Source organism: Hyalella azteca, unplaced genomic scaffold, assembly GCF_000764305.2.
Source record: "Hyalella azteca isolate HAZT.00-mixed unplaced genomic scaffold, Hazt_2.0.2 contig11796, whole genome shotgun sequence".
In the NCBI taxonomy this organism is placed as follows: Eukaryota; Metazoa; Arthropoda; class Malacostraca; order Amphipoda; family Hyalellidae; genus Hyalella; species Hyalella azteca.
In genome coordinates this window covers 40699-105304 of record NW_025941780.1, presented here as the reverse complement: position 1 = coordinate 105304, position 64606 = coordinate 40699, and the positions used below count along the sequence as shown (strand labels likewise).

The window sequence follows — 64606 nt, the reverse complement described above, 5'->3', positions numbered from 1 at the left end:
TAGAGTGAAGTGTTAATACGTCATGTGCAATGCTTAAAAAATATTCATAATTTAAATTGTTCATCAGCAGTTTACTTCGAACTGCTCTGACAATGGTGAAGATTAAAACTCACAAGATACGATGCACGTCTTTAGAGTAAGTACCGTTTTGTCATAAAATAAAACAATTTTTCCAAAAATAATTTATTCCCTTGAAACTCAATACTTTCGACATAATTCCCATTATTATTGAGGCTATTATTGTATCTTGGAAACAGCTCTGATACGCTATCATCGAAGAAGCTTGCCGCCTGATTAGACAATTTCATAATGAACACTTCTTGATACAGCAGGAAACTTTCCAACAAAAGACGATATTGTGAATGGTCTGTTCTCTTTCACTTCAGAATCAACTTTTTGACTTGGATTATCGGTATATTTAGAGCTCCCAGTCAATTTCCGCACCATTCCATCGCTTGTAATGTTTTCACCGTATACTTCACTGATTTGGCGAAGAATGTCAATTGATTTGCGAAGCCTCGAGCACTAAGAAACGCACGCACTTTGCTGTCGTCGTTATCCTCAATAGGGGCGAGGCATTTAAAATCCCGTTGACAGATGTAGACGAGATTCGATGATTCCATTATGGCATCTGTGGCTTTCCATCATATGTAGCTACACGGCGCACGTATGCTCTAAACGGCGGCCGGAACGGTTCGGCGGCGTAATTTCTTCTTCTTCGGATCCGTTTTATAGCGGCGTAATTTAGAAAGAGTACTCACTCTAAAAACACACCTTCTACTATGTAGAGTTAGAAAATTCTTGAAATCAGTTCTGTCATGATGATGTAATCCGGTTTATTTGAATAACGTTTTATTTCGAATAAGAAGTTATTAATTTTGAAAGAGTGAACAGATTCTACAGAATCTTGGAGAGTAAAAATATATCTTTATAATTATTCCCTATGAGATACAGTAGTGTGGCCCATATGAGCCGTAGATAATAAAGATAACATAAATGACATTTTACCCTGAACTACTGATTAGCGCAGAACTGTACATTTGTTAATCAGTTTGAAGATTTATTTTAACTTATTATTCTGATTATCAACTTAACGGAAATAAATGATTGAAGAGCTATCGAGAAGGAAATATTGTTATGATTTGTGCCAAAAGCAAATTTTCTTCACGAAAAATTATAAGTTTCGTTTTCCCGATGCTTGCCTCAAATATCGTCTTACCATCAGCCAAGCTGAAACTTTCAATGGATATAATTTGAAATCAACACATTCGAGTAATCCACAATCGCCGTGAATTGCTAGCGAATACTTCCATGAATGGCAGCAGCACAAAGATGTCACCAAATTTCGCAAAAACTACTTTATATCCAAGAAAATTTGTCCAGTCTAGTCATTTACAGTTCTTAGCGTTATTTGTTCAGTGATGAAAAAAAAATCTTTCATTCGCCGCGAGTTATTAGGTACCATGATATCAGTGCTGGCGCCGTACGTGCTATGGATGGTACTAACTTCAGGGACTGATAAGAGATAGGAACGAATGATAGTGAGGTGATTCATGGGCAAATACCCGAATGGTGTAAGCCTTATTATAGGGCTTTGTCGAACGGTTTATCAGTACGAGTGAATATTTGACACAAGGTAGTACGTGCCACTCTACAAAATTCAACTTCGTCATCATGGCTAACTTCATTAAATTAGGATTACTTCTCGTCGGTATGTTCCAATAATATTTAGCTTACTAATCCTATTTGCTTGAAAATAGCAAATCTGCTCCTATTTTTTATGTTCGAGCTAATTCCTGTTTGTCCCACTTTATAATATTCAGAATCCTGTTTTTTTGCGAAGTTTGACGAGATGATTACTGTTTGCGCAGATGATATGATGAATCCTGCATCTGAAGTTGTTTCAATATCGCTATANTTCAGGAATTCAGACCAAGCCTCTCCCTAGGCCTTCAGGAATTCAGACCAAGCCTCTCCCTAGGCCTTCAGGAATTCAGACCAAGCCTCTCCCTCGGCCTTCAGGAATTCAGACCAAGCCTCTCCCTAGGCCTTCAAGAATTCAGACCAAGCCTCTCCCTAGACCTTCAGAAATTCAGACCAAGCCACTCCCAAGGCCTTCAAGAGGGCAGACCAAGCTTCTCGCTAGACCATCGGAAATTCAGACCAAACCCTTACCTAGACCTTCCAAAGTCCAGACCAAACCCCTGCCTCGACCATCTCAGCAAAGGGGCTTCGCTGTTCCAGACCCCAGCCGTCCGCAGGTTCAGCCCCGACGTTAATTGTTTCGCTTTTGGTCAACAGTGAAATTGCCCTCGAAAATTTTACTTGACATTGTCGCGAAATTTATGTTAGAAATTAATTCGTAATCTGGCCGAAAGTAATGTTTTAGACTCATTACAAAATAAATTTGCTATTGTATGCTCTCTAATTAAAAGTGGAAATCTTTCTTTTCATTCCATTTTGCCCTGTGCCAGCCGAATCCATTAATTTAAGGATTTCATATGGATGAACGTGGTGTGTATAATTAAACCACCTACTTATGAGGATTGATATTAAAAAATATCCTGTCTTAAAATATCCTCAAATTTCTTAAAAAATCTAACTTTTGTACGATCGGCCTTTAAAAATGTGTTTCTTTTGTTTTTACATATTTGATATTGCCCATGTAAGCGCTGATTGTTTCATCCAATACAGTTTCATTGTATTTACAATGGTTGTTTTAATCTAAACCATTGTTTTTTAGCGCCGCCTTGAATTTATAATTGCCCTTTTGCCAATAGGCGGTCAGAGTAGCTCAGAATTGATACTGTCGGCAAGATACAATAGATAAATTTTAAAAATTCTGTCTTTAATGGCGCTTATTTCCAGAAGAAAACGATCAGTATTTTTCCAGCATGTAAGTTTGAAATTCAAGAAATAAAGAATGCCTATAATGCCTCCGAGAATAAAATAAGTTTGAATTAATTTATTTCAGATTAAAATAAAAAATATAATTAATGAAGATGTTTTTAATAACAGGAAATGAATACAGTCATTCTTTAAAATACTTTTTCAAAGATTCAGTGGCAGTTGAAAAAAAATCAACTTTGGAGGCCCGGATCAAAAGAAAAACACTGATACGAATAGTGACAGGTACGACAATAACAACTAGAAACATGAACATATTTTTTATTTGATCATGTAATGATCGCATGAACGCCGAATCGGGTAAAAGATTTGTGGTACATTACCAAATTTAAAGGAATGCATGCAAAGAATCATATTTGTTCATATGCTGGAACTTTAACATCTTCATATGCCAGAACTTTAGCATCGCTTCACTAATACCGAGTAAGCATAAATTTCAGAGCTGCGTGTAATTCGTCCTCTTCACACTGCAGGTGATATCAGCTCATAAAGTTTATGGCCTAACCTTGTAGGCTCCGAGTATGAACGTGTTCAAGAACAGACTAGATAAAGCCAGGGAAAAATATATGTTCAGACTTGAAATGCCTAAGACTAAATCGAACCCGGTGGAAGTCTAGTAGTTATTTCAAACCATCGTCAGTCTTGAAAAGATCCGGTCAATGGACACGATTTTAGATCTTCTGTGAACAAGTCACGAAAAGGTACAAGAATCGGCAACAGGCCTCATCAGGCTTACTCTTCATCGCCGACATCACATGTTATGTTATGTTATGTTATGTTATGTTCTGTTATGTTATGTTATGTTATGTTATTATACCCTGCCTTCATGACGGCAGCGTTAATTGTTACTGTACTTGGCGGCCGGATGACGCTACCGAGCGAAAATATGATACCTTCATTTCACATTCAAACTGATCCTTAATGACCGACTAAAATATATTAAAAAACTATTATCTGTTATTTTTTGTTCCATACGCAATTTATTCGTAGACTAAATGGGAAAAATTTACTCATGGAAATAATTATTTGTCTCTCGTTTCACTCAGCGATCGATCTTCGGTCTTTGGTAGATGGAAAAAGCTATTTGTTCACTAGGAAACTAATCATAGAATGGGAATAAAATTCATTGAAATAATCACGTTATGAACACGATATATCAACAGCCTAGCTACACAGCGAAAAACGCAGAATTTTCAATAATTATGGAATTTAAAATGTTTAGAGGCAATATGGGATAGTGTTCTGTTTTTCAAATGAAGCAATGTTCTCTTTCAAGAGGACTGACTTGATTACAATCAACGTGTAAAATCTTTTGATTCTCAAAAGTTGGTAAATTGAATTTAATGCAAAATTAGATTCACTTTATTACCAGTTCTCTATCAATTTGAAAAAAGCTAAATATAAAATCTCTATAAATCAAGTGACAGCTGACGTTTCATTGACTCTATAATTCGATAAATGGGAACAATTAATGTTATTAATTGGTTTGGATCTCCAATCATTGCTTGTAAGGTTTGGAAGTGCAATAACAGCAAATAAAATTTAGGAGTTCTTTAGTTGCAATCTAGGTTAGAAAATGCAGTCATTGAAGTTTATGTTTGGATGTGCAATCACTGTAAGCAAGGTTTAGCAGAGAAATAATTGCACTTGACTTTTGAAAGTGATATTATCGTGATTAAGGTACGGAAGTGCATGAATTTAAATTAAGGAATAGACGTACAATCAGAGCTAATGATGAATGGAAAGGAAATGCAAAAATTTAAATAATGGTTTGTAAGTTTAATCATTTTAATTAAGATTTAGAGAACTTTTCACGTGCACAGCAGGCATCTCGCTTGACGAGTTGGAAGTTGGCAGAGTCGCTGGTAGTTCCAGCGTGTAATGTGGATTTAATGGTTGAACGATTATTGATATTGCAGGGTGGCCCAGTGGTTACAGTTCAGAGTACCGAGATTGGAGCAGAAAGGCGCGGGTTCGATCCCAGCTCTGTGCGCCAGTTTCTTGTCGGAATCGGCTAGGACTGAAACAAATTCAACGACAGGCAAGTCTGTGCACATTACTTTCCATTTAAAAGTTACTGTAATAAAAAATCAATTTGCGAATGGAAGCCATGACGCGAAAAAATTTAAACAAACAAAAATATGAACCAGTTGCCAAAGTTGTGGGGGATTCAATTGTACCTATATATTATTTCACAATATTGACTTATTTATGAACCACACTGCCGGCCGGATTATTCCGTTATCTCTTATCACATTTGCTGGCAGAAAATTTATTGGTGGGTCAGAACAGACAAAAAATTTCGCCGCTGCCCGAAGACTAAACAAAACAGACAAAAAATTTCGCCGATGCCCGAAGACTAAACAAAACAAACAAAAAATTTCGCCGATGCCCGAAGAGCCGAGTATGCTGGCCGACTGGTCAAACCTGTTAGTGAGTCTAGGATATTGCAGCCAAGCCCCTCCGTTCGAGTGCGCTGAAAATGAACGGAAAATTTATTTATGGTCGGTTTAGAAGACTTGCCAAATGCGACGCTCAAGCAGTGCAGTTGCGGCAGTGCACGGCAGAGGAACAAGGTTGCTAGAGCCTCGGAAATTTATCCCCACTAAATAAGTCCGTAAAAAATATAACCGTTGTTTTAACTTATAAATTGTTTGGAGAGGAGCGAGAGGTTTGATGCAGAGCTCTTAGCCAAATAAATGAAATTTTTAATTAATTACCGAAGCAATTGAATAGCTCCTGGAGCCATGATTTGCGTTTTTTTCTAGATAAATCAATTGATGGACAGATGTAAAATAATGAATTCTTTGCCGGTTATTATTGGAACATTGAAATCATGTAGCGAAATTATTATTAAAGCTGATCGCAATAGTGAGGAAACTGAAGTTGAGGCTCGAATGGACCCAAGATAACGAAAAATTCATAAGTTAAGAATTCCTCTTAGTTACTTGTTATAGGATTACGTGAAAAAAAGCCGTCTTCTGGCATAGCCTGACTTAGTTTTGCCTTATTAGTTAGCTTAGACCGCAAATTAAATAATAATGTAAATGCGAAGCAAATGTTAAGTAAATTTATAATATTTTTATTTAAATACTCAATATTTCAATTTAAATATGAAGAATTTACTTAATATTATCTTTGCTTTAAATTTCTTGACTTATTTATTATACTTCAACTTCATTACAACCCCGAGGTATAGTGTCTGCCAAATTTTATCACAAAAGAAGTAGATTTGCATGCCTGAAAACTTAATTCATACGTGTGCTCGTAGCTGTTAGAAAACCTCTCATGGCTCAGGCTATTATAGTGATTTGATGCCAGCCAATTTCGACGTTGATGTATTAATTGAAAATTCAGACGATGGGCACTTTTGGAGACGATAGTTCGTCATCATCACGATTAACTTTTAATTTCTATTAATAATAATAGTAATAATAATAATAATAAAGGCTATAACCGTTACTATACAAAGTAATATTTCATCATTAATCATTGATTTTAGTGATCATGTATTTTTGTTGATGGGATTTAGGAGCAATAATTATGCATTGGTATGACTCTGGCTTGCCAGCTATTCGCTCTCTCACGGTCACTCACTCAACTCAGTAGAGGATATCATCAGAACAATATATCATTCAATGATTTTTTTAGAACTCAGCCGCTTTTTCGAGGTTTACGTCTAGGGAAACTTAATTAAACGAATTAGTTAGTGTAAAGTCTATTCACTGGGGGATGTTGCTCATTCAAAGCAATGCGTTAATTTCTCGTTCAATTTATTCATAATTTCCTCATAGATTCGATTCGTATAAAATATTTGCAAACACACATGGGATCTCATGAAAATATTTTTTAATATCTCATGAACATATTTTTAATGTCAAATGAAAATAATTTTTAATTTCTAATGAACTTATTTTTAATATCCAATGCAAATGTTTTTAATATCCAATGAAAATGATTGTTAATACATAATGAACATATTTTTTTCATATCTAATGAAAATGTTTTTAATATCTAATGAAAATGTTTTTTAATACATAATGAAATTTTTTTTCAGAAAGTTGACTAGAGCTAAGCACCTGTACGCATAATATAGCAGGAGGGAAGTAAAGACTAACTGTGGTGGCGTGAAGGCTTCGTAAGATGGAAGTATCGCTGACGCTGTGCCTGCTGGTGGCGAGCGTGGGGGCTGGGCCGCTGCAGGTCAGTCTTGTTTATCCCGAGATAATTAGCAATGATTTTAATTTAAATTAGCAACGCTTTTATTAATAATGAGAAGATACATAATGAATTGAGATAGTATTATTTTTAGCAGTGTACGAAGGGGACTTTCCATAAAGGATTGATGCGTATTTGCATTTTCTTCTTATAAATTCACGTACAAAAATTGTGTGTAAATGGGCTTTGAAAATTGTATTATGACCAGCAAACTTCTGAATAAAAAATTGGACTGATGAGAAACATGATGTAAATATTCACAACTAAGTTTTATCTGAATTTTTTGATAATGGCATTAATTATTCAGAAATAAAAATTCTCTTAAGCATGAACATTTAGTTGCTTGATTTTCGAGAATTTTTTTAAACATTCAAAATTTCAGTTTTTAAGCTTGAAGCGAGAAGACCGAAAAATTTCTTCTCACAAATTTGCTATCCAAAACATAGCTTGCTTAGTTCAATGTCATGAAATCTGAACTTCAGGCCTTATTTCCCATATTATATTCTTACGCGTTTGCAAAAATAGAGAATTAATTCTACATTATCCTTCTTGGCATAAAATGAATTTGACCGAATAAATTGAATATCAAAGTTGAGTTTTGGCCGGTCGGTGACCCCTGGAGCTAGCCCCCCTATAAGGGCTCGGGCGCATTAGGCTCCACCAGACCAGCAGCGGTCAAGATAACGGTTGTGTCTTGCTGTCTCATTGTTGGGCCAACCTTAAGACATTTCTGCCGTCTTGCTGTCTCATTGTTGGGCCAACCTTAAGACATTTCTGCCGTTTTGCTGTTTCATTGTTGGGCCAACCTTAAGACATTTCTGCCTGCGCAAAAACGATATAAATAGCCACAGAAATGATAATTATACCGCATTCACTCAAAAATTACTAGAATGCAACATAAAAACAAGAAATTAAACAGAGGATTTACTCTGAAGTGTTGCTCGTTTATCAGAAAGCTGGACTTCTCATGTGTTGACGGAGTACAAAAAAGAACAACCTTCTTTTAAAAATTTGTTCAAACAAAGTCTTAGATAAAACTTTAAAAGTTTTACAATTTTCATTTAATTTTTAGAGTCTTTTTTCAGATGTGTTTATTGATTTTTAAAAATTTGTTTTCCTATCCTTGCAGCCGCTGTCGAAGGAGGAACCATTTCAGGATGGCAGGAATGACGTCGGAATATTCGTTAAGGAGGAAGACCCGATTTATAGGTAATTTAATTCTAATAAGTAAACTCTTGTTCTTCTGTAGAAATATCTTCAATTGAGAGTTTTCACACGTGCATTGGATTAATTAAAAGGATGTTTACAAATGTATTAGAATAAAATGAATTTTTATTATAATTTAAACAATTTTAGTAAATTGAAATGGGAAACTTTTCGCTAAAATTGGATAAATAAACGTTAATAATACTATTCTTACAAATATATCCTAAGAAAATATAGTGCTCAGACCGATCTTGCAGCAAACATGCGAACAACCCATCATAATTATTAGTTTAAAACCTTTGTTTCTAATTAATGGCTGATTGAATAAGTGAATTAAATATATATATTTCAAAACTGATAAATAGCTAAGTCATAAACGCTTGTTTCTTCTAGGACACCCTGAATAATGTCGAGAGGTACCCAGGACGGTGATAGAATTATAGAAAATAAGTTCTACATGAGTAAATACTCTTTTGAAAATAATAAGTGTTTCTGTCGGTCGCGTCAATACAATTCACATTATATTCACTTCTGAATACGCTTGAGTGAAAGTTATTAGTAGGAAAAATATTTTGATAACTGGAATATATACATCGATCTTAAATTACAGTAAAATTAAGTAATCATAAAGGTTTGTCTCCCAAACCTAAATAACTTGTGCCATGTTACAGAATTGATAGCTGTTAACAATTTTATTCTGAATAATTTATTGTACTGATTTTGAATAAAAATCTATTCCTAATGATTAACAAGACTTTCGTATTCGTGATAGAAGATTGAACGGAGATCAAGTGGAGCCAGTCAACGAACAGAGCATCGGCGCTTCTTTCAGCAGCCTGAAGCCCATCAGCATGAAACACGTGAGTCTAAGGCACTTCAGTGCAAACCACTTCAGTTTGAAGTCTTTCAGCCCACACCATGTAAGTTTAAAGCATTTCAGCGCAAAACAACATGAGTTTAAAGCCCTTCAGGGCAAACCAACAGGGTCTGGAGTATCTCAGCACAAACTACAGTACGTGAGTCTGAAGCCCTCCGTCTGAGAGCATGCGAAAGACGAGTAACATATTGCAATCTTTCATAAAGCGTCCTCGTGAAGAAGGTTTTTAATGAATTATGATGTATACGTTGGCACCTGCAAGCAACAGGTATCGCAGATCTAAATTGTTGTTGTTGTCCATTTCATGTCCATCGCCCATATATTTTTCAGCATCCCTGCTCCCACCAGGGGCCGCCATGACTGTGGAATTTGTCCGAATTTGCGTCCACTAAATTACCATTGTGTGCAGGGCGTGCTGGATGCTCTCATGCGAGTGAAGAGAATGGATAGGCATGAAGAACAAGTGGGAGCTGCGAGACAGGAAAGGAAGAGGAAGAGAAACCGGAAGAAGTCCGGAACTAATCGCGTCCCGGAACTCAGTAACGTAAAGGAAAGCGCCACTGATTCCAACACTACCACGGTAACGCCTGCTACTACTTTGGTCACCACTGGTTCAACTAATTTTTCGAGCAGTTCCCCCACAATCACCAATTTTGCTGATAAACCAACAGTATCTATAACGGCTTCTACTGAACCATCACATTCTTCTTCGTCAAGCAATTTTGGAACATTGTCCACTCTCCCTGCTACTCTTAGTACACCAACCACTCCTACTAATGTTCCTTCTACACTTCCTGCTACTCTAACTACTGCAGCCACTCCCATTAACGTTCCTTCTACACTTCCTGCTACTCTTACTACTGCAGCCACTCCCATTAACGTTCCTTCTACACTTCCTGCTACTCTTAGCACGGCATCCACTAGCATTAACACACCTGCTACACTTCCAGCAACTCTGACCACTGCAGCCACTCCCATTAACGTTCCCTCTACACTTCCTGCTACACTTACTACTGCAGTCACTCCCATTAACTCGGCTGCTACACTTCCTGCTACTCTTACTACTGCAGCCACTCCCATTATAGTTCCTTCCACAATTCCTGCTACTCTTAGCACGGCATCCACTCCCATTAATACGCCTACAACACTTCCTGCAACTCTAACCACTGCAGCCACTCCCATTAACGTTCTTTCTACACTTCCTGCTACTCTTTCCACTGCACGCACTCCCAAAAACGTTCCTTCTACACTTCCTGCTACTCTTTCCACTGCAGCCACTCCCATTAAAACACCCTCTGCACTTCCTGCTACTCTTACTACTGCACACACTCCTATTAACACTCCTGCTACACTTCCTGCAACTCTTTCTACTGCAGCTACTACCATTAATACACCCTCTACTCTTCCTGCTACTCTTACTACTGCAGCCACTCCCATTAATACACCCTCTACTCTTCCTGCTACTCTTACTACTGCAGCCACTCCCATTAATGTCCCTTCTACACTTCCTGCTACTCTTACTACTGCAGCCACTCCAATTAATACACCCTCTACGCTTCCTGCTACTCTTACTACAGCCACTCCCATTAATACACCCTCTACTCTTCCTGCTACTCTTACTACTTCGACCACGATTGAACAGCGCTAGGAAATAATATCGTGAATTTAATTATGACATGAAGATAAATGGAATGCAGATAGATTTTGATAGATTTTGCTTTTAATGATAGAAAATGCTTTTAATGAATCTTTTTTAATAGATTATTTTTCGTAGATGCATTTTTAGATTCTAATCCACTTGGAATTTATTTTTGGTTAATCGTATAAAATAATAAATGTAAGTAAAAACAGAGGTTACCAACGCTACTATGGATTAATTATGATGGTTTTTATAAAAACCTTGGTCGTCAAACCATTATTCTCGTTGGCATAATGATATTTGTCGATTTCTATGTTATTATCCGAAGTATTTCGTGAATAATTTGATTAAAAAGGCCAATGCTAGTTCAGTGTTATACATAAATGTATTTATTTTGAAAAAATTTCAAATCAAGAAAATCCGAGCGTTATTTTTGAAGATAATTTCATCGGATCCCAAAACTCTAACGCGTCGAACCGGAAAAAGTTCAACTAGAAACTCACAAAGAGACGATTAGACACGATATAACCATTTAAAATTAAATAGATGCAACAGCGGTAGGTGATTTTAATTATAAATTAATTTAACATTCTCACTCACTTGCTGTTTGTACGGTATTGCTGAACACTTGCAGTTAGGGTCGCGACGTCTAAGTATTAAACCTATAATGTTGTCAGATCTAATTATTCAAAGTACTTGATAGTAAAGTAAGGTAAAATTGATATAATGTATAAGGATCGTGGGTGCGTTGTTGCAGGGGTTCTTTGTAAGGTTACTCGTTGCGAGAATTCGCTACCATTCAGCGGTGACTTCCCTTTTTCAAGCTGCTTGTAATCTTTGACTGCTGCTTAATCTCGGACTTTCCCTTAATCTCGGACTTTCCCTTAATCTCGGAAAGTTTCGTTATCTCGGAATATTTCTTAGAGTCGGACTGTTCCTTAATCTCGGAGTAGAAAAGCTTCTGTTTTTTTTTAAAGTAAAACAATATTGAACATTCTCGTACTGCCATCCGCTTGAATTAGCAGGCCATGAAAAAATTATTCCTCGATAGCATTTATTCGCTCAATAAATGATTCACTAAATGGTTCACTCAATGAATAAATTAATGTACTGTAAACCATTTAGATTTTATTTAAAGCTGAAGCAGAGAAAGTTGCTGTTTTAGCTTTGTTGCATTCATGTTTTCAGAAATTGTTCAATGCCGCACTAGTGTATCGCAGACACAGTCTGATGAAGCTCACACATGACTCAATGGGCATTCAATTTCTTGCAACTCCTTTGAAAAATTCTTAACGATTCGCGATTTTTTATTTGCTCCTGTTTTCTTTAATAATCATCAACTTTTTACATTATAGGAATCGTTTCGAACCTTGAAGATCGTGTTCAACGATGACAGTCGCCAAAAAATGTATATTCCAGTACCTCATTTTAATTCGTAATAAGTATTAATTAACGAAGGACGGCAAATTCTGCTTCTATGTTCTTGACAAGCTTCAAGTTTATTTCTTAGACATCGAGTTATCCAACTGTATAACTTTTATCCACCTCCTATATTTCTATGAGTTTTACTATTTTTCGCGTCCAAAGGTGTTTGCTACATTCCGATCAAACGTACTTACGTACTAGATATCAGATATATACGTAGCAGGAAAATATATTTTTTAGAGTGCCATATATTTTTGTTTGTTTGATCTACAAATCTACAAAATCTTGGAGGTGGAGAGAATTATCTTAGTGGTCACAATCACAATAGTAAATAAAGGAAAATAAAAAACGCAGCAGTGTTAAGATACGTAACTAATTACTCAGAGATTTGAAACCATTTACATGGTGATTATAGTCTTATAATAAAGCTACGTAACTCGGAATGAGCACAGTCATAGACAAAAACCAGTCAGTCGAATTTCCTACAGAAGAAGTCGAATTTCCACACTGGAATTATCCAGTGTGGTTATAACACAAGAAATGATAATTAAAATTTATGAAATGAACTGAATTTCATCATTAGCTTATTGTGATTTAAGAGTATTACTTGCTGGTGAAACCGTTCTCAATACAAATCAAGGCAACATAATACAGTCTATTCAAAGTCATGTATTCCATCTGATGGAAATCGCGGCGTCGTAATAAACACGTTTCATTTCCTCTACATTATGTAAATGCACAATAATAAGGTAATAGGTTACTCCGCCCCTATGAAAATCATGACTCCAACAACTCGAGAGACGTATAAAATTGTGAATAAATTTTACGATATGAGCCTTCAGTTTTTCTCGATGAAACGTTGTGTAATATTTTATATAGCTTTCTTGGAATGAAACGGTGGCACAAGTTGGCAAAAATAATGAGGTGGGTTTGTTAATACTTGACTCCATAGATACATAATAACTGATAAAATAACTCCTGGGCAACGGTGACGCATTGAAGGCATGCAAAGGAAGTGTGCAATATGAATTGGTATTTCCCCTCATTGAGAATGAATCACATTTTTTCTACTGAGAAAAACAAAATAGAATCTTTTCATTCAACGCAGTGAAAATTATTCTTATTACTCCAATTAACCATTACTAATAAGGAACAAATGTATCGATCAAAACTCGCAAAATATTAATACTATTTTGGAACAGATTGTCATTCGGAGTACTAGCAGGATTAGGTAAGAAATTCACCTATTTAGTTTCAAAGAGGCAAAATGTTAGCAAATGTGTACTGCAACGATTACAAGTTCACAGCAAGCTTCACTCTCTCACAATTAAAATTCAGACTAACATTTCCACTGGAATACAATCGTACATTGTTGAAAGATTGTCTACTTATCCCTAATAATGATTACATGAAACAAACATTTTCTTACTCGAAGTCACGATCAAGTCCACGAAACAGGCAACAAATTTCACATGAACTCATTCTGGTATTTCAACTTCGTTGATGAGTTAAAAACAAATTCAAAATTGAAAATAAGTATATGTCCAAAAGGAAGTCTTTATCACAACACAGCAGTATTACAACGACAAAGTCTGAACACTACACGAAATGGCAACGCATTCACCAATGCCCCTAATCACGCAAACGAATTAGAATGTATATGAAAACGTCTCTGATTCAGAAAGTCCACATCTCGATTTCAACTCAAAATGAAAAATGACGACGTCAGTCTAACTATGCCATTCCCATAACAGTAATTTTCCAAATCTCTTACATTAGTAAGCGCAAGAAAGACGACCACTTGGTTGAATTTTGTTTCTTTCTCGAGATATTCTTCTTGGCCGAGGGACTTCCAGCAGTTGAACTCTTGATGACCACAGGCAAGTTGAGCTTCCTTACTTCCAAATAAGTCTGCAGGTCCATGCTCTCATCTATCACGAGTTCGGCTTGAATGCCATGTTTTAATGCCATTTGATAGAACAAGAAACCTAGGCGGTAGTCGGGCTTTCCAGTGTTCAGTTTTTCTGTAGCATCAATCAATTTACGTCCTTCGTACTGCCAGTCTTTGCAGAAAAAGTTTTCGTGTACAAGATTGCAGCTTAGAGAATTACATTTTGAGTTGTCATCCGGATAAAAATCACTTGGTTTTCGCTCCAAGTCGTCCAGAGACACGTGGGAGACTGACTCAGGGAGTTCAGAAAAGGAAAATTCGTCGGCAAAGTGAATACGAGGAGCCATATGGAGTCTCACCTTTATTGAAGAAATAATTTCTTCTTTTGCAAAATAACTGAAATTCCACTAGACTGGAATAATACACTCGTGAGAAATGAGTTACGTGCACTGATGAGACCGTTGCTATTTCTGTTACTCAGGAACTGTAGTGCTTGGCGAATGCTGATGGAGTGAGGTCGAACAAAGGCCTAACGCACTTATATGTATCTACGAGATTATAACGCACTTAAAAGAAACGTTGGCAACTCTCAGATTATCCAGAATCGTGATAAAATGTGTAAATTATGGAACTTATGTAGGGATATTTCTGCGCGTCTGGAATAGTAATAATCTTCGATGCTTGGTGCCACAGTTTAGTTGGTTTTTCAGCTAACGGTATTATTTAGGAATGAAGTTTAGAGGCGTAAAATCCTGTCGAAATAGGATGGGAAATAACTGGCAATAGCAAACTGGCTTGTCCAATTTTAGAACGAAGTTGAATTTTGCTGATTAACGAAACTTACGTCAGAATGCTTATTAGAATTTGAAAGGTGCAATCCAACTTCATGCGTTAATGATTCGTTTGATAATTATAGGTAATTGAAATGTGGTAGGAATTTTCACCCATGTAACAAGCATCTCGTAAAATAAAAATTTCGTGAAACTGTGCGACTGAAGAATGGAAATTTCCAGACGAAGCAAGAAATTTTCCATCTCCATTGAATGACGCTTCTAAATTTCATGTGATTAATGAAATAATAATAGGAGATAATTAATAGAAATTCAGTGCGAAATATTAATTATACTTAAGAATATAACTTTGAGCAAGTTTTCTGATCCAGGAAATAATATTTTTATTATTATTTACTTATAAATTCCGTCTATTTTTATGTAAGAATTTTAGTCTTGAACCAGCGAATCCATCTAAACGAACATTATTTTCAATCAATAATTTGAATTTTAATTAAATTTGATTAAATTCGAAAATACAGCGCACCAAAAATCAGGAAGCGAAAAAAAAACAAAAAATCAGTGAGTAATTGTTAATGGCTAGGATTTTACGTTCTGTTGCAGGTTTATCTTACATTAAAATGGCACTGATATTTATTTTATACTGAGATTCACGTAGAGATAAGCGACAGCACCAGAGACGCGTTGCCGCTCCTTCACTAGCCCGACGCCACGTACGCTGGAGTGGCCGCCACCATGCAGCCCAGTAACTTGCCAGGTAATGAACTATATGCCGTACGTGAGAGTGAAGATTCTGGATGAAACTAAATCAGAATTTCAAATAGAAAGTGCATTCTAAACCTATGATGAACTGGGTGCATTGCACTGGAGCAAGTGTCTCGTAATTCAAAGAGGAAGGAAAATTCGTAAAACGCCGGATTTAAAAATAAAATTATACTAAAATCTGTTTAATTTGAGTTAGTTACGCATTAGTTACACATTTCAACTAGTTACACAATAGCTTATGAGATGTATGATTTTGTATTCAGAGCTAAATTGAGAAGACTGCGCGTTTGGTCCTTGAACAGAACTGAACTTTGGCTTTGTAGATTCATAGAAGAAATGGAGATTTTCTAACTCCTGTGTTTGGGCAAAGTTTATACTTTAAATAAACGATTCTTTGGATTAATAAAGGTGATGCAAATACATTCATAATTTGAATTTCAATTGAAAATCTTTATTTGCAAATCGAGAAAATTTGTAGGATGGTAAATTTTGTGCCTACAAAAAAGTTTCAAATTTCTTGAACTCCTTTGTTGCGTAGCAAGCAGATTTTCACTAATGGAGCCAAGTGTACTTATTTTAAATGATACCTGGAGAGAAAAATGTTTCAACTGCAGGGTCTTATTCAAGGACGTCAAAATTTATGAACTTCTTTCAGAATTGGGGTGATAAAGTGAAATATTTTTTTCTAAAAGTAGCTAATTAAGTGCTTGTGAGCAATCGTTATTCATGCTAATTGAACAAAAGGGTGCCGGTTAAATTTCAAGATTACCAGACGATTTTTATTAACATTCTGTGATATTGCCTATGTGCCTATATATATGACATTGTACGGTACCACCTCGAGCTCTAGCAAGCAAAGGATGCGAGTCTAGAAACTTCGTTGGGAGTCAGACATTCCATAAACTTGACGTGACCTGATTACGTTTCCAGAAAAAAATTCGTAACAAATTTATGAATATCAGGGAACTGGGCTAAACATAAACAAGCAAATGAGAGTATCAGCGACAACTACGATCTGAATATCTAAAAATTAATTTCAGAATGGCTGATCATATTACAATATTTATTATTTAGGGTGTTCCGGAGAAAATATTTTCAAAAATCTTACTATTGTTCAATTAATGGTTTTCTTAGGAAGTTTGCTCCCGATCATTGAAATTATTATTTTTATTTTCCTATATCATCGTCCTGCAAATTCGTCAGCTTTTAAAATTTAGTAGAAATTCTATACTCTACAAACCAGATGTAGTGCCACAGAACAAAACAGTTTTCGCGCGTTGCTCTGGCATTACTGAATAATTTTTTTCAAAGCTTATCGCATTTTTTACCAAAATTGATGATCTCAAGAGAAGTCAGGAAGTGACGCTCTGAAGATCATACATTTATAATGATTGGCTCATGGCCCTGATAACTCAATTAACATGAGTACCTGTATTATATTTTCAAATAATTTACATGACGATGGTGTTAATTATCAGTTCTTTGTGCTAATTGGCATTAGAATTTGATATTAAACTATTTTTATAAACGTAATTTTAACTCAAATGATCAGTGTAAAAATGAAACTTATACACTAATGCCATGCAATAATACACTGTATTATTGTAATATAATACTACAATAATGCACGATGTACTCTATAATTGAATTAATGTTGACACGAGGTTCCCATTTCCGTATTAATGTTTCTGCATCCAAACGCGGTATAGTGAATAATAGGCGCATGAAATCACTTTGAGTTAAAATCCTGCGAAAAATACGTAGTTTTTCGGGTTTTACCGTAATGACGTAAGGGCTCTTATATTCTTTAAAAGAAAGATCCCATCAAAAGAAAAAAGATAACCAAATGTCCAAAAAAACTGGCCATTGGACACAAGCGGTGAAGGCCTCGTATGCCTATGTTAGGCCTATTTAGGCTGTCAGCTGAAAACAGGAATCTTGAAGACCTAAAAAGATTGAAAATATGATTGTCTATGTCTAGTAAAGGTTGAATTTAACTCGAGTGTCACAAGGTGCATGATAAGATATCAAGGTTAGAACCAATCTAGGCCTAAATGGAGGAATAAAAGATTTTATATATGGATATATTATAAAATGAATATTCATCATTTACTAAAATCATTTATGTATTATGCAACATTATTAAAATAATATCATTGAATTTAGTGATATACAGTTTGACTTTAACGCCTAATGATATTACCTCAATAATGTCTGAGTGATTTTTCAAGAGGGCGACAACTACTGAATATCTGCCAGCGAATAAATAATTTTTTCCTACATTTATTATTTATTTATTAACTATATTTTATTTGTGATTGGTGACAAAAGTGTTCTAAAATGATATTACTATCAGCGATAGCGGAAGAAAAAATGATATTAAAAAAATTAACAGCTATCTAACACGTGGCGTTTTACTTCGAAGTTTTGCATCGAGAATTGCTGCCGATTTAATTATTGGTGAAGAGCGATTTATTTTTGACAATTACGATTTTGGTTAAGTTTAAATAAATGACATGGCAACATGACTATGGTTAGTGTGAAACATGAACATGACAAGTGTGGGAACTTGATATAGCGATGCGAAAAATAATATAAGTTGTATGGAAATACGGATGTTATCGAAGCCTATAGGCGACAAGCCTAAGGCGACATGGGCGGTGCAAAGCATTACTGTCATCACAGAGGAACAATGAGATGGGCTCGGACAAAAATAAATGGTTGTGTATAATGTATTCATGGATAAAATAATCTACATGTTCATGAGAGAGAACCTAAATTAATTTTTAGTTATAAGTCTTGTTTCGCTGCTCTTAATTACTCTCATATCTCAATAAATCCGTCATAGCGATACCTTATCTCAGCCGGAAGACAAACAATAACCCTGTTTCTCTCTTAGGAAATTGAGCTTGCTTAGGAGACCTAAAAACAAACTATTGTTCCTCAACCATTCATTACACGCGTTCAAATCGTCAGTCGAATATTATAAATTTGACAGATATTGGTTTTAAAATATTCTGAGTGCGATGAGGTCTAAAGTGTGAGATAAATGAAGCGTTTCACCAGTTTAGAGAGATTCCTGAGTAATATTTTCACGAAATTTTCGCTTTAAAAATTAGTATAAAATATTTTTCTGAACCATTGTGTTAATTCATTATAATCACTTCATATCAAGCACACCTGTCACGTTTTAGGAAGTTCCCTGATGTTGTATTTAAATAAATAAACTCGTTCGTAGTTTTCCGTATCATCTTTAGACGAAAGTTGAGTTGCCAGTTTTTGAGGAGCTGTGAGCCTGTCTGCACCTACTCAAAGGCTACTTATATCGCCGACCTTCAATTGAAATGATCTATTTCATTATGAATGAAAACAGTACCATAACTTTTACGAGCGGTCTTAACAGTTTCGTAGTAATTAGGAGGCAAGCAAATCCTCAAGATCATGTTCTGACCAGTATCAATTATTTTTTTAAAAAGAAAAATTCTATCATCATATATATTTATTTTATATTTAGAAAAGTAATATTTTTTCAAATAACTCTTCTAAATGGCGACCGGCGGGTCAGGAGAGGTATTTGCTGAGTGGAGACTCGTGTGTAAAGTTTCTAACTCCGTATCTGACGAGCGGATTGCCACTGTTCTCAGCTATCAGAACAGCGGTTTATCGAACCGGTGCCTAACCCACAAATGATATGAAAAATTAATCGTATAGTATATTATAATAATGCATCTTCAGAGTTGAATAATGGGCAAAGTAAGGCCTTTCGCCGATTCTTGTACTTTTCGTGACATATTCACAGATTTAAAAACTGGCCTTTTGACCGGATCTTTTTATCAGACGGTGGGTCAAAACCGTTCCCTGCATAGCCTTGTCAAGTTTATTCTTGAAGCCGTTCATGCTCGGAGCGTCAACAATATCATCAGGGAGGCTATTCCACATGTCGGTTACTCGAAGCGAGATGAAGTGTTGTCGCGGAGATGAGTTGAACCACTGTTTTTTTTATCTTATTACCGTGGTCCCTTGTTTTGTTTCTTGTTTCAAGTTCTAGGAATCTTTCTGTCACCTTATATAAACGATGAGTATACTTGTATAATTCAATGAGGTCGCCACACAGAAGTCGACATCAGAGACTTAAAAGCTTAATAATTTCTAATCTTTCTTCACAAAACTTGTCTTTAATTCTAGAATTATACTTGTTGCACGTTTTTGAACACTCTAGACTAAAATTTTTGTTCTTTCCATGTTTTGGTGACCCCACGTCATTCCCAAACTATAAGTTCGGGCGCACAGGAACAAACAACTGCTTCATAGTTTCTGCATCTAGGAACTGACAGGAACGTTTGATCAGCCCAAGAAGTTTATTCGACTAATTGCAATATGCCTAGAAAATTTAAGCTCCTTGTCGACATAAACTCTAGGGTCTTTTTCCGCTGTCCATTATTCAATCATAACTCTCTCGTGCAACTATTTCTTCTCATACTGTAAGCTAGCTTTCTGTAATACTACGGTGCTTGCTAATTTTTTAGAGGCGGTGATGGGCAGCGAGTCGTTTTGTAATCATCAAAATGCAACCAGTTTGCTTGTTTAAATACAAGACACGTTTCTTCACAGGTTCCACACAATCGAGCCCGACCTGCTCACGATTTGTGGCTCCATTGAGTCCATACAAACTCCTCTCTGGTGAGTCCTCGGGTCAGACACTGCAGGTTCTCTGGCAAAACGGTAAGCCCTAACCGTGAAATGCTGAGTGAATGAAATTTTGTTACTTGGATCGTATAGTTCACGCATTACATCCTTTCAAGTCTTCCTGAAACGTTGTAATCGTCATTGGTGGAGTGTAAATAAAAGATAAATTTCGCTTTAGATAACTTTGTAATCTAAAGCGAATGAGAGACATTGTTGTGAGATGTGTGTATTATAAAGGAAAAAAGTGTAAAATGAATGAAGAAAAAGAAGAAGGGGGGGTGAGGTGGTGAATAACTGGATCTGATAGTTCATGCATTACATCCTTTGAAGTCTTCCTGAAACGTTGTAATCGTCAGCAACACATTTAGTAGCAGGAGGAGTAGGAGGAAGTCGTGGATGCGGTGAAAAATACAGATCGAAAATAACACGTTTGAAAATACTTGAAAATATATGAGTTATGGTAGTACGCTCCAAGATATTAATTAATAAATACTATTCCTAATTATTTCTTTACAACCGCCACAAATACATTTGCAGAATTAAAATTCTTGCACGGAATGCTTAATTAACGATTGGAATAACTTTGATTATTTACAAAGGTCTCTCTAAAAGATTGACAGAAAACTATGTTTTTGTTTTCTATGAGAATCTTTCGAGGGATAACTAGGAAATCCAACAAATAAACTAAAACATCGAAACCTCCACGAGGAATTCAATTAAACATCATAAAAATGGGTTATTCATTTTTCTTAGACTATGTATTTCGTTAAGGTTGATTTTGATTTGGTTTTCATCATCCATGCAGTGGAAATAGCATATCAGTTTATTCTATTTGAATTAAATCGAACATAAAAATTAATATAAATTTATTTTTCCAATTAAGATCTAAAAATGCTAATAAATAATTCGTTGAGTTATTCGAATAATCTGCAAATTATTATTCTTTTATTCTCTAACAGAATTATGTTCTAATTGTGAATGTTATAATCGTGGCTTCATAACTGTTACATATATATTCGTCCAACATTTTTTCTCGAAAATTTTTAGTGTATTCTATTAATAGTGCATGAAAATAGGTTAATTGACCTTTAACTTCTAGAAATTTAATTAATCCCTCAACTTCGACGATTTTACAAAAAGGCCCGCTTGTAGAATTTTTCGTGAATTTTACAACGTACCGCACGAAATTCTGTACTATCTTTGACAACCAAGCAGAATTACTCGCTTTTTCTTCTTTATTATTTAAATTTAATGCAATATCTGGAAACTTGGAATAACATATAACAAATATATAAAAAGGAACAAGAAACACAATATTATTAAATAACATCGATTTTCGATATCAAATTGAAAAATAGGCCAACAAATTACTAACATAACAAAAATAAATATATTAAGTGGACTCATACAAACCTCTGAAAATATAATGAACGAGAACAACTTTATAAAAGGATCAAATGTAATAAAATCTCGAGAAGACATCAGCTTGGAGTGACATAAAATATAAATACCACACCCATTAATGTTCGAGCTTCCATGCAGACAATTGATCGACGTTGTTCGTCAGGACTAAGATGTAGTTTAATAATTTTAGTGAAGATAGACTAACTTATTTGCTGGCTTGGCAACTTATTACTTTACTAAATAAGTGGTCTAGGAAGAGGTGCAGATGATATTACTTTAAATTGATATTAATTCCAAGGAAATAAACTAACTTTGCTACAAGGTTATGTTAAACTCGGAGCTAATAATCGTATTGCAAATATTATTTATTTGGCCATTTGGCGTATATTTATTATTTAATATTTACGTAGCACAACTTATAACCAAAAGTAGAGTTAGTTGGAGCTTCACTTTCTTATGTTTTGTCCTTGGGATAGAATACAAAGGTGCAACAATCACTGAGTACTCGACGTGATCAGTAACTCTAAGTAAATACAATGATTATTCAAATTATCGTCGTCAGAAAACTCGTGTATTTTCTGTATAACTTGTCTCATTTACGGGTTCTGGAAATACCAATCCAGTGAGTTAATCAACACGATACCTTCCTTCGCTCAAAAATACCTTTATTAGATACACACCAAGACTTAATTAAACAGAAAAGACTCATTCGATAATCACATGTTCAACGTAATAAAAAATGTGGCTTCCTAAACACAGATTAGGCTATGTTTAACCTAACCGGCGATGAGTTGATTGCTTTTCTCCGACACAATAATTCGGAAATTTCTGGCATCCTGAATTCCGTGACTAGAACAATTATCTCGAAGCTGAGCGATTAGTTCGCTTGGATTTAATTCTCTCTAGTGGAGACACCGCTTCGAATATCTCATCACTTCATGGTGAAGTGTTCAGTTGAAAACATGATATATGTTATAGTAAATTGATTGCAAGTTAATGTTTAGCATATAGTTATTTATTTAAGTGTAATATGTTGGAGCAGTGATAATCAAGTTATAATTATTTATTATATCATGAGTTACCTGATGATTAAACTTCTGGTAGAATAATTGTACCGATGAATATTGTAAGAAATTTTAAATTATACGTATACCTAGCAGGAATACCTGAGTTAATGTTAAAAAAGGAACAAACTCTGACCTTAGATTTCATGCGAATGAGATATATGGGGAGCTTTTTCTCGTAATTCACGACACATCGTAATTTTGATTTGCTTTAGAAATGCTTAATCCGACGTCTCGATAAGTACTAACTAGAAAAGATTTCTTGGTAGCTTCATCCACTGGTTGTGTGCTGTTATCAAATTAGTAATTAACTCTGTCTGCAATTAGGTTCATGTTCGTCTCAGGCTGTTCGTCTCAAATAGAACGACTCTTCGTCTCGTGAATAACTCTAGTGAATTTTTTATGTCTTCCAAATTGCGGATCTTGAGTCACAGTTCATACACAATAAAAAAATTAGAGAACTTACACGTATTTTATCGGCCATCACGAAATGCATCAATGATGTTTTATGAGCCCTACGAATATTCTTCAACCATCATTCGCTTTCATCCTCAGCTGAGCTCTCCGGTATCCTAATCACGTGATTAGCAAAATGTGATGAACTGATTTTCGTGTTTCTGTGTCAACGAGCTCGCGTGTGTCCATTGATGTCAATTTCTTCCCACAGTTTGGCTGAGATCGTCCTAATTAGAGGATCAGTCATCGGCAAAGGGAATCGCTTCTGTTAGTAAACATTTTTTTGTGATCAAGGATAATTTTCTGCATTCTGCAGGCGATTTCGATTCACAGGTATGCAAAAAATATTTGCAGGAGCGAGAGGAATCGGTATTTTTTCACAGAAAAAAATTGTCGTTCTAGCTAGTGACATTGATGCAGATTTTACAATTGGATAGAGGCCCCAATTTTTACTATTTCTGAATCCACGGGAGAGAAAAATAAAACGTCGATATTCTGGGCACATGATCTCATTCGCACATTACTCCCAAATTCCAGCTATTTTTATTCAGCTCATAATTAACTGAAAATATCGAGCAGCACCAATTATAACGTCAGAAAAGGTGGCCATATAGATGTGGTTGATATAAAATATAAGTTAATTTTTGCATCCCCTTCTCATGTATCGTTGGCTTTTTAAAATAATCCTTGAAATTTGTCCTGATTGGAATTATTCATCAAACGCAGTCAGAATCCGTAATTTCAGGATTTGAATTTTAACTATGAAATTACGGTGCTATCCGCTATGCAATTTTAAACAAATTGAATGAAAATATACAGCGTGAATTACAGGGAATCTTGTGTTATTCTGGCTGGTCCTAGTGCACGCGTGTTGAAATCAGTTAGTTGAATGAGGCATCACAGTACATACAACTCGACCGAAATATCTGAAACGTTTTGGAAGCATTTACGAAGACGTTCAAAGTTGGTAATATTGCATCATATCAATTGAGCAACAATGCTTTTACGTCATTGAACAATAGTATTTTTCTCCTTTCTTGAAAGTACTTAATGTTAATACTTTTGGCCATTATATCTGGTGACGCTGAATTCTTTTTCTATAAGGTTTTGGAGTTTCAGGTGCTGCTTGCTGGCTTTTACCATTCAATTTTTGCCATCAGCGCGCCGTCATGAGTGTACATAACAGTGTATCCCGCTTTAACTGATAATTGATTATAGAAGTTGCTATTTTTTCGCATTAAGTATAGTTGAGATTCCGCCGACCAGATCAACTCCCGCTTTAACTGATAATTGATTATAGAAGTTGCTATTTTTTCGCATTAAGTATAATTGAGATTCCGCCGACCAGATCAACCGTTTTGCGATTGCAGTAACATAATTTTATGTTGTTATGAAAAGAAACTTCATGGCTCCTAAGTAGTATGAATCAATTGACGCAGCCAATGGATACTTATATAGACGTTTTAATTTTGTTTCAATGAGTAAAGATTATTTTTTTATCGTTCCTTGTTCAATTCTTATTTTTACAATACTTCTCTTTAACTTCACTTCGTGTTTGTTTGTTTGTCTGCTATAAATCTTATAATCGATATTTATCACACTTCTACCTCTCCAGTCGATCTGAAAGTTTGCTCACTTTTGTAAATTCGGAGACAATACATGAATCAATTGACAGAATATATAATTTTAAAAATGTAAAATTTTTTAATGTAAAAAATAGAATGAATAATTTTGTCTGCTACAAATCTTATAATCGATATTCAACACAATTCTACCTGCCCAATCGATCTGAATTTTGTACACTTGTATTTTTTTTTGTAATAAAGTCGGGGACAATCCATGAATCAATTGCCACAAGAAATAATTTTGAAAATTTAAAATTTTTCATATATTAAAAAACCGTGAAAATTAATTTTTTTAATATATGGAAAGGAATTTAAAAATTTATTGTACATGTATAACATCGGAGACACTGTATTCTTTAGAAGTGTTGTCTTCAAAAAGTAATTTTTAAACTCATATCATTAGTTTTTTATTTAAGTAGATATTAATAAATGTCTGTGATCGATTAAGACAACTACGACGTTTCATTGTTCATATCTTTTTGCCCTACGTTAATCTCAAGTATAAATAAGGTAAGATTCATTTTCAAAACATTATTTGAACGATTTTAGCTATAAACCACCCAGGTTCTTATCTCCTTGAAATGTACATATATAACTTATCTAATAGGTGCCTTGTGTCATCGCTAGGAATGATGTCATAGCTGTCACAGAGATCTCTGAAAGGCAATATGGATGAGTACACATGAGTGGCATTGATGCTTGCAGTTCTAAGGAATACGACCTGTGGAGTAGCCGGAGTATAACAAACGCCAAAGCTTGTCGAGGATGAACGCTATAGAGATACATTGCTATAAAGGTGACTATAACCATGGTAGTGGCTGTTAGATGCAAGTCACGAGTGCGGGTTTTTGTGAAGAGCTAACTTGCACCAGAGTTGCTGCAGAGTTAAGAAACATGGGCCGTGAGAACAACTTTCAATATGTTTCTTTTGCGTGGCTGGATTTAGTTACGTACGTGACTGTTTCTAGCAGCGGTTTAGATAATATTACTTTGTGCAAGGTAGTAAGTACATTAAAAGAAATGTTGACAACATTAATATTCCCGTTCGAAACCGTAATAACATAATAATCAGCATGATCTTGTTGTTTGGCTCTTAAAGTTAGTTGTGGCATGATCATGTTATCACGATTCCTGGCTCATTAAGTTGATAACGGTATTATCATGTTATCATGTTACTCGATTCATAAAGTTGGGATTGGCATGATTTTGCCTAGGCTTCAGGAATACAAGTTTCAAGCTTCCCCGGCAGTTAAATTAGAAACGCGAATCTGGCCAACGAATCTAAAAGCATTTAAATGATTTTTATTATTACTGTTCATTCCAATTATTTTCAATTTCGTAAAATTATAATTTATTAAAAACCCATCCATATATCTTGGGTCAGCCGTCGACCACTGACATATTTAGCGAAGAATAATTAATTACGATCGATAGCTTACTGAGCTATTCATATTTGATTCATTAATGAACCTGGTTTGCAAAATTGTCACATGAAATACATTACATATTTACTCAAACTTTTCACCATCATCTTAGTATTAAAAGATCTCAGTGAGTTATATCATTCCTAACAATTTTCTACACCGCCACCAAGTACTGAGGCTGGAATATAAGCATCCTATTTGATCGATGCGCTGCAAAAAACCTATGCGAAGATGCTATGATAAAGTTAATGGTGCATCATGGAAGATTTAAGGAGGTGCATTAGATATACAAGCCCGCATGTTGTCTCATTATATAGCACTTTAGGTCGGTAAAAGGAGCGTCGTGTTTAAAACGCTGCTGTCTTCAACCAAAATATAGTGTATTTTCACTGCAGCGTGACCTGTATAGATAAGAATTGAACAGATACCATCACCTGGCTGAACAATGCGGGGGTGAATATGGTTTTTGTTTGTTGCGTTTATCGCGGTTAGAGAATACTGTTTGCATGTCATTAATTGGAAAATTAACACTACATTCGCACATAGTAAATATATCTTATCTTCAGGTAGCAGAATTCATTTGTTGATCGTTTTAAAAATAAATTACATCACTAGCTCGTCTTTAGGAATGAATTAAAACTAAGAAAAATCTGAAAAATTCAACGTTGAGAAGCTACTCAAACGATAAGAATTTAATGATGACATTTATTCTGTCAAAAACACATCAAAATTAAAATTTAGGAAGACCTATGAATTTTTTACATTGAACGAGTAACAAACGTCAAAATTTTAATTGAAATAACAATTGGAAATTTATGCATTATCAGTGACAAACGCATTAATTAAAATATCTTTTATTGAAATTTCGACAATGAAAATAATTTAGGTAAGCGAAGAAGCAGTAAGAAAACGGGGCTGATTGAGCTGCCATTTACATGAAAATAATAATATTATTATTATTTTATTATTTATTTTATTACTGCACTATTATTTTATCATTTATGTGCAGTAGTTTTCGAGTGCGGTCGATTTAGGGGCTAAGATTGAGGCAGGGTTATAAAGATAACGAAAAAAAGTGTTTGGGTAGATACCATTCACAAACATCGGCTCTTCTACTGTTCTTGATTATGAGAGGACTATATATGACAGCGTGCTTGTAATACCATATTTTATTTTTATTCTTTTAAACACAGGGAGAATAATATTGTAGAAATGCGATCAATGGTGGAGGTTGGTGCTAGAACCCGTCCATATAACCTCAAAATCCAATATTTATTTCATTTGGGCAAGTGGGTGAAGTCACAAGTGATATCGATTATTAATTCATTTTTAATCGCCATATGAAACAGCTACTTGTACAGTGCATGCCTTTTGCACTGAGTTTTGGAGGCTTGATATTGCACAACACTACTGGTCGAAGCTAACTAACAAAACGACGCATTATTATACGTGGGGGCATATTTACTCATTTTATATATTCTAGCTTTATTGTGGGATGAACGCTCAAAGACAACATCTCTTTTATCCGATTTATTGTAAGTTCTTTATTCTCCAATTTTCTCGTGTGGGCTTATGCCATGATAATAATATTCATTTTAGGGCTAGAAGAACAGGCTAATTTATTTCCCATGAATGATGGTTATAATGTAGATGACTAAATTGTAAGGCTAGAAGAACAAACGATTACCATTAATGATGGTTATAATGTTGATGATGGTTGATCACTGTCTTCATCTTTGTGAAGCCAGGCGTCGCAAGTAAACGAATGTCAAAGTCATAACAATATTTTGCAATGGATTAAAATAAACACTTCTAATCTGGAAATTATGATCGAGCAATCATACTACGCATGTATGTACATACATGGATCGAGCAGTCATACAATGTATGTATGATATGTTGTGTTCAACTGTTCCTTAATTAGGATCAAGTGTTTTGCTCTGTCTTACGTTTGTTGAAAGTAGCACCAGACAACAAATGTTTTTTTTTACATCTCCGTGCGAATGAAATATTTAAGCAGGAGATAATGATAGTACTCTTCTAAGTTCGTGAATTCCCTTTCAAGTCATATTGGAACTATGGCTTCCTATTCATACAGTCCCTCTTCGATCATAAATTTTTTAATTGATTTAATTTAAAGTCAGAAAGTTCAAATCTGATTAAGACAACAGAACTTGTACATAAGAAAAATCCAATACCAATGAACTCTGTGACAAAGAAAAATTGATTATTTTCGCGATGAACATCTTAAACCCATTATTATTTTGGCTTCCTATTCATACAGTCCCTCTTCGATCATAAATATTTTAATGGATTTAACTTAAAGTCACGAAGTTCAAATCTGATTAGGACAAAGAACTTGTACATAAGAAAAATCCAATTCCAATGAACATACAGTCCAATTCCAATGATTTCATGCAGTCCCTCTTCGATCATAAATCTTTTAATGGATTTAATTTAAAGTCAGAAAGTTCAAATCTGATTAAGACATAGAACTTGTACATAAGAAAAATCCAATACCAATGAACTCTGTGACAAAGAAAAATTGATTATTTTCGCGATGAACATCTTAAACCCATTATTATTATTCTATCACCAATAACCTTGTAAGGTTTCTTGCATTCCAGTTTTCTCCAGCAATCTGAGACGCAGAAGCCAGTGCAATTATCTCCGGTGATTTAGCTATACAATAAATGGACATAAAATTATATTCCACATGTGAAACGAAGATAGCATTCTGCTAGACGATTGTAGTTGAAATGAAACTGGAAGTACGTTCAATGAATATCAGAATAATTAGCTCTAAAGTGAAAGTATACAGAGCTTGAAAAGGACAGAATCTAGATCTATCTTTTCAAAACTGACAGACTATCATCAAGAATATCACCATATAATATTGTTTTTTTAACCAACCTAAGACATCACAATTCAATCAGTTCGTTGAGCGTTAAAAAGAATTGCGAGTTAAGAAGATTATTTCTCATTTAAAGCCCGATTTGTTAGCACGGAAGCATATAAAGAGGAAGCCGTGCCGCGATACGGATCTTGAAGATGAAGACTTCCGCATCTTGGTATTTCGTTCACAATTTATTCACATAAGAATCTCGTTCATAACTTATTGGAAGAAATTCTTTATTTTTTTTCGTACTCAATTATTTCTATGCAAAATAAAATTTAATAAAATTTTTTGATGAATGAAATTAAATTATATGATTTAATTTATAATAATTTAAGCAGATATTTTATTATTTAACGGGAAAATAGTTTTGAAAGTATCGTGCAAAGTTTCCTCTAAGAATGGTCAAAATCTTTCAACCGATGGGTTAGAAACTTAATGAAAATCACAATCACAATACAATAACTAACAACATTATAAGGATTATTAAAAAATCCTGAAATATTCACGATATTTCTATTGGGGCTAAAATAAATACTATACAAAAATTCACCCGTACTGTTGGGGGCTGTAGCTCAAATGGTAGAGCGCTCGCTTAGCATGCGAGAAGTACGGGGATCGATACCCCGCAGCTCCAAATCCTTTTATTTTTATTTCACACCTGATTTCAATACAAAATTATGCCTCTGATTACTGGAAATAGCAGTGAAACAAGCTGTAGATACATACAAATTTTATTACAATCGTCTCAATGCATCGCTGTTGAATATCAAGGTTCATGCATTATTTCCGCATACACATTAACAGTATTGCTGTTTCTTTCATGAATGTTTATTTATAAATGGTTTTGATTTTGTGCTAATATTCGCTCGGATCGCTCGGTACAGTATCAGACACACATCGATACGTGTATTGTATTCAAAAACACAAGAGGAATAAAAAAAGATTCTATGGGCCCATCGCGTGAGCTCATTTTTCTTTTTTTTTTGTCCCACACCTGCACAATCTTTTTCGTTTAATTTACGATGGCGACGTCTAGGTCTGCGGTCACCTTTTCTATTTCCGCTGATCCCATTTACTGCGGCCCTGAAGTGACCGAACTGAGTCGTCGACCAACGTCAAGAGCTCACACGGCCTCGCACAAATTCGGCAAGTAAATACGGGATAACAATTCTATAGAATTATGTAAAAGTGAATTGATACTCAGATACTATTTGATATGCAATAATTATATAAAGTATATCATAGCAAAAATTCGATAGTATAAAATACTGGATTATTTCAGTCGCGATTGGATTTATACGATCTGAACAGATGAAATGCTGGTGAACCAATATTAGTGCGGGAAATCATTGATGATATATTTACCTTCTAGATTAATACACCGTGAATGAAAGCACGCAAAAGCCCCAGTGAGCCCAGATGAGCCCAGGCCAAACAGGCGGTGGGCGACGCGTTCATCAGGAGCAGGATTGCTCCTTCAATACGAGTCTATTATTGGCTGAACGTGACCAACAGCGGTATTTGTATTAACCAATTAGCCGCGCATCATATTGACTTGATATCGCATTAATTTATTAGTGCTCTCAAAATTCAAAACTATGATCCTTCTAATTGAATAAATATGAAAAATATGATGGAGAGAAATATGATCTTTTGAATTTTTAATGTCATTTTTATGATGTAAAAAGTGTCTTTCAGCAACGAAAACGTGGTTTCATAATAAATGGTCGGTATCAAGTTATAAAATTCAAAACTATGATCCTTATAATTGAATAAATCTGAAAAATATGATGGAGAGAAATATGATCTTTTGAATTTGAAATGTAACTTTTATGATGTAACAAGTGTCTTTCAGCAACGAAAACGTGATTTCATAATAAATGCTCGGTATCAAGTTATTCCAACATATGAATTTTAGAGCAACATTTTTTTCGATCGCGAGCCTCGCGAAGAAAAGAATGTTTCATTATTGATTCAAAAATTTGTGTTTATTTTGACTCTCAAAAATTTCTTTTCTTGTATTTCTCTGAATAAATTTCTGTAAAATTACTGTAATTAATATAATATTTACACTCATAAGAAAATTACGGATAAAGAAGTGTTCTAACTGAAGATAATTGTTAGGCATGCAGTTGGACAATGTGGAAATATTATTGGAAATATGTACTTCTCCGACACCAACTCGAAATCTTTACTTGTTCTTTTGCAGGGCTGCTATTAGCTCTACATGCACGTCAAGTGATAAGCAATCTGTAAAATTTCGTGGATAAGTTATATGAAAATCGATTGTAAATCAGCAACAGATTGAAAACTAGGAATAGTTTTGAAACTGAACGAATCAAAAAGAAACTTTTCGAGAGAAGAAGTTTCTTTGAATGTTTTCCTTTGGTGGCGAGAATTGGGCGCTATAACAAACATTCGTTAGAACTCAGTTTTTCGTGAATAAAACTTAGCTTTAGAGAGTTCTGTACGAAGGGGAAAATCTAAAACGTTTCTTAATAATTTTGTTTGCATTAGAGATGTTCGCCGCTTCTCCGTAATAGACTTCAATTTTTGTGGGTGAAGTTTTCCGAGCAATTTCTGACCTGGTAAAGATTTTTCTTGCCGTCATTTAGTAAAAATAATTGCCCTTCAATTTATCGCTTTTGGAACCGCGTCGCATTCAAATTTAAGTGAAGGTTGTTCTCCCTAATATTACTGAACAGAATAATAGAATAATTTTAGGGTATTTTTAAAGGTTCGAAGTAATGATATAGTAAATAAAGTGCGTTTTAAAAATATTAATTTGATCAGTATATATGATTATAATAAAATTTTCGCACGGTTCTATCACAAACTGATACCTGCGTGATGTTTATCTGCCTGATTATTAAAATAATCGAACATGATAACTAAAATGGACATCATTGCGTCATCAAGATTCTTCGGCAATAAAAAGAAGGGTGTAAAAAAACAGAAATTTACGGTTTTATTTGGACATTCGATAATCATTCAAATTCCTCATTAGACTTGTTATTCATTTGTCACATGGCCACAGAAATAATTATTTCTTCGAACAGTTATGGCCAAAACATCATATATTATGAAATATACAAGAAAACCAACATAATAATTCCCACTGATTATAATAAAGGCATGAGCGCATAAAAGTTGCTTATTTGCGTGCTCGTATTTTCTTTAAGGGGTTTACAGAGATTTTTGAGCGACACAAAAACATAAATAGAGATCGCAAAAATATGCTATGATGACCGGATGAGACAAATTTTAACTCACCCGTTTCGGAATTTTTTAACATAATTATTAGCTCTAATATTAACACGGATTACTCGTTCAAAGGGATACGTTTTATTTTATATAGTATTATATAAAATATTATATTATATAGTATATATTAGTAGCTTATTATATTAAATGTAGTAATATTATATATTATATATAATATTATAATAAAATGATAATAATGATAATAATTATAGTAATAAGCTCACATTATCTCTCATATATTGAACCATCATCTGAAATATTTTCTTGCAGGAAGGCAAACACAAAAAGCTCTTCTGCGTAGAAATATCATGAACTAATAATCAATATTAACAGCCCAGAAAGAATACAAAATATTGCGTACAATAAGTTTACTTACGAAATTAATTATATGGCTACGAATAATAAAAAGCTTGTAAACGAATTAAGTCAATCATGTCGTCTTGCTTGATAATGCGAATTCCCTTTAACTTATATCCTTTAGGTTGTGAATCAGGCTTTATATTTTAGTAAGAAAAATTTTATCTTAATTTGCATCTTGATTAATCCTACTGGCATAGGCTTTTGCAAAATCTGGTTACGTTGAGTTTTACTCAATTTTATTCTGATTTATTGTGATTAAATAGATTCCTTTGAAAAAAACAGGAAATCGATAATTGATACAGGCATGCTAGTTTTCATTAGAGTAATAATTAACCAGTTTTATTCTTTTTAAATGTAAAATTTTAATTAAAAAAAATAATCTAATTAAAACAATTGAATTTGAAAAACTATTCATGGACAATGCAATCATGTTATGCAGGAAATTTAATGCAATTTCTTAATTTAATGCAATTTATTCAGGGAAATGCAATTATTTTCGCACACAACTATATTCCTTCAAATATTTCTTTATGGATCCAAAAATATGTCGCTGATGAGGTGCTAACGTTTAAAAGTGAGTCGTCCTAAAGTAAGTGAGTGAACTTTAAGTTGCATAAACAAAACTATCCGCTCTTTTTATTTGAAATGAGTAAAAAAATCGCATTGCTAAATTGCTAAATCGTTTTTTCATTCCACTTCGTGTATCACAAACGGAGCTTCATATAATTTATAATGCATAGTAATTGGGTTATGACAGGATTCATAAGAACTTCCAACGAAAATTTAAAAATCTAAAGTTTTATTGAGACTCAAAGGGAATATTTTTCAATATGCTGCATTATTCATCTCATGACTTATATAGCATATATAAGATTGATTGAGTTTCTATCAAACCTTATTTTCGAATATTTAACTTTTAACAAGCGTTATTGATAACTTGAGTCATTCCCGAAGCAAAAAACGACGGTGTACAAAAATTCATCCTCATAATAAATAACAACTGCAGACGAAGAAACTCTTTTTATCGAATGATGATCAAAGGAAAATGATCATATTGTCGACATGTGATTGCATCTAAACAAGCTTGTGATGAGCAAAACTATAGACTGACGAGAAAATTACTCCGAGCGTTAACGATTGCAGCGCCAAGTCCAGCAGCTGAGTCTCTTTATCAGAAGTGATTTTTTCTGTTAAATTTATTTAACACGGATCTGTTTGAAAAATAGATTGTGTATTTTTGCATTAATTTTCATGCTGTTGAATATTTGCAAGCAAATACTCGTATAAATATTTAATGTTTTTCGACCACGTTATGCCTTTGAGATGAAACTTAGAGACGGAATTTTTAGCGCTCTCGTAAAATGAAATTTAAAATTTTAGCCCCAGCGTATTCATCACTCAGCGTTTATATGGTTCTAGAGAAGAAATCTATAGCGAAAATATATATTCAAGTGAAGTCAATGAAATTGTCGTTATATAAAAAGAACTTATTCACAAAATTCTAACTGTTAACCTATTTATTCAAATTAAATACTTAGATTTCTGAAGCTAAGATTAAATCTTAAAACGATCTTGAATAAATGCAGATAATAACTTTATTTTGAAGATGTTCTGAAAATGTTTAACATTTGCAATTGAGTCAAGCAACCATGGTTCAGAGAGAATTCAGGTGCATTATTGGCAACAGTGATCGTTTTATAACCAGTCCACTGGCCGAACTGTTACAGGAATTGTTCTATCTTTTGTACAATATTGAGCTGTTCCAATATATTCTAGAACAGAAGTCCTAAGAGCAGCTAGATCATTATCCTCTGACAGGCCCAACTTGAAGAATGTACGACGTTTTTTTTAACACAGTGGCGTTAACAGGCGTAGGTGGGCACCATAAATAAAGCATCTGCCAAATCCATAGCGGGTTTCGGACCCTTCTTAATTTCTCGGGCTATAGGTTTCCGAGAACTCTCAGAGAAAGCTGTTAATTTTGTTTATATTTGCGACTGTTTATGAACTCTGACTACTTGCCTAACTTCAAAATTCATAAAAATTTATCTAGTTCGGAATTATAAATTGTGTGACAAGCTATGGACATATGCATGCTTAATGACGCAGCGTCTACGCTTTCATTCAGCATCAAATTCATTCTATAATTTATTGTAACATTGGTTATTACATCTATAATAAAACAAATCTATACCGAAACATTAGGATCATGGATAAAGCTTGCAACTCCACGGCGGTCTGAAAATACTCCAACACCCTTTTTTTAAGGATTTCTTACCAATATTTGAAAAATCTCGAGCTCCAATTAATATTTAGAAAAAAATTATTCACTATTTCACTGCCCTGAATGAAATTTGACGGCAAGACGAGTCGAGACAATATAGACTCAGAAAGATTGACTATTGACAGACAGAAAAATGTTTACGCGATTTAAGACGAAGATGTATAATCTTGTATTTTTCTTGGAGGGGCAACCCAAGTAAAAGTTTAGAAGTAAAATTTACAAGAGGAAGAAATCTCGTTGCACAATTTCATCGGCTCAGGACATTGGGAGGTTTTCCTTGGTAGATAACGATTTGGTAAGATTCTCGTATTACCGATAAGTGTATTTATGCTTTTGATTATGGATTTCAGGATGACGTTATTAAAGCCATTCCACATAAATTATTCTTCAAGCTATTATATTAGTCATCGTGTCATAGTCAAGAATGCAACCCTCTTAACAGTTCAGGCAAAGTGAGATAGGTATTGCAGCCATATATTTTCATTGAATCGAGCATTCCTAGACTAAAAAAGAAAGCAATCCATAAATTTACTTAATTTTTTTGAATTTTATTTTTGAACTAAACATTGTCATTCTGTGTAATAATAATTAGAATTTTAATTCCTTGAATCAATTATTTTTTAACGAATTTTAAATCAAATTTAATAAAATGCTTGCTCAAGATGAGATAACTGAATTATTTTTACTGCCATGAATATTTTCTTCAAAATTTGTTCAATTTTTAAAGTTATGCCACATGTGACCAAAAATGTGCATCAGGCTAAAGAAATGTCACATGCGAGAAATTTATAAATTGTGGGTAGGAAAATAATGATATAGTTACTCTGGAGGTAGTCGGAAAACTAACAATAAAAGATAAGGAAACAATAATGTATTGGATCTTCCATTAGACCATCAAACTGCAGATAAATAAGTAGGGATAGTTCTACTCAAGATGAACTGGTCACGGGGCTGGAATAACAGGATGTTATCAAGGAACCGTCGGGCTTATTTTGTGGGCGGAGCGACTGGCCTGAAGAAATTGGTACTGAACATTAGACACATGCATTCAGTGGTTGTAAGACGGCAGAGGATTGTACTCCGCTTCTTGGTCGAGCTGAAACTTCTATTCTATAACGTGAATTTTAATCTCATTCAATTTCTGCTTCTGAACCCCGAATTCGACCGTGAAAAACACTCGCCGAAGTTAGGAACTTCTCATAAATATATTGCTCTGAACTCACCACAAAAAAAATTTTGTGGAGTTGATTCATACGAAAATTTTACAATGGAAACTGCCTCATCTCGTCATATCGATGTTACGAAACAACTTTGGTTGGACCACACTGAAGGTAAACTGCTAAACAGACGAAAAATGAGGATTTTCAGAGTAATAAGAGGAAACATGACCATCGACATCCCAAGATTGCAGCCCGGTCAGTCACTGCCAGAATATAGTGAAGTGATCCGAAGCCAGAATGTGTTTACGTCTTTTAACAATCCTAAGCCTTCACTCTCCCGAAAAATTAGCACCGAAGAAGAACGTCACGCTTTCTTCATGGGTAGGATACCGAAAAAAAGATGGAACTGTCGGAAATCAAAGTATTGCTTCGTCACGACCTACAGGAACGATGATGTTTTTCCACCTAAATCTTATCAGCCAACTAAACCTAAACAAGTTCCATGTGTTGATTTTGGCATTACAAGGTTAAACCTTCCAGTGTCGACAACAGATTCAACTGATTACGATTCATCTCTCACAATTCTAACTGAAGTGTCAGAGCCAAGTTTAGCTGAAGAAAACTTAACAATCGAAACCTACGCGATTTATTCATCGAAACATCATAGTTCATCTTCTGATTTAAATAATCAAACTGCGATGTCGCCTGAGGAGTCCTCATCTCAAGACTTCACTTCTTATCCAGACTTTAAAATGTTGATACAAACGTCATCCACAGCTGCTCAAAATAACGGCACTCAGAAGACGTCAAGAAAAAAGACAAAGAGGGCGTTCTTCAGGGACTTTCAGAATCGCCTTAGCAAAATTTTCAAGTAGAACCCATCGCTCAGTTATTTGAATGTTATTCACAATATCCCTCTGATATAAGATTTAATTATTCCGTGATGTAAGCGTGATCTTTGGATGTCATAACAATTTGAAATTGTGCAAGTACAATATCAAATTCAACACATTTTCACTACTTGACAGCACGGTACTAGTTTATTTCTTCAAAGCGTGTGCGAGCAATATTATAGTCATACTTTACTCAAGATGGAGAACTTTAAAAAATGCTTAGGTTATCAATCATTCGTTCCGTGCATTCGAATTATCTGATTATGTTTGTCCAGACTCTGACGTAAATTATAAATGACTCTAATGTACTCACAAAATAATCACATATAAAATGATCATATAAACTCACAATGCAATCATTACTTAATTATAGTGACAATTTTGCGAGACCGTAAATATCTCATATCATGCATGCGTGAAAATTTCAAATTGTAAATTTTATGTTGTTTAGATTTATTCTTAATTTCTACAAAGTGGTTCACTCTTGGTTTCTGTAAACAAAAGAACTAGAAATTAATTCTCCAGAACTTACTCTTAAGCGAAAAAAATATCTTATATGTTAATTTTAACAAACTCTAGTATCGTTCACTGGATTGCATACGCAGATGCGAGTTCCCTCGATAAATGCATGCATTTTCCATTCAATTAATTATTAATTTCTAATGCATAAGTTAGCAAGCGAGATCGAAGGCTCGAGTTTACCTACTGAATTAATAAGAAGCCAATTTACTCATTGTTCACTTCACCCTTTGTGTTTTAATCGGACAGTGGAATTATAGCTTGCAGACGGGAAACTTTCTCAAGATAAAAGTTCTAAAGCTAAACTCTGACAGGATCATTAAATATCTTCAGCCGTAGAAGCAAATCGGAAATAATTTTTACGCTTAGAGTAGGAAAAATTATTATAGATGAAAACTATAATTGAAGTATTAAAATGCGCATTAAGTTAAGACCTCAGTTTACGTCTTGCGTATTATTACAAAGAAACGGATGTACGTATTAGTTTGAAGAGACGCTGATAAAATTATGAATTTGAACATAGAAATGCAAATAACCACAAACATTTGCGCTACCGTAATAATCTGTAATAATGTTAGCTATTATTAAGATGAAAATTCGAATAATAATATAACTATGAAATAAGGAAAGACAGATTGAATTTTAGCAGATTTTTGAAGTTATGAAGTTAAAAGTCATTCATCGGTTCTAATTTCGGTTGTTTTATTAAAAAAATGATGACAGTTTGTTTAATTTATCCGAGTAGATAACACGATTTTGAAATTATTCGTTAAGCTTAATGCAGAACCATTATATCAGCCATCGATGTTCTCTTCAGAGCAGATACAGAAAGGTAGAAAAAGATCCTCCCAATCTTAATATAGTATCCGCAATAAACAGTGCAGTGCACTAGATTTTTAGACTTACTCATTTGTTATGAAGTCCCTCTTAGATATCACAGTTTCTGGATTCGAATAGATTCTTCGATGCTTACTCTATTCTTCCATCACAAAAAAAAACATGAGCCGATAGACTGAGAAAATGATAATGAATTATTCTACTGTTCTTAATTAATTTCTGTATTTTATTATAAAATCACATGATTTACGAAGTCGGTAAAGGTATTCGTACAAATATATAATCACCAAATTAAAAATAATTATAGAAAATAATAGTTCCTTGAAAAGGAAATTTGGAGCGATTCATTGCCAAATTTTCGCTTAGCTGCTAAAATGCTAGACTTATATGCGTTCGCTCAGTGAAGAATTCTGAAATTAACTGGAGACAAGACGTTATCAGAGATCAAATTTATCATATTAAAAAGTGGCCACGAGAAGAGAAGCCAACGCGGAATCAAAAATAGCGTTTGTCATGAAAGATTAACCTCGGTTAGTTTTCATTCTTGAGCTTCGAAAATTGCAATTTCGTAATGGTCATAAAATATTCTGATTATTGTTTGCTTTTCTACTTCGTAAATCTTCGTTAAGTGAATATATCTAATTCTAGGCACAATGCCAAATTCTTTGTAAAGACTTTTCTCTTATCCATGGTACTGCCCATGGGATCTTTTGACGCGTGTCTGTGTTCATCGGAAGTCCTATATGATTTCCTAGGACCGTTGTTCTTGAGCGTCCCACCACGGAACTCTACCGTGTCTGACCGCGGATCTCAGTTGTGGGATTAAGTTGTTATGTAGGCAGGATTCCTTACATTTCTCTTGCCTTTCTTTCTAGTAAGAGCGGCCAACGTCTCGTGTAAGCGACCTCTCTTAATTACGAGTGTCTTTGCTACAGTTGTTTTCACCTTTCTCTAGTATGTTGTGAGAGACTACTGACGACCTGGGCCTATACTTTCAAAAAAAGTTAAGAGATCGTAAGTTCCAATCATTGACGGCCTTTCAAGCAAAATCCACCAATCGTAGACAAGAAAATAGAACGTATAAGTACTTACATTCATATATCGAATTTTGAAAGTATAGGCCCAGGAGAGCAAGCGCCGGTAGAGAGAAGACTGAAACTGAAAGAAAACGATGAAGACTAAAACTGAATAACTATTACTGAGTCCAGGTGTTACAAACGGCCAACGTGCAACTTCTTCTTTACCTTCAACCCACCAACAAAACTTTTCCTTTCTCTAGCATATTTTTCACCTCGTCTCTGTGAGATGCTAACGCTGCTTACTTCTTGCCAGCTTCAGAAAGCTGGACACTTGAGACCCTCCGCCTCTTGTGGATGACGAACGAATTTTGATGTGTTAGATTTGTGTTAACTGAACCTTCCACCTCGTTGGTGACGTTCATTCATGACTTCTGGTGTGAAATAGTTTAGTTTAATGGCGCAATATTATAGCGAACATGATAAGTGTAATTACACGTTTATTTAGATTAAAATATGAACTATTTACTAGACTAAACAAGTATTTGTTTATGTGAAAAAATAACGCTGAAAGTGTTTAAATTGAATCAGAAGATGATTAATTAATTAGGTTGAAAAACCTCTCCTGGAATACATATAGCATTTCATGTCCTTAAAAAAAACATTTTCAATGATTAAACTCCAAAAAAACAACGGTTTTTAATCCAATTTGCAACTGTATCATTGATGATACCAAAGATGCAGTATATCCGAATAATTGATATTTTCTGACAGTAAATTACTGACATTCGGGGTGGAATTCTATATGCAATCCCACCAGGTACCTAGATTCGCATGGCCGTTTATATGTAGAGACGCTATCTTCCTAATCCATGTGTTTCAGTTAATAAAAAGCCACTAGAATAGTTCAAATGAATACTTGTTATTGTATTGTGTTTATGTCAAGTAATTCAGCATGCTTGATGAGCTTGTTTACGAATAACCAAGTATCTCCTGTTAGCACTAAAATACGTTCTCGCGTTCTCAAAATGAAAAAAATTTTCATTTTACGCTTATGACAGCAAAACAAATTTCCTGTGATCTTTTAATGATTTGCTTATTTGTGTAATCCGCTTTGAATATGAATAGAAATATTTTTGAATGCACTATGCCGTCGATAGAAAAGTGCTTTATTGAGCAATATATAGCAAAGGTTAATTGAAATTTCCAGCTGTTACATAGAGCGTCAGAAGATATAGGTATTTTTCATCAACTGCAAGGATAAGTTTAATTATTCTTAATTAAATCTATTTTCCCCAATTCAATTGCATGAAATTCGATTAATCGAAACAAAAGCCTAAAATTTTAACGGAGCTTATCCATGCGCTGGCTAAACATTTGCACGATATAAAGTCAAAGCAAAGAAAGTAAAAGCTTGACTAAGATACTCCGTGAGACCAATAAGATGTCGACTTAAAGAAATGACCTGTGGATTGGCGGAAATTGACTTGAATCTACGTTACAGGGATGGTTGTAAAATTTTGGGCCATTTGGTTTCGCCTGGCTGAAGATATTTGGGCGGAGTCTTGGATGTATAAACGTGGTGGCACAGTTGTGTAGAAATTCATTCAGTGGGAGTGAAGCGAGACATTCGTACGAACCTTCTCGGTGGAACGAAGTGACTTGTGGACATCGAAACTGAATTGAATAATGTCGTATTTTTATTTCTCGTGTTGCTAGTGAATTGTTTTTAAACAGCAGAGAGACCTTGGCGTGATTAACTTCAATGGTGATCATTTTGATACGCTCAGTAAAAGTTTGAAGTTTTTGGCAGCACAAAATTTGAATCTTACGCCTATGTCTGACCAGGAAGGATCCAGTGTGAAGTTTTTAACTGGAATGAAAGAGAAGACTCGTGTGATAAAATTAAGGAAAGTTTTTCAAGGACAGTTTTTCTTGCACGTTTCGAAATTGCGAACCGTGTATGAATGCGAGACCGAAATTGAACCTGAGAAAGAACTTGAACCCGAGAACGAACTTGAACCCGAGAACGAACTTGAACCCGAGAACGAACTTGAACCCGAGAACGAACTTGGACCCGAGAACGAACTTGGACCCGAGAACGAACTTGGACCCGAGAACGAACTTGAACCTAAGAACGAACTTGAACCTGAGAACGAAGATTCTTGTTATATTCAATCAGACATATCTGTAAATACCTCAAAAAATTCAATTAGTGAGAAGAGAATGGCCCCGACAACTCTGACTGTTTCAAGTGATTTGCCTTGCTCATTGTCCAAGCAAGCCCCGCCTATAAACCAAACAATTCAATCGACATTCCAGCTTGTTGCAAACAACCCTGAACCAGTATATCCTTCAAGCATCCAACCGGCGATCAAGCCTATGACATTTATTCCTGGATTATCGCCGCACCCAGGCAATCAACCAGCAATCGTAACCGCAACATACAGTCATAAAATCGTTCAATCAACCACCAACCCCGCTACGTACGATCATTTACCGCCGTGTTACCCAAGCATGCAATCAGTAATTCAGCCTCCGATGAACAGCTCCGGACATTATCCTTGTTCAGGTATTCAACCGACAACCCAACCCACTACGTACCCTGGCCTCTCGTATAACCAGAGCATTCAACCGCCAATCCAGGCGTCCGATCCGTGGCCGTTGTATTATCCAAGCAACCAACCTTCAATCCAACTTTCGTCTTCCACGTGGAATCCTGGCTCGTCGCAATATGTGAACAATCAAGATGAGATTCAACCGTCGACGTCCAATTTGGGTACGCCGCAATATGTGAAAAATCAAAACGAGGTACAATTTTCGACACATAGTAATTTGCTGCCATCTCTTCCAGGCATTCAATCCACAGTCCAACCTCTAACGTGCCATTCTGGACCGTTGTCCTACCCAAACAATCGACCAACAATCCAAACGTCGGCATGCAATCCTATGCCGGTGCCTGGCCTCAGAACTGTACCGAGGGTTCAACCCAACATGCATAATCCTGTACCCTCCCCTTACCAAAACAATATACCAGCGAGTCAACCTATAACCTTCAATCCTGGGTCTTCCTCTCCCCCATGCATTCAACCTGTGATCCAGCAACAAGGTATCTACACAATTGATTCATCATCTCCTCTTAGTATTCAACCGGCCATTCAACCCATGATTTGCAATTCTGGGCCAGTGAACTATCCAAACAAGCAGCCAGCGATCCAACCGTCGACGTGTAATCATGTGCCAATTCATTGCCCAAACAATCAAACGATGCTTCAACAATCAATTCAGCATACTACGCACAATCTTACGCCGTCGCCTTACAATTATGTTCGACCGGAAAATCAACAAGTGACGTACAATCCTCGGCCAGCGCATTGTCAAAGCATTCAATCAAATATCCAAACCCTTGCACACAATTCTGGATCCATGTCAATCAACAATCAACATTCAACCCTAGCCATGAAGTACAATGTCGGGCCCTCGTCTCCTCCGCTCATTCAGCTGGCAATCCAACCCGAGTTGTGTACTTTTGGATTGTTAACGTGCCCAAGCAACCAATCAACGATTCATTATCCAGGGCAAAATCGTGCACTGTTGCCATACCCAAGCAATCAACCGGCGATTCAACCTGTCACTTACAATCGTGAGGTGACGTCTCCTCCGATTATTCAACCTGTGATCCAGCCTGAGACATATAAACTTGGGTCATCGTCTCCTCCAATTCCTGAACCGGCAACCCAACCAACCGAGCACATAACTGGTCCATTACCAGACCTAAACAATCAACCGGCGATTCAATCTGTGCCTTACAATCGTGAGCTGACATCTCCTTCGACCATTCAATCGGCGATCCAACTTGAAATATACAATCCTGAGTCTGTATCTCCTTCAAATACTCTGCCGACGCTCCAAACTACGATGCACGGTCCTGGACTGCAGTCTTACCCGAACAATCAACCGACAATTCAGCTCAATTTGCATAACACTGAGCCATTTTCTTACCAGAAAATGAATCCCCCAGTCAACCAGTTCAATGCGTGCAATACTATGTCCACGTATTATCCTAGCAATCAACCTGCAATGCAGGCCTCTATACAACACCCTGAGCCGCCGTCCAACCCAAGCAATCAAAGTGTTATCCGGTTGTCAGTATTTAATTCTTGCCCATCATCCATCCCGAACATTCAACCAGAGATCCAGCCTAATATTTTCAATTATGGACAATCGTCTTATCAGAGCAATCAACCGGCAATTTTCCAACCTATACACAATCCCGAACCATCGCCATTCCCAAGCTGTGAAGCGATTGCTCAGCACAATGTGTGCAATTCTGCCCAGGCATTTAATCCACAAATCCAACCTGCCATGTACCCACTTGGATTGTGTTCCAATTCAAATATGAATCTTGCTCTTCAGCCTACAATGAACAATATTGGGTCTTTGCTATATCCAAGCAATCAACCTACTGTCCAACCCACTGCAATCAATTATGGAGAGACATTTTACCAGAAAAATCTATTTTCTATCCAACAAACTACGTTAAATTCTGAGCATAATACACCAAATGAACTAGCTTTCCAACCACTCAAGTACAAGCGTGGACAATTGTTCAACGTAAACATTAATGAAGCAATCCTGTCTTCAACGTGTAATACTGTAACATCGTTACCATCAAGCAATCCACCGGCTATCCAGCCTAATCTGTGTCATCCGGTGCTGTCGTCTCAACCGAACAATCCATCGGCTATCCAGCCGGCTATGTGCGATCCTGTACCGCCGTCTCAACCGATCAATCAACCGGCTATTCAGCCTGCTATATGTGATTCAATTCCATCGTCGCAACTGGACTTTCCACCGGCTATCGAACCTGCTATGTGCGATCTAGTACCGATTTTTCAACAGAGCTATCCACGTGCTATTCAGCCCGCTATGTGCGAAATTGTACCAACTTTTCAACCGAACTATCCACAGGTTATCGAACCTGCTATGTGCGATCCTGTACCGCCATTTCAGCCGATTAATCAACCGGCTATCCAGCCCGCAATGTGCGATCCTGTACTGCCGTCTCAACCGGTCAATTTGGGTCTTTGCTATATCCAAGCAATCAACCTACTGTCCAACCCACTGCAATCAATTATGGAGAGACATTTTACCAGAACAATCTATTTTCTATGCAACAAACTACATTAAATTCTGAGCCTAATTCACCAAATGAACCGACTTTCCAACCTCTCAAGTACAAGCGTGGACAATTGCTCAACGTAAACATTAATGAAGCAATCCTGTCTTCAACGTGTAATACTGTAACATCGTTACCATCAAGCAATCCACCGGCTATCCAGCCTAATCTGTGTCATCCGCTGCTGTCGTCTCAACCGAACAACCCATCGGCTATCCAGCCCGCTATGTGTGGTCCTGTACCGCCGTCTCAACCGATCAATCAACCGGCTATCTACTTTTCGTCGTGTCAGCGATGCGATGCAGCTCACACACTCAGGAGTCCTATTGCTTCCCCAACCGCTCCTAAACTTCCTATGACATCGAAAATTCAATATAAGAAGATGACACTCGCTGAGCTCGACATTGCGCTAAGGAACATTTTCCAAAGAAGTTTGTCGGTTTGAAATGTTGAACCCTTTTGGGCCTTGATTGAGCTAGAACCAGCAATATTTATGTATACCTAGCTTTAAATTTATATAGTAGGGGTCTGATCAGAAGATTTCATTGGAATTTACGTTTCGCCAGGGATCTATCGTTTCGCAATCAATCAATATTAATCAAAGACATACATTTTTTATATTTAATTGAATGTATTCACAACAGACCAATAAAGTTGCTAGCCATTCCGATGAATCACTTCGATGTACATTAATCGGTATTTAAGGGTATTAAATTTAATTTTAAGGGTATAATCGGCATTTGTATAATTACTGATGTTTAAATTGTCGCTTAAATACTGAGCAATTAAAATTCGAATATAATATTAGATTGCATTAATATAATCCCTTGAATGATGAATGTCATCAGATTATACATCATGGTTATATGTGGAACGGTCGGGAGTTCAGTTCACAAATTAATTCCACCCGCGAATGCAGCGTATAAAATACTTAGCGTTGCGTATTTCAGCAGAAATGTAATGGATCCAATACGTAATAATTTTCTTTTATTGACTGCAGGACAAAAGATTGAAGAATAAAAAAATTCAATGAATGGAATTTGAGACTTTGTCTACAAATTTTAATTATTTCTCTGAGCATGCATAATCACTTTACATGTTGAAGTATTTATATGAAATCTCCGCAGAGAGGTTTACAACCTTTAATCTACTCCTGAAAGACCGAATCTGTATTAATTTCGATTATAACATAAGATTGAACAAGTGTTTAAGTACTCAAAAAATGATTATTGATTTTATTATCGTCATGTCTTCAGTTATGTAAATAGACTAATTGATCTTTTGTTTTGTTATATTATCCTTTTGAACGGCAATTAAGAGATATCTACGTTCTACGAGTTTCTGGGTTGCAGAAAACGTGGAGCCAAATATTATGAGTATGCCTCGCATAATTGACAAATTATTATTTATCTTCCATCATGGAGTCTTGGAAGTTTCGTGGCCAAATTTGATCTACTGCACCTAGTTTCTTTAAATAAAATTGAGTCCGTCAAGTTTTATACGCAGAGCAAATAAGAACGAAAAGTGATGCGTTTCATGTAAGAAATGACGCGCTTTGAATTCGTATGATTTTGATAATGAAACAAGACAATATGATAATTGCAAATGTATAGCTTATGAATAAAAAAATTCAACAGTCTTGTAAAGATTAGTATTTAATACCAATTCTGATTTTCAAGAGGATCTCCCTCATGACTAAAGCGATTGTTATTAGGAATAAATTAGGCAATTGAAGCACAGTTTATGCCTTTTAAACCTAGAGAAATTTTTGTCTGTGTGCAGAGCTCCGACGTACGCAGTATGAGCCAGCGGGCGTATTTCACACCCAAGAAAATACGTGAAATTACAGGTTGACTAAATAAAATGTGAAGAAAAGAGTCAGTTTCCTTTTAAACAAGCAGGTATAGTAAAGCTAGATAACGAATAACTGATCGAATAATCGCCAACATATTGTAGTAGTGGAGGTGTATCAAGCTCATCGAACAAGTTGCACGATAGCGGTTGGATATAGAATTCCAGAAACGTGGACGATGATTAAAACTTTAAATGGCTACATATTAATTGTTTTAATGCATACAATTTTCCGAAGAACATCGAGAGGATTATAAAACATTACCAAAGAGAGAAAAATCGAACGAATAAAATATTTCATGCGGAAAATGCACGGTTAAGAATATGAGCTATTCTATTGCCGCGAAAGAACGAATTTAAGGGGGAAAATGAATGAAGACGGATCGAGTGTCTCATTGACTCTGAGAAAAGGCCCAATAAAATTTAGTAAAATAACTGCACATAATACCGTATGAAATTGACGAGTATTTAAATCTTCTATATGAGGCTATATGCTAGCATGGCTATAGTATCGTTAATAATTGTCGATCCAATATCCAAATCTTAACAGAAGCCAATAGTTGCTGTTAAGATTTCAAATTTTGCAACTTCTCTACACAAAGGAATAATCTCAACTCAAATCCAACTACGAAGAGAAGTTTCAAAAAAGCTAAATCAATAAATTTAAAGAAAATTTAAATGGCTGTGACGAAAAGATGTGAGAGTCCAGGCATCATATACACAGACATAATAGGCATGTCTTCTCTTGGTTTCGCTAAACTCATGCGGTCACTTCCGCTCAAACCGCAAAATCTGGGTAAGTTACTATGGAAACGACTGTTTGACTTTCTTATTTATTATCATATTTTAGCGCAACCCTGACTAATTTTTAGCGCATTTTCTCATATATGGAAAAAGGCGCTATTGTGCTCGTCATGTCCGTCCTTGACTTCAAACATCATGTCCGTCCGTGAGAAAACGTCCGTCCGTGACTTCACATTTTCGTTGACGAGAAAATGCGCTCTCTGTCACTTAGTGCAGTGAGTACTGATCTAATTTTTACAAATTATACATGCAGTCGGTTGGACGGGTGAAAAGTTTATAAGTTTTGTTCAGGACGAAATGTGATCGTTGTCTTTATTTCTTATGCTGCTTATATACATTGTCATCATTTTGATCGGGAGTCTCAAACCATAGAAGAAAAAGGATTGTGTACGAATTAAGTCAATAATAGGTTGGTGTTTTCAGTATAATTCGTTAATTATTTGTATGAAGTTTGGATGTAAGAGATTTTAATGATTTCTAAATTCTCATCTGTGATAAACTGAGCTAGCGGTCACGCATAATGGGTAAAATGAATAGTTTCCCTCAATATTTAGGTTTCTTCATTTGTGAGGCATGTTTTGATGATTGAATTTTAGGTTTATTTTTGTTTAAGATGCCTTATAATTATTACATAAATGTAACGTCTAAATTTACATTATTTCGATTCATGTTTCTATTTACAAGGTATATGAATGCCTGCCCCAAATCCTATGATATTCGCTAAAATGTTTTCAAATTTTTTCGCGTGTCTTTCGCGTGTCTTTGATTTTTCGCGCGTCTTTGATTTTCGATTTTTGATTTTTCGCGCGTCTTTGATTTGTTTTTTATTTTTCAAATTTCGCGTGTCTTTGATTTTTTGAATGAAATTTTTATGCTCCAAAATCTGTTGCGTTGCAAACGCAGAACAAAGAGTCGTGCAAACCATACAATGTTGTATCCTGTACTAAGACAATAAATGTACATATTCTATACTCCTGCATTAGCCATTAAGGAGTTTCGATATACAGTCGCTCATCGTCTGCGAATTTGATTCCTTCAGCTGTTCCTGAAGCAAAGAAATAGTTTTTTCCTGGTCCTCTAGCTCAGTTTACGTGTAGTCACACAGCTGTAACGTGACCTCTACGTAATCTAAGTAAACTGGCACTGACTTTTCCAAGACAACTGGCAATTGGAAACGCAGCTCGGTCGAGTGGATCTTATCACACAGACTCGCACTGATTGCCTTGTAAAGTGAGATTTCCTATGAGATTCTTCTCCTGTTTTTTTCTCCAAATCAGTGTTAAACCTAAATATAATCATTTCGATAACGTTTTTTTAAATGAAACTTTTATGTTTTGACTGAATTACAAATAAATATTATGTAGCAGATAATCTGGACCAGCCTTATCTGACTTATCGCATTTTCTGTCCCGTTTACAATTTGTGACGCGACAGGAAGGTAGAACACAACCGCATAGGCTGCTTTGGTATCAAGGATACCTCACGTGAAGAGTCTAACTTCTAGGGACGACGAATTTTTTTTTCACAGCCTTCACTGTAGTTTATTAGCTCACAGTTGAATAATAAGTGTTTTTTGATAAAGCACTGACATTGATCTGTAATTGTGTAATCAATGATCTGACAAATTGATCTGTAAACATTGCTTGCTTTCTAAGTTTATAAATCTTATAAAAAATTCAAAATAATTCTCTTCTGCCACATTGCTTTTTGCTTTAATAAGCTTTACATTTCCTCGCAAAACTTCGTCAATTTTACCTCGGAGAATGCGTTTCTAAGTTGATTACAATTATTTATAAATAGATTCATTGAGGCAGGCAATATGAGATTGTTAAAAAAACATGTTTTCTCAATAAAATTGAATTCATCGCACCGTTGAACCTAAAAGCTACTTGCTTGAATTCGATTGAATATTTTTATGCAACCTATCATCGGGCAATTTTCGACTTGTTCAAGCGAAGATTTTCAGCAAAAAAAAATTTTCCTAAATAAATATTTAACAAAAATAACTATTATTAATTTTATTATCATTTATTATAAAAGATTCGAATCTCAAACAATGTGCAACATCCTCTGAAATATTATTGTTTCTAGCTCTTTACTAAATAGAATTCAGTCGTCAACGCTAAGCGAGGAATTTTTGCCCAGCCACATAAGATCTTCTATTATTAATCTCCTGTTGACTGTCAATATCTCTCCAGATTAACGGTAATTTATCAGCAGCTTGATTATGTTTGCGCGTTCGTTGTTAATTAATTAATTGATAATCACTTAATCTCCGTTGTTTATCCCTTGGCAAGTCGACAGTATCCATGTTTGATGGGTACAGCAGAATATAAGTGAATAAATGAAAGACACTCTGTATGGAATTTTCATATAGGCGGGTTTAGAATTCAAATAAAGAACAAAAATTTTCAACAAGATCCATTTCGCCGTTTTTTCTCAGAAATTAATTTTAACACAGTAGGGCGAGATAGCAATAATTTTTTAATCAATTACACCACGTAATTCGCAACATTAATAAAAAGCGATTGATTAATCAGCATTAATTAATAATAAGAAACATTTTTTCAAGGGGCAGTATGGACTCGTTATCACAGTTTCAGTCAACGAATCTTTTAATCTATATTGAATCTATATGGGTTTATATTCCAAATATAAAAGAAAACTTCAAATATTCTCAAAGAGTTTTATAAAGGTTTCACCATGAAGTTGTTAATGATGTCACTTCGTTGTCAATTTAATATGAACAATAATCCTCAATATTAGGGCAGTATTACTACAGGCTGCTATTATCACTACATGCTGCTATTATCACTACATGCTGCTATTATCACTACATGCTGCTATTATCACTACATGCTGCCATTATCACTACATGCTGCTATTATCACTACATGCTGCTATTATCACTACATGCTGCTATTATCACTACATGCTGCTGTTATCACTACATGCTGATATTAACACTACATGCTGCTATTATCACAACATGCTGCTATTATCACTACATGCTGCTGTTATCACTACATGCTGATATTAACACTACATGCTGCTATATTCTCGATTACGTGGATGCCCGAACGCTACTATCGGAGAGCCATAATGAACAAACATTTATAAATACCTGCTCAACATTGCATATTGCTTCAATATGACAATGACTGCCCAATAATTACCTAAAAATAGAGAATCGTCGCACAAACAAGTGTTGCGTTAGCTTCTAAAAAAATTACACCCGTAGAATTTTTTAGCATCAACTTCTTCTCTATAATTAATTTTTAGTTTTAATGTCTGTAATGGTAATTTTTATGTAAGGGTAATGCGTTATTCATGCGGATTAATAATTAATTTATCGTAACGAAACGTTATATTGACTTTTTATTCAACCTTTACCTTAACGTAGAAATTAAAATTAAGAAAACGGCTTGAAATTTTATTTATTATTTTGTGGCAATAAAATGATTAGGAGAAGATCATAAGTAGAATGCTATAGCCTTTTCCATCTGTTATCACGCCTGATTGGTGCAGCCAACCTGTTTTTTCCTGCGGAGTCCCAAAACAGTATTATTTTTTCAGAACTCATGTTATTCTTCATAAAAAATATTTGTAATCAACATCGAATGTTTTCTGTTTACTGCAACATTTTAAGCAGAAATTTAGGCCCAAAAAATTCTTTATGATGAGCCGGTAGAAAAACATTTAGGAGCAAATTGGTTTGCATTTATAAGGTTATAAAGACATTTTCCCCCTATAGCTGTTGGTCTATTTTCTAATGTTTTCGGACCAGAATAAATGCTTTGAAAATTCTATTTTCTAAAAAAATCTGAAAGCACAAAAAATAACGGAGAAATTTGTGAGCTCTGATTTTTCATCTTCTACCTCGTTAGTAGGTAGAACGGCAAAAATTTCCCGATAATGCTCGCTGAGAACAAAATAAACTTACTTGAATTTCCTTGCACTTTTGAGAATGAAGCAGTGAAAAATTTTTTCAGCATCAGCTGCAAAATCCTAGATCGGCTGTAACGATCAAAGGCATCTCTTGCATTCCAATCATAAACGATATAAAAGTTGGAGAGCCTGGTCCGACAATAAAATGCAAAGAACTGGCGGCCCAAGTCCATTTGGTAGCACAAATAATTTGCTTTTGCTTGTAGGTGTAAAGTGAAAGATGGAGGTCCCGTTTACTGGGTGGTAAACGGATAAATTTTCTTAGTTCAACTGTCAGAAATTCAGGAATGATTGACGTCACTAATCAGAGGGCGCATGCATGCATACATGACAAAAATGTAGTTTTTTATATGGATTGCATAGTGAAGCGGAGTTTCGGTAACAATTACTGAATGGATTTTCTGGGTGCGCAGCCATAGACCAGCAAATTAACGCTCAAATCAGCCCTGGAGCCAACCACCTTACTTACTCCGCAAGACGTGAACCTCGCGTCACTGTTTCCCTGCCTAAATATAATAATATTATAATAGCGGTTTCAGCGTTTATTAGGCCGTAGGCCTGTCGCCGATTCTTAGCATCGCAATATATTCACAGCTTGTTACGGTCTCGAACGCGCAACTCACTGCTACAATTCTGCTTTTGCTTAACCGCCCGGCCTCCTCGCCGATTCTGACCAGAAACTGGCGCACAGAGCTGGGATCGAACCCGCGCCTCTCTGCGCCAATCTTGGTACTCTGAACTGTAACCACTGGGCCACCCTGCCTTACTATCCCCCAGGCATGCATACCGATTTTTTCATGTCGGTGGAAAAATTTGGTATATAAAATGAATTGACATACAAAACGGAATTTGATGTCAATCTTTCATTATTAATGCCTTATTATAATTCACATTTATATACTAATTAAAGCTTTTCAGAGTGAAATAATGTGGCTGGCATTGAACACAGTTAACACGATTTATATAAAAGCCAGGTGATAAATAATGCATTAAGGTGCTTGGAGCAGCTAGTTTTTACTGTTAATAATAACAGAATAAGCTAACTCAAAAAAACGAGAGAAATAGCAGGTGCAAAACTTGGAACTATGCAAGGATACGTAATAACATTCATGAAAAACTAGTTTTAAATGAGAGCTCAATGTAGCTCTGAAAGCATCTCAAAATTAGTTGGGGAAAAACGAGCCAAATTAAAAAACTGAGAGGATGGCGAGTGAAAAAAGATTTAAGAAGCAGCCCTCAGAGCAATAATTGTTTTCTATTGCAGATTTATCATTAGAAGAAAATTGTGATGGAAATAATAGCTTAGGGAAAATGATTGCAAACTATAAATATAAAGAAAAAAGTTTAAGGAAGTGCAAAATACCACGTAATTAGAAGATAAATTCAATGCAACTCAAACGGGAAAATAGATTAAAATGTCATTCGTTCAGTTGTATTGATAAAACTGAAAGTACCAACGGTCAACGTGTTTGCCTTTTTAAATTGCGGTATCATTAATATGGACTGAGATGCCAGCAGAACGGAAGTAAAATACTGAATATACATAAGAAAGAATATCAAAAAGTAAAATCTCCAACCATTGAGTAACTTGAAAGCTGGCAGTTAAATCCGGAGGCAATTTTGCTTCCAATCTCGCTAGTTATAAGGGGAGACTTGCAAAAAGTGATTCTTTGGTTTGGTTTGGTGGAATTTCTGTGAATTGGGCAAGAAATAAAAAGGGAGTATCTTGAAGTTTTGAAGCAAAGCAAAATATAAACGTTTTTCTCGAATACTGCAATGAAACATTTTGGTGGGGTGCTGTCTAAGTCGAAAATGATGACGGGCAGCGTTCTATAAAGCCATGCAAGGTCTGAAAATTTTCAAAAATTCTGCCATAGTTGGTAAATTGTCCATTCAGTTTATAATAGTTTATGTTTTTAGTTTATAATTGTTTATAATAGTTTTAATAGTTTATGTGGTATGGACGTATGGTTCTTCCCAATCCGGAACTTCATAGTTTACTTCTTTGCTCAAAATAAAAAAAAATATAACTCAGTACTCACTGCAGTGAGTGACAGAGAGCGTATTTTCTCGTCGACGAAAACTTGAGGTCACGGACAGACGGACGGACAGACAGACAGACAGACGGACATGGCGAGCACAATAGTGCATTTTTTCCATAAATTAGAAAATGCGCCAAAAAGGATAAAGGAGAAAAAATGTAGTAGATGTATTTGGATATTCAAGGTAATCTAGAAGATTGCGCTGAAAGAATAAAAATATTTTTTTAACATGAGAATAATGCTACAAGTTACACTTTGAATTACCAGGCTTAGGTTCTTGGCGGAACATATTTTGAATTTCACACACTTAGTTAATTATTTGATCACATGTTGGAGCACGTCGTAAGTAAACCCTGAGTGAAATAACGTAAACCGTATGCCCTCTCCGCAGGTGCATGTCAGAAAACATTGCCCCAACAACAACATAAAACATGTAGCCCTTCGATAAGATCTAAGCCTGAAAATTCCTGAATTAATTCATTTTCATATTCCCAACTAATTTTAGACGCAGACCAGTGAAAATTGCTTGTGTTGCTAAATATTTTTCAGGTAAGCCAGTTTCTCTCCTAAAACTTTAAAGTTTAATCATCAGACGCCATTCATTGGCCTCAACCCTGAGGCTGTTTTAGATTTCCAAGTCAAGAGGCCGGCGTAGTTTGAATAGAACATAATGCATCAAAGGCAGAAATTAAATGAAATGTGCATGTCAGTCGCCAGCGGTCGTTCGCGTGGATCTTGAAGCACACTGGAAGGCTGGAAGAATTGCATTATACTTTTATCGTCTCATAAAAACATAGCTTCTACTCTTTGAAATTATTTGTAAGTTTTTATACATAAGGTTACTATATTGCTTAACTTCTTTTAAAATTTTAATAGTTAAGACTAGCAGGGACCTGATGATAAATTCGTATTACAATCCATTTGCAAATTTCTGGCCTAATTTCTATATCGCCATCTACTTGAGGTTACGAATTTAGTTCAGGAGTCACCAAAACAGGAATTGCAAAACACAAAAAATTCCGTCAAATATAATACAGAAAAATCCGGCAGTAGCGTCGTATCTTTATCAATGCGTGAGGCGTGAGGGCCTCTCACCGAGATAAGAAAAGCCGAGTTACTGACAGTGCACTTCATCGGGGCTTTGTTTTTCTATCGCAAGTCATGCCTGAAGGTGAACAAAACTGTTACCTGAGGATGAATAGAACTTTTGCCGGAATGAAAAAAATAAAAATAAAAAGTGCCTAACAGCAAATAGAATTCATGACTATGAGCAAGTAAAACTTATGCTTTCCGGTAAAATAGAACTTCTGAGTGATGGTGAATAGAACTTCGGCCTAGGGGTGAATAGATGGTTAGGATTGAATTTACAAGTGCAGGATCAGATCAATGTTTGTAGCCAAAAGTAAAATATAAAATAGGCTAACTTTATGGATGCAATAATAGTATTCTCATAACATTTAACTGTCGTTCATGCAACTGAACGGATTATTTGTATTGCTGCCTGCATGCTTTTTCTAGTCTTATTTGAGGAGGTTCAGGCATGCTTCTTCATGACAGCACAATGATTTGACATGAACACTTAAATTTTAGACCATGATCCACGTCCACAAAATATTGGGCACCAGTAAAAATTTTAATCTCAATAACCCGCCATTCTTCATTTAATATCTTCATGTGCTTCCGATACAAGCCACATTTCGATGTAGACTAGAAGATATTTTGCTTTAAATTCAAGCCAAATAAAGGCCTTGGAAAACACGCTTGTGCAAGGAACACAAACGCATAAAAAGAAAATGTCACTTGAGAATCTAAAAAATGTAAATCTTTGGTCTCTTCGTTTCTATTTTAACAACACTTCTCTTTAATTAACGTCACTTTTCTTTGTTTGTCTGATACAAATCTTATAATCAATATTTGACACATTTCTACCTGTCCAATCCATCTGAAATTTTGTCCACTTGCGTAAAGTCGGAGACAAAGCATCGAATCAATTGACACAATAAATAATTTTGGAAACTAAAAGTTTTTTATGCATCAAAAAATGTAAAAAATATTTTTTGAATATATAAAAAATAAAATAGGAAATTCATTTTACATGTGTAACATCGGAGGCACTGGTCTCTATAGATGTGTTGTCTTTAAAAAGTAATTTTTAAACGCATTTTATTAATAAGTTTGTTTGGAGCCTTCCTTGATGTCATGGATGTAATTGCAATTTTTCTCGTGTACTTTGAACTTACTATCAGGACAATAATTTATCAAGAGCTCACGCCTAATAGTCACACATTGATTTTTCATTTTTTAACCGTTCTTCCTTCCCATCGAGTTTCTCTACAATTTTATTCACTTGAAGAATATTCAGGCTACGTTTTCTTGCGTCATCTAGTAATCTCAAATGATATACTACACATTTTCTTTACCTCTTCTATTTATTTTCAAATCATTTCCTACATATTACCACTAAATATTCCGTATTCTTTTCAACCTTATATAATAACCTATATTAAATTTAGTATTTACTTTTTATATATTTCGTTGCAGCTTATTTTGCTTTTTATCTCTCCTGCAAATTTTCGGAAATCTCCTATTCGGTTTCCACCATATACATTTCTTTCTCAAAATGTCTTGTTTTTTCATAGATGGCGAATACATTAATTCTTTCTGCGAATTCTGAACATACTTCTGTCATTTCTCGAATATTTTCTCAACATCAATTTATTAAAAATCCATCCAGTCTATAATCACCTTAATTCTTAACCAATCTAATCACATTTACATTCATTTTCTATATGTTTCAAAAAGTTTTCCTCCATGTTTCATGTATTATCCGATGTATTTTCATGTTGTTGATATTATTTACACATTGTTGATGTCATTAATATTTTTCTTATTACTTTGACTGTCCTGCAATCCTTGTCATCATAACTTACGATTGAACTCAGGCATTGGAAATATACACGATTCCTATTGTATTGTCATTTAAATAATGTTGCCAGGAACCTTAAAGCAGATATAGGGATTATCTATCCATCCAATCAATGCCTTGTCTGCCTGTTCATTTATATACGTTGTGCCGAAAATGCGGAATTGCCTTCTATTGAATCGGCAGCCAGTTTGCAGATCCTGAAGAATCATCATTTATATACCATAGGAATCTGGGGTTAGGTCAGCCAGACAAGTTTTTTATATTTAAATATAATTTAACTTGCCCAATCTTGACCCAACCTTTTCCAACTCTAACTGTCGATTTTTTCAACTCTAACTCCAGCGTCCAATTTTCTGAATCAGCAACGAAATGCTGATTTCACAGATTCGGAAAACTGGTTGCCATTCCATAGAATCGGCAATTCCGCGATTACGGCACGACATATACACATTTCTATTGTACATAAAAAATGGTGCGTATAGGATGGACCGGCAATTAATGAAGCAGCGTTTAATTATTTAATCGCAATCTCATTTTTCCCGTTCCATTCCCGTCATTTTTAGAAATATCAACTATCCCAACCAAGGAGTGTAAACCCCTTAGAGTAACGACAGCGTAGTTCATGAGCAGTGACGGCAAGGTCATAAATTCAATTTTTATGCTTATGCTGGCGCTGAATTTATGCTGACGCTGTAAATTGGTTCACGCCCTGTTCTTTTAGAGAAAGGGATAAGCGACGACTAGCGCCGGACAGAGTATATTGGCATGTATAGTATATTTAGAGCGTATATATAGACAGAATATAATATATTTAGAGTGTATACATTAAATTTCACGAAAAACTTAGTAAAAAAAACCTTGGGCATTCACTCCTTAAATGACATAGAAACCTTGGGCATAGAATGAGATGAAGATGTACTGGTATCCGGCTAATTAAACAGGCTGCATGTTGCAGCAGCAGACTCGACTCGAAACTCTGCAAGCAACGTGTCATTTCAGAGTTTCATTTCTGAGATTTTGACACCGCGAGAACTTAGTGATCTGTCTACACCAGGCCTAGTATGATTACCTGACTTTAATTTGCATGTCTTTATCATTGGAGTCTTGGAGTCACTTGGAGATTGAAAATGACATAATCTTTCACGTTCTTGAGATGCGGAAATGAAAGTTGGAAACAAGTGAGAGTTTGGAGACTACGAGATTTTAAATATATATTATATTTTCGTTCGTTGCAAACTGTGCCAGCATCAGACGGCTGTTAATATTATGAAAATATAATGCATGAATGTAAACGAATTTTTAAAGGTTTTTTGATGCACGGCTGCGTCCATTATATACTGGGTATACGCAGGCTTGCCCTTCAGAGACTTGATAGAAATAGTTAATGTGAGAGCGTGGATTTCAATGAGATATCGTGATGATATGACAAATGTTTGTGATCCAAGTAAGATAAAGAATCAGTAAGCCATTTTGGTCAAATTTGGTGCATGATCATTTGAATTATAGTAAATCGGTTATATACTGAATTATCGATTTAAGAATGCGGAATCTGTTATTTATTTTGTCATTATATATTAGAAATAAAGTTGCGTTTTACTTGAATTTCATAGTCCTGTTCGTGCTACAGTCAATTTAATTATGACGTTATTTCAACATAGTCAATTATATTATGACATTTTTCAACATACAATCAATTGAATTATGAAAGCATTTCAACATACAGTCAGTCATATTATGACATTATTTCAACATACAGTCAATTATATTATGACATCATTCCAACATACAGTCAGTCATATTATGACATTATTTCATCATACAATCAATTGAATTATGACATCATTTCAACATGCAGTCAATAATATTATGACATCTTTTCAACATACAGTAAATTGTATTAACATCATTTCATCATTATGTCAATTACTTTAACATAATTTCAGTCAATTATGTTAACATCATTTCAACATCTTACTTATGATAGGCGACAAAATTGAATAGTTCGCCCATTTGCACAAAGATTGCACAGCTCTTCTATTTTAAGTCCAAAAGCTTTATTTGCCCTTCATCGATCACGGATACCACAACAAAGAATACGATGGTTTATTAGTACCCGTCTCTAAACCCTGGTCATCCAGCTAATTGCTTCCATCATATGTCTTAATGATTGTTAATTGACGTAATGACACATTAATTGCATCAATTGTTAATTGATGTAATGCCACATCAGTTGTTCATTGAAGTAATGCCACATAAATTACATCAATTATTAATTGATGTAATTCCACATCATTAATTGTTAATAGAGGTAATGCTACATCATTTGTTAATTGATGAAATGCCACATCAATTACAGTAACTATTGATTGTTGTCATGCCACATAAATTACAGAAACTATAAATTGATGTAATGCCACATCAATTGTTTGTTGTATGCACGGCTGCGTCCATTAGTGAGTATACGCACGCTTGCCCTTCAGAGACTTGGAAGAAATAGTTATTGTGAGAGCGCGGATTTCAATGAGATATCGTGATGATAAGATAAATGTTTGTGATCCAAGAAAGATAAACAATCAGTAAGCCATTTTAGGTCAAATTTGGTTCGTGATCATTTGAATAGTAGCAAATCGGATATATGCTGAATTATCGATTTAAGAATGCTTAATCTGTTATTTATTTTGACATTGCATATTAGAATTAAAGTTGCGTTTTTCTTGAATGTCATAGTCCTGTTCGTGCTACAGTCCATTGTATTATGACATTATTTCAACATACAATAAATTGAATTATGACATCATCTCAACAAACAGTCAATAATATCATGACATCATTTCAACATACAGTTAATTGTATTATGACATCATTTCAAGATACAGTCAATTACATTATGACATTATCTCAACATACAGTCAATTTTATTAATACCATTTCAACATCTTACTGATGATAGGCGACATTTAGGAATATTTCGCCCATTTTCACAAAGATTACATAGCTCTTCTATTTTAAGTCTACAAGGTTTATTTGCCCTTCATTGATCACGGAAACATGAACAATGAAAGCGATGGTTTATTAGTACCCGTCTCTAATCCCTGGACATCCAGTTAATTACTGCCATCATCTGCCCTAATAATTGTTAATTGATTTAATGACACATTAAGTGCATCAATCGTTAATTGATGTAATGCCACATCAATTTTTAATTGAATCAAAGCCACGTAAATTCCATCAATAATTAATTGATGTAATTCCACATCATTAATTGTTAATAGAGGTAATGCTACATCATTTCATTCATTTGTTAATTGATGTAATGCCACATCAATTACAGTAACTATTGATTGTTGTCATGCCACATAAATTACAGAAACTATAAATTGATGTAATGCCACATCAATTGTTTGTTGATGTAATGCTACATAAATTACAGTTACTATTAATTGATGCAATGACACATTAATTATTAATTGATGTAATGCCACATTAATTGTTAAATAAAGTAAGGCAGCATGCGCAGCGACTCCCAACAGCGGGTGTCGTCTTGCGTTGTCAGTCTACATTAACCTATAACGACAGCTAACGTCACCGATGATGGCGCTTTTAACTTTTACACATTTAGTCGCATGATCATCACTTTATTTCTCAGGTGCATTTTTAATTGATGTAATGCCACATGCACAGCGACTCCTAACAGCGGGTGTCGTCTTGCGTTGTCAGTCTACATTAACCTATAATGACAGCTAACGTCACCGATGATGGCGCTATTAACTTTTACTCATTTGTTCGCATGATCATCACTTTATTTCTCAGGTGCATTATGCAAAAAAAAGCATTAATTTTTAAGCAATTGTACGGAGATTTTTCAATTTTGAAAACGATATCTTTCAAAAACAAATTATTTTACCGACGCTCAGCTACTTTTTATTCTGGAAATCAGAAGTAAATATTGTCTTGAAATTATAGAATATTTTTGATAGTTTGGAATCAGATAAAATTCTACCTTGAAAGTGTTATTTCAGGCATGTGGATTCCTCTCAAAGCGTCTTTCAGTTTATCTGAGATATTAAAAAGTACCCAAAATACAAAAATCTTCTGGGCTAATGCCTGAAATGATGGAGGGATTCGGCCAGGACTCATTGTGTTCATTTATAGTTTCCTTCACAATAGAAATGCAAATGACTGTAGACTAGAGAGTTCAATGGATTCGCATGCAATTCAGTGCATTATTCGAAATGTTTCTGAAGAATTTTGACTCTGTGACATTTTTACCACCTCATGATTTTGGAATTACGTTTTCGGGTGGAAGGATTGCTTCCGAAGAAGGTAGAGAAAAGGATGATAGCTAGAAGGAAAATTTAAAAATGATCAATTCGTTCAATACTAATTAATTTTCTAGCATCTACAGTATTATGATGACCCTATATCCTGGTCATTGGAATACGATAAAGTTTAGTAACAAAGTCTTTATATTCTTTATAATAATAATAATAATAATAAAAATAATAATAGTAATAATAATAATAATAATAACAATAATAATAATAATAATTATAATACAAATTATGATCCTGGTACACTGAACTGTAATCACTGGGCCACCCTGCCTCTACTTATAGGCCAGTGAGTTTTTGTATCAATAATTAATTTTAATAAGGAATGTAACTCTGTCTAGTCACCATTTGTGATTCTATTAAAATTTATAAAATCCAGACTAAATGTCGGTTTTCTGTGTACATTTTTTTATATTGCAAGATATTTCGAAATTATTTTAACATCACATAAAATGAACAACCATTTCGGGAGGGAAGGTAAGTGTGCAGCATTGTAGTAAGAGCAATAATCAAGCCTGGAACTTTGTTTATTCCTCTCTCAACTTAGGTTGTACGTGCGGTCAAAAAAAGTAAGGTTTTGCCGTTGTAATCAATTTCATGGAAGTTTTCATAACTATGAATGCTTTGAGTATAATTTTTTTCGGAATTCGGTTTTATCATAGCAAACGAATCTATTTCAAGTAATTCTGTCACAATCGAGAAATTGTATACATTTCAACGATAAAAAAACGTTAAACTTTTATTGAGCTTCTATTCTACAATAAAGTCTGTATTTATACCGAACCTGCTGCTGAAATTTCAGCTCGGTTAGTTTGAGTGACTGAAATGCAGATGTTTGCAAATGAATCTTTTGGTTGCCAAAAAAATTCTTTATGATAAGCAGTCTGTAGCTATAAAAAGAATTCACTGCTTATGTTTGTTAGTGATTGACATTCCAAAAGCTATCATTCATATACATTCGAGTTGAATTGACGATTTGATGAATTTTCGCAGCAGTTAAAAATCTGTGGGCTCCTCACTCACGTCTTGGGACAGGACCGATAGCCACGCTACTGCCGATGTTGCTGCAGATGTTAGTAAAAAATCTACACTGAATAAGTTATTTACAAGCGTAATTAATCTTCATATTAATTAAATTGAGATTAATGTATTAAACGCTTAAGACAATAATTGCATGAAGCGATTGAAGTCACTCGATTGTCGATCCATTTGTGAAACTTTTGTTGATTATCGGTAATTTCTTTGTGAAAGCATCTAGTTTCGGGAAACTTCCCTACAGCTGAATAATAGAACATATAAAGTGAATACTCGATTTGCACAACATTCACATTAATTTGATATGATGTTGTTATTAAATTTAGAAATTTTACTTATTTTACGAGGGGGCTTTGATAAGTTCGTGAAAAATGGACATAACTAAAAATTCTAGGAAAAAAATACGATGTCAATGCGCCAGAACGATCCCTGTATCAATGTTTTATTAGTTTAGAATTGTATTCTGAGGTTCTTCTAAGCTGAAAGCGTATTCATGATGTCTTTAAAGTTTATTTGTCGAGTATATCGAGCTTCTTGCTACAATATCAGCGGTCGTATAAGTCTTGCACCAATCATAGACACCGTATTTATGTCGTTATTATTAAATCTTTGAATGATGAGACGTAAATTGTTGCATTATGTTTTATAAATATTAAATATAGGAATTTAAGACACAGATGAGTTTACTCGATGGTTTAGGAAAACGGCCTGAATTCGTTAACTTCGAAGCGTTAACTTTAAAACTTTCCTCGATCTACTTATTTTGCCAGTAATGAAATAACTTCCATTATCACTACTCATTTATTTAGCGATGGAAAAATAAATAAACATCTCCTATAGACTATTTTGTGTCCAGAACCTGGAGAAGATTGGCACATGATTCAATTTATGATTAGGTGTTTGATGTGAACGAAGTTAGTATCCAATATGTCTTCAAAACTTTCGTTTTAAGCTGAAATTGGGAAATTGAAACTTTTCTACGAAGCGTGTCCCTAGTGTCTAGCTGTACACTGACTGTTCTGTGTCTATAGCTGTGCACTGACTGTTCTCATTGTCTAGCTGTGTACTGGCTATTCTCGTCAGTGTCTAGCAGTGTACTGGCTGTTCTCAGTGTCTAGCTGTGTATGGCTATTCTCGTCAGTGTCTATCTGTTCTCAGTGTCTAGCAGTGTACTGGCTGTTCTCAGTGTCTAGCAGTGTACTGGCTGTTCTCAGTGTCTAGCAGTGTTCTGGCTGTTCTCAGTGTCTAGCAGTACACTGACTGTTCTCAGTGTCTAGCAGTGTACTGGCTGTTCTCAGTGTCTAGTAGTGTACTGACTGTTCTCAGTGTCTAGTAGTGTACTGACTGTTCTCAGTGTCTAGCTAAGCCGATGTAAGGGATTGCAATAGGACTCTTAAAATATATCGTTTAGCGTTTTGATTCACCTTTGACGTGACCTCGTTTAGATGCGCTATGTATTTCGTCATTGTATGGGAATCCCACCACAGAGGTGCGTGTAGGTATTACGGTATGTCTAGTTATTCATGTGCTAGTCATGTATACATATATCCAGTGGTTTATATAGGTGACTATGAATATCATTATTTGTATTAATCTGTTACTTATTTTTGCCTAGTTTGCATTATACTCTGATTTGTTAGTGTCCATAATTTGTTTATTCATGCATTTTCAGAAAGGCTCCGAAACGTGAGGCCGGAGTTAGAAGTGCTAAGAAAATACACGGGTTATTCATTTGTATTCTCGTATCCGTAGTTTGTTTATTATTATAGTTATTTATTAAAAGTTTGCGGAAACCAAGATTTGTTTGTTTATTTATTGACTAGTCCCAACACCATAACTACCTAGCTGAACTGAAGCGCGGTGATACAGCCTCGAACTCTCCACTCCAATCTCTCCCACTCAGACCATTGAGCAAGTTTCCGATGGGGATTTGTGTACTGACTGTTCTCAGTGTCTAGCAGTGTACTGACTGTTCTCAGTGTCTAGCAGTGCACTGACTGTTCTCAGTGTCTAGTAGTGTACTGACTGTTCTCAGTATCAAGCCATCACTACCTAGCTGAACTGAAGCGCGGTAGTACAGACTATGGAGTCCCCAATCCAATCTCTCCCACTCAGGCCATTGAGCAAGTTTCCGATGGGGATTTGAGTGGTGAGAAATTCCGAACATTTCTTATTACTTAATATACTGTAAGTTAAAAATACTGGGCTCCTTTCGACATTGTGATTTATGATGAGGTTCTTAAATTCCCATAATATTCAAATTTTCTGCGGTCATCAGTTCATATGCATCATAGTCGATATCACTTGTGTTGAAATAAATTTAAAGTTCATTCTGATTTACTAAAACAAAAATACTTTACATTCATCTTTTAGCGATACATTGTGATTTAAATTCCTCCATTATATTTAAATAAGTAAATATTGTAAATTAAAGTATACAAAATATCATATTTTGTGGGAACAAAAGTTTTCTCTATCGCTGAGTTTCAGTCTAACATCCTTTATTGGCGAGGCCTAAAAAATAATCAATAATGAGACAGCCTTCAAAACTCTCGTAACAAAGTTTGGCTACAAACGAAACTCAATCAGCGTCGAAATGGCCACAATTTTAATTTTTATGGCACGCCTAAGACGATTCTAAGCGCCTGTGCATATGTTCGTAATTTGAACTCAATTGTACCCATAAACTCGGATTCCCAGTTGCTACACGGGTTGTATGATCGTTTTGAAAAAAAAACTACTTATAAATTCCCAATTTTGATTTGAATTATAAGAAAAATGTTGAAGATTTCAAAATACAAGGTAAGATCGATCTCAGAACTCAAATAATTTTTTTTTGAAAATTTAGGTTGCGTAAAATTTAATGCTGCTGCTCTCCTG

General features: G+C 35.1%; 2 protein-coding genes and 1 non-coding gene across 4 annotated transcripts; all 3 read left to right on the top strand.

Annotated features, from left to right (window-relative positions):
* Positions 1-5456: 5456 nt before the first annotated feature.
* Positions 5457-12145, top strand: LOC108665281 (mucin-2). 2 transcript variants are annotated; one of them, XM_018152018.2, is made up of 5 exons: positions 5457-5520; positions 6965-7110; positions 8255-8334; positions 9107-9191; positions 9618-12145. In XM_018152018.2, the coding sequence occupies exons 2-5, from the start codon at positions 7051-7053 to the stop codon at positions 10854-10856; spliced, it is 1464 nt and encodes a 487-aa protein (XP_018007507.1). In that variant the 5' UTR covers positions 5457-5520; positions 6965-7050; the 3' UTR covers positions 10857-12145. The 2 variants fall into 2 exon arrangements, with proteins under 2 accessions (XP_018007507.1, XP_018007506.1); XM_018152017.2 differs by having other exon boundaries at positions 9104-9191.
* Positions 12146-29838: 17693 nt separating this feature from the next.
* On the top strand, positions 29839-29911 carry Trnaa-agc. Its single transcript has one exon. It is a non-coding gene; the product is annotated as a tRNA-Ala (tRNA).
* An 11535-nt stretch (positions 29912-41446) lies between these two features.
* LOC108665280 (adhesive plaque matrix protein-like) lies at positions 41447-45234 on the top strand. Its single transcript, XM_018152016.1, has 4 exons — positions 41447-42719; positions 43188-43755; positions 44287-44484; positions 44934-45234. Exons 1-4 carry the CDS (start codon positions 41447-41449, stop codon positions 45232-45234), a joined length of 2340 nt encoding a protein of 779 aa, XP_018007505.1.
* Positions 45235-64606: the final 19372 nt, after the last annotated feature.

Bases quoted from the DNA above. Each gene is read 5' to 3' on its own strand.
- LOC108665281 (XM_018152017.2), top strand. From the start codon at position 7,051: ATGGAAGTATCGCTGACGCTGTGCCTGCTGGTGGCGAGCGTGGGGGCT. The intron at 7,111-8,254 runs GTCAGTCTTGTT...CTATCCTTGCAG, and splicing joins TGGGGGCTGGGCCGCTGCAG to CCGCTGTCGAAGGAGGAACC. The intron at 8,335-9,103 runs GTAATTTAATTC...TATTCGTGATAG, and splicing joins GAGGAAGACCCGATTTATAG to AAGATTGAACGGAGATCAAG.
- LOC108665280 (XM_018152016.1), top strand. From the start codon at position 41,447: ATGTCTGACCAGGAAGGATCCAGTGTGAAGTTTTTAACTGGAATGAAA. The intron at 42,720-43,187 runs GTATCTACACAA...TTCATTATCCAG, and splicing joins ACCTGTGATCCAGCAACAAG to GGCAAAATCGTGCACTGTTG. The intron at 43,756-44,286 runs GTCAGTATTTAA...GTTACCATCAAG, and splicing joins AATCAAAGTGTTATCCGGTT to CAATCCACCGGCTATCCAGC.